The following is a 72,089-nucleotide window of genomic DNA, read 5'->3' as shown; positions in this document are numbered from 1 at the left end:
ATGCGTCCGAGCGAGGCGTGGGAGCAGTTTTAATGCAGGAAGGACCGGATCAAGAATTCCATCCTGTCGTGTTTCTCAGCAAGAAACTGTCTGAGAGGGAAAGCCACTGGTCAATCAGCGAAAAGGAATGCTACGCCATTGTGTACGCGCTGGAAAAACTACGCCCATATGTTTGGGGACGGCGTTTCCAACTACAAACAGACCATGCTGCGCTACAGTGGCTTCATACCGCCAAGGGAAATAACAAAAAACTTCTTCGGTGGAGTTTAGCTCTCCAAGATTTTAATTTTGAAATACAACACATTTCGGGAGCTTCTAACAAAGTGGCTGATGCACTCTCCCGGGAAAGTTTCCCAGAGTTAACTGGTTAACAATTGTTCTTGTAATGAAACATATCGTTAGTTTTTATATAATCAGTAGTATGTCTAAAGGTACATGTGTCTTGTTAACTCTGTTTTCTCCTAGAACTCCAGGAAGAAATCACAGCCAGTGTGGAACCGAACGTCCAACACTATCTGTGATTTGGGGGGCGTGTCATAACTATAAAGGGAAGGGTAACAGCTCTCCTGTGTACAGTACTAAAATCCCTCCTGGTCAGAGACTCCAAAATCCTTTTACCTGTAAAGGGTTAAGAAGCTCGGGTAACCTGGCTGACACCTGACCCAGAGGACCAATAAGGGAACAAGATACTTTCAAATCTTGGGGGGGGGGAAAAGGCTTTTGTGTGTGCTCTTTGTTTTAAGGGGGGTTCGCTCTTGGGACTGAGAGGGACCAGACATCAATCCAGGTTCTCCCCATCTTTCTAAACAAGTCTCTCTTATTTCAAAATTGTAAGTAAAAGCCAGGCAAGGCGTCTTAGATTTACTTTGTTTTCTCAACTTGTAAATGTACCTTTTACTAGAGTGCTTATCTTTGTTTGCTACACTTTGAACCTAAGACAGAGGGGGTTCCTCTGAGCTCTTTAAGTTTGATTACCCTGTAAAGTTTTTTTCCATACTGATTTTACAGAGATGATTTTTACCTTTTTCTTTAATTAAAAGCCTTCTTTTTAAGAACCTGATTGATTTCTCCTTGTTTTAAGATCCAAAGGGGGTTTGGATCTGTATTCACCAGGAGTTGGTGAAAGGAAGGAGGGGGGAAGGGTCAATTTCTCCTTGTTTAAGATCCAAGGAGTTTGGATCTGTATTCACCAGGGAATTGGTGAAAGGGTTCTAAAAGCTTCCCAGGGTAGGGAATGGTGGCAGCGGACCAGAACTAAGCTGGTAGTTAAGCTTAGAAGTCCTCATGCAGGCCCCTACATTTGTACCCTAAAGTTCAAAGTGGGGATACAGTCTTGACACCAGTGTTTCAATGTGTGTTCAGAATGCAACTGTCCGTTAGAATGTGTCTCGGATTTAATGGTTAACATTATCTTAGGAAAGGTGTTAAGGATACTTAATAAGTGGTCAGGAGTTTGGGCCCAATCCTGGAACCAATAATGTACACAAGTAACTACTCTGAGTTTAGATCAATGGGGCTACTCACATAGGAAAATTTCATGTTTATAGAGCCATATCTGCTTTTGATTGTATGTTTTATCTGAAACACTGCACCGCCAGCAGCACCACATTAGTGCACTGATAAGAATAGATTCAGTGGGTATGTCTACACTTCAATTAACCCATGGCTGGCCCATGCCAGCCGAGTTGAGCTGTCAGGGCTTAGGCTAAGGGACTATTTAATTGGCATGTAGAAATGTGGGTTTGGGCTACAGCCTGAGTTTTGGGACCCTTCCACCTCACAGGGTTCTAGAGCCCGGACTCCAGCCCAAGTCTGGACATCTACACTGAAATTAAACAGCCCCTTAGTCTGAGCCCAAGTCAGTTGGTATGGGCCAGACAGGGTTTTTAAATTGCAGTTTAAACATACCGAGTGAGAACAATGCCACCTATTGAATCACCTAGCAACTCTTCCTGCAGCATTACCTAAAATATGTAATCCATATACAGGCTTCACTGGATACTACTTCATTTATGAAATCTGACAGGATCACAGCGCAAACCAGAATGACTATGGTGTGATGTTGAGGACTGTGCCTTTAAGGGCTAAGCTTCCCAGAGAGTCTAAGTGAGGCACTATGAAGCCCTTTTTGATGCTCTGCAGAGTCAGTTGGAATCAGATATAGAATAAAGAAGATCTTTTGCAGTCACCTTCAGCACTGAATACTACAATGAGGTCTTATACATTCCTCTACACTCAATTACTGTTTCCAACCAATCGCACTCAGTGCATAGACTAAAATTTTGTTGGCTAATGTGTGTTAAATTGCTGTAAGTTTGTTACATTTATTTTAAAGTCAGTCACATACTGTAAATAAGGTAAAAGAAGTATAATGTTTCAGTTGGAAAACTAATCAGACACTTCTCTTTGAAGAAGTCCTATATTGGTATAAAAGAGAATGTACATTACAAACAGTTATACCACCACTTAATAAACAGAAATTATCATCAAATTGTATGAAACTTTTCTCAGTTTTATCATACCAAATGAGTACACTGTGAATATTAATTACTACAGTGGCAGATTTAGGGTTAGTGGGGCCCTGTGCACAGCTTCATTTTTGGGGGTCCCCCTTGGGACCCAGCCAAGGAAAAGAACATTCTCTCTTATATCCCCCTTGTTTTTTATTCTTTCTTTCCTTCCTCCTCCTCCTATATTATAAGTAATAGGAAGTAAATGAAAATAAAGCAAGGTACCTTGATTGGGGCAGGGGGTTGGGCTCTGAGAGGGAGTTTGGGTGTGGGGTGCAGGCTCTGGGCTGTGCAGGGGGTTGGGGTGTTAGAGGGAGTGAGGAGTGCAGGCTCTGGGAGGAGGTTTGTGTGCGGCCTCTGGGCTGGGGCAGGGGTTTGGTGTGCGGGAGGAGTCGGGGTAGCCTGGCTCCCAAAGCGACCAGCACGCCTCTCTGGCAGCGACTTCTAGGCAGGGTGGCAGGGGGTCTCTACGCGCTGCTGTCTGCAGGTGCCACCACCCTAGCTCCCATTGGCCGCAGTTCCTGGCCAATGGGAGCTGTGGAGTTGGTGCTTGGGGCGAGGGCAATGCGTGGAGCCACCCCGACCAGGGGCACGCAGAGAGGTGCCAGCAGCCAGCCACTTCTGGGAGTGGTGTGAGGCCGCCGGCCACGGAATGCAGGCAGTCTGCCTGCCTGAGCCCTGCTGTGCTGCTGGCTGGGACTCAGGGGTAGGTTGTCAGATGAGATTTGTCCTGCATTTTGTGGGCCCCCCGTCATTGGTGGCCCCGTGCCACCGCATTGTTTGTTTCATGGTAAATCCGTCTCTGAATTACTATGAAGAATTATACAGCCAGTGTGCATGCAAGCACCATTTACTACAATTAGTTCATCCTTTGCCTTTTATGCCAATGTGTTCCTGGGTGCTACTCTTGGGGAGGAAACAAATTGCACAATGTTAATTTATGCAAATATATATATATATAGTCTCACTTTATAGCTTCTATAGTGTATAAAATTCCCATTTCCCCCACAAAAGCCAAAACACAAACAATGACCAAAATTCATTGCAGCACCAAGTGAATGCAACTCCGTGGACATTGAGACCCCACTACATGCCAGAAAAGGATTTGGTCCAGTATTCCCTGTTTGTGCTTGAACAATTTACAAAAAAACAAACAAACAAACAAAAAAAAACCACTCTCTTCCATTGCTGTACTTTACAACACAAAGGGTTTTATTCACCACTGAGTTGCTCCATTGCAAGGAACAAGATTATACCAGTGTAAAACTGGAGTGGCAGTGGCTTAAATCTGAAGGGATAACTATATCATTAAAAAAAATGTTTATAATTACAAAAATATATTTGAAATATTATTGCTTCTGTAAAGAAAAGCATTGTATTTCCAACTGAATTTTTTTCTCCTATGAAAAGCATGATTTTAAACTAAGAACAGTTTAGAGCAGATAGTTGTATATAAGGAGGTAATAAGTTGTTGGGTTGTACCTTTATGGGAATTTTATATACCACTTTAAAAAAAAAGTGAGAGCACCTGATCCAGTAGAAAAATAGATACTGTCCCACAGAAGCAAAAGGCACCAAACAATATCTTAGAAACAAAAGAGTGGTGTTAGACCAAAACAACAAGACAAACAGATGCACATGCACACACACAAATTCTCAAGAAAATTTAAGGAAGTTGTAGGTTATGTTCACTCTATAAGCAAACTGGATAGTCCATTGAAAGTGTTGGGGATTCGCTATAAAAATATATCCCAATAGCAACTCAAGAAATCAAATTACTTTGAAGTCAAAATTAACTTCAACAAATCACCTCCTCTTGTTCGCAAGTGTAGGTAGCAAATCCACCAAAGGATTGGAATCCCATATCCTATTAAAGGTAGTTAGTTTAATTCTTTATCTTTTTTTTTTTTTTTTTTTGCATGAACTCTCTCATAGAGATGTATTCATGGTTAAAATATGAACACCCGCCTAGTCTTTTGAGAACTGAAGACATTCCCAAAGCATGGTCAATCCCATCACAGTTTGTTTCTATTACTTAAAGAACTGTAGACTTCTTCTTTTTTTTCTATTTTGATAAAAGGACTAGTGTTTTGTGAACTGTTGAGTGCTTAGCACTTCTGAAACTGAGGCTGCATATGTAGGTGCCTAAATATAGGTGTAGGATCCTAACTTTAGGTGAGGTAGGATTAGTTAGCTTGAAAGCTTAATCTCGGCATTTATCCCTGGGAGCGCCTGCTGTAAATGCTGTGTTTTGCATGTACTCACTTGGGTGTGAAGGGCTTAACATTCCAGGAATAGACACTTCGCTTGTACCAGACTGTATAAAGAGCAAAATGCAATGAAGAGGAACAAAATCCAATAGTAAGGAAAACAGGCTCCCAGAGTCTGCACATGGTAATAGAGGGGTTTAAAGCAAAGGGTCCATAGGGAAAAGGAATATAAAACCTCATTCAGTAACTGAAAAAGATGGTGTATACCACATCCCCATTTCTAGGATCTGCAGAGACAGAACACAATAGAGCTATCAGCAAACAAATAGCATTCAAAACTGAACATAGCACAGACATCTTGCAGAATGTTTTGTTGTTTTTTACACATGGCATGAATAGGCAATATGTGAGAACCTGACTCAATTCTACTTTTTGGTATGGGAAGGAAAGGTGGCATATAAAACACTATTCCCTAGAGGCTTTTTAACCCAATGGAGAAATTTGCCTAAGGGAGTAAGGGGAAGGTGTAAGCAATACAATTGGCAGTCAGTTCTAGCCAGATTGTTCCCTACACTGGCAGAGGTATGACTAAGATCTGGCAAGTCTACTCCCCTCAGAAGCTCTTCTTTTAGAGCAAGATTCAGTAGTGACCTAACTAGTTACTCTGTGCTATAGCCAACATTCTGCTCAGGTAGTGCCTCTCTCCTGGCCAAACTGGCATTGATTGGATGTGGAGAACATGGAACCTGGCCACTGCTATCTCTCCCTGACCTTTTAGATGCTAGGAACTCACACCCAAAGTTCAAGGTCAAAGATCAAAAGAATAGTCATAGAATTTGTGGTGGGGTGGGAGCAGATGTGCAGGAGCAACCTAGCCCTTGGAGAGGTCTGAAACCTGCAGGCACAAGGGACAGAGTTTGCTCATAAGGACTGATAAAAGTGAAGCATTGTCTGGGGTTGCGGGAGGGGTCACAGAACTGCCTCGGGGAGACTGATGGAGGGCATTGCCAGGTTTCATAGCAATGGAACAACTAACTATTTCTAGTGGACTGATAGACTGTGGACAGTGCAAATGTGTCCAGCTGCAGTCCTGGCACTAATTAGTAAAAGTTGGGGGGGCTGAGGAGTTAGAAACCCCTTCTAGCATAGCCAAGTGGAAGCCCCAGAATGGATGGATGGGGTGGCATAAGGAGTGTTCATGTCTCCTTGCACAAGACATGCTTAGACAAGCCTAGCCTACTATATCCACCTCAGGGAAAGAGAAAGGAAAAGAGGAGGGGGTGGGAGAATCCCTCTGTTCAGATGTGCATAATGTGGGGCAAATGGAAGAGGAGACAACTCTTCTGTGCTGGGATGGATTTCACCCAAAATGCTTTACAGACAGAATTAGTCATAAGCTAGAGGAAAAATAGAAAGCATGAGGAACTTTGAAGAGCAGAAGTGAGTTATTGGTTGGGAAGGGGGAAGAAAGAAGAGACCTAGTTATACTGGGGAACATAAATGGAAGAGCAGGTGGCTGTCGGGTAATTCAACACTTGTAAAATGCAGTATAGCATTTGATTACAGTAACTGAATTGTAGGGGATGTGGTGTGAATTTATTGTTGATGATGCAGGGCTGACTTCATATCGATGGAGAATACTGCCTGTAGCAAAGGCAGTGATAGCGTGGACCTTCACACATACTGTTTACCCAGTTTATAGCTTGGTTCTGATGAAAGTTGTTTAAAAACAATTGGCACATCAGAGTGAAAAATGACCAAATGAGGATACCTGTCAATAGTTTTTTTCTTTTTTAAAAGAGGGGGGAGGAGGAGGCTGCTAAGGTGCCAAAGAATCTGAAGTAAAAACTATTCTTAATTATGTTTAATCACAGAAATCAGATATTAATAGAGAGAGACTTAACTGCTAAATTTGTGAAATTCCTCAGCCATCAACCATCTAGACTCATAGACTCATAGACTTTAAGGTCAGAAGGGACCATTATGATCATCTAGTCTGACCTCCCGCATGATGCAGGCCACAAAAGCTGACCCACCCACTCTTGGAATAATTCTCTCCCTTGACTCAGCTGTTGAAGTCCCCAAATCATGATTTAAAGACTTCAAGTCGCAGAGAATCCTCCAGCAAGCGACCCCTGCCCCATGCTGCGGAGGAAGGCGAAAAACCTCCAGGGCCTCTGCCAATCTACCCTGGAGGAAAATTCCTTCCTGACCCCAAATATGGCGATCAGCTGAACCCCGAGCATGCGAGCAAGATTCTCCAGCCAGACCCTCCGGAAAAAAGTTCTCTGTAGTAACTTTTAATATCCCATCATTGACCATTGTTACTAATTACCAGCGATGGCACGTTATTGACCTATTGACTAAAATCACGTTATCCCATCAAACCATCCCCTCCATAAACTTATCAAGCTTAATCTTAAAGCCAGAGAGGTTTTTCGCCCCCACTGTTTCCCTCGGAAGGCTGTTCCAGAACTTCACCCCTCTGATGGTTAGAAACCTTCGTCTAATTTCAAGCCTAAACTTCCCGACGGCCAGTTTATATCCATTTGTTCTCGTGTCCACATTGGTACTGAGCTGAAATAATTCCTCTCCCTCCCTGGTATTTATCCCTCTGATATATTTAAAGAGAGCAATCATATCCCCCCTCAGCCTTCTTTTGGTTAAGGTAAACAAACCGAGCTCCTCGAGTCTCCTTTCATACGACAGGTTTTCCATTCCTCGGATCATCCTAGTGGCCCTTCTCTGTACCCGTTCCAGTTTGTATTCATCCCTTTACTATCTAAAAGATAGTAAAGTTGGATGTAACACTGGGGGAAAGATAAACAGATGGATATTTGAAGTTGAAAACAAATATGTCACATTCTGATACTTATCAAGTGATGAAGCTTCTTAGTAAGTTGTTAGCTTTTAATCACTTGTAGTTAATAAATGACTAGAAGAGGAAATGCCTTTGAAACAACTTACTGCTTATCAAGTCATAAATGAATAACTTATAACATCTCTAAATGATATGAAATGTGTTAAATGAATGGAGTGAGGTGATCTTCACTGATCATTAAGGGCTAAACTGACAAACAGGCTCCTACAGTAAGATGTGTGCGGCTGTGCTCTCTCAATCAGGTATGAGATAACTACACGTCCAATTCAATATTTGAACTTGTGATCATATAGGCCATGTGAGGAAGTGGAAGACATTCCACTGGCCCCACTGATTTTTTTAATTGGCTCAAACCTAGATTGTGTTGGGTCACTGTAATCACCTATCTGTGAAATTGTGACCCTAAATGTAGGGTGACCATATTTCCGAAAGGGAAAACGGGATACCGCATGGGGCTAGCCCAAGCCCCTCTTCTCCCCCTCCCCCGCATGGAGCTAGCCTGAGCCCTTCCCCCCCACCCTGCATGGGGCTGGCCCAAGCTGCTCACCTGAGCCCACTACTCCTGCAGGGCTGCCGTAAGGATCCCACCCTGTCTCCCACGTGAGGCTCGGGCTGGCACCACTACTCGCTCGAGCCCTGCGTGCCCCTGCACAGGCTGGCATCACCACTCGCCCCCCATGCACGTTCCTCCACATCCTACTTTTTTGACAAAAGTGGGCATTTGTCCCATTTGCTCTTGCCAACTGATCAAGTTGGAAAGAGCAAATGGGACAAACGCCCACTTCTGCCAGAAAATTCAGCACGTCCGGGACAGGGCTTAAAAAAGGGACTGTCCCAGCCAAAAAGGTACATATGGTCACCATAATTAAATGGGGAGGAGGGGGAAATCTACATGTAATAGGGAAAAAATGTGAGAAAGTAGCTTTCAAGGCCTTCTAATAATAAAGCAAGAAGAAAATTCACCATCAGGATAGGAAATCACAAATAAGGGCCTCTGGTTATTATCATGTAAAGAAAATAAGAATGACAATATCAGACGATGAGGTGGAAGCAATGGCAGTACGGTACTTCTAATGCCTTGGGCAACAGTACATAATTCCAAGTAACAGTACACCATAAAACAAAGTATAAGGGGGGTGGGAAGAAATAAATTGGCAAAAACCTATAATTATTTTTTACGAAGTGTTGCATAAATGATCAGAATACTATATTCAGGATTGATGAGTGACTTTTTTAGTACATGGTTCTGTTCTTATGCATGGCATCATATCAGTGAAAATCAGAATACAGATAATTCATCTGAGAGAATTTTGCAGTGTTATTTCACTTGTGGATTGAAACATGACCTACTATTTTATTAACTTTTTAAAGAAATCTAAATGGGCAGATTTTTTTTTAATTTGAACTAATTTAAAAACTCCAGTTTAGGCCCTGATCCTACAAACATACTACTACCAAGAACGAGACACAGTGAAGTCTATTGCACAGGTCATGCTAGTAAGCAATATGTTCAGCAGCATGTGTGTGCAATGTCATACTCTCGATTTTTACACTGATATTGCTCACTAATTATTGTGTGTCTTTGAACTAGGTTTAGATAAACCAGTTCTGACATAACAGTTGATAGAACTTCTATCCAAACCATCACTGGGTGTGTGTGTTTAAGAACAGGTTGGACAAATGCTTGTCAGGGGTGGTCGAGGCTTACTTGGTCCTGCCACACTGTAGGGGCTGGACTTGATAGCAAGGTCCTTTCTAACGATTTCTATGATTTTAAGAGAACATGAAGATTGTAAAGCTTGCTGCCTGCCCAATCCGTTGGAAAGCCTACTGAGACTTTATTAAATGTTGGAGACACAGAGATTATACAAATCATAGGAAGAAAGAACAACAGGTAGGCAGGAAATAGGCACACAAGTGCCAGATTACAAGCCTTGAAGTGGGTTGGGAAATTAGAAACTGGATTTGTGATATGCACAATATCAAAAAAAGCGCCTCTTCCCAAGGACTGTCTGCTTTAATGATTTCCTGCTCTCTACTAGCTCTCCTAATGCAGGCTTTCCCTTTCATCAGAACTTTGGCCTAGACCCTGAAATGTATTTGGACACCTAACTCCTATTGAGCTCAAGCCTTTCCCGCAGCATACTTTTCTGAGCTGGCCCTTTAAATTTGGCAAATTCAAGCAGTTGCAACCTTAGTGTCCATTTTGGAACAGGTAACTGCTAGACTGCATTTCCTCTTCCAGCCACTAAGTACTTGTTTTTTTGGGGGGGGGAGGGGGGGGCGTTGCGCTGTGTTTTCCCTTTTTTTCATTATTGATGTGGCACATTATCTGCATTATGTGTACCTGGGGATAGAGAGTAGTGGTGATCTTTGGGGAAGAGAAGGAGAAAACGGAGTGGCCTGCGAAAGAAAGCCAAAGAGGCCTGGGTAGGTAGGTGGAATTAGTGGAAAGATCTCAAAGTTCAGAAAAGTGTCTGAATATTCCAGGGTTTATTCAGGCTGGCTCCTGGAGCCTTTTGAGGTTCACCCTGTGAGAACAGTCTTATTGTATTAATGTAGAAAATGGCATTTGAACTTCTTCCAGCTTCCACCCTGAGCTTTACATAACTGCATTGCCTCAATAGAGGGTCAAATAAAATGAAAAGCTTCCTAGTGTAAAATTCCAGAGAGGTGCAAGCAAGCTCACTTTAGGCTCAAATAGGCCAATATTCCCTATGGTTCGTATTTTCTAAAAGCCAGGCAGTGCAGCCCTAATTGAGTCATTAACGCATCAGTGTCTTCAGTCACTGCATGAATTTCATTTGCATGTTTATGTGTATCTAGTTTAACATTAGAAAAAAATATTGTTAGATTAAATTCACATGCTATAAAGGTGCTTCCCCACTGATTATGCAAGCCACACTCTCTTATAGAGAAACAAACTTTCTGCAAAAATTAAGCAGTTTCTATTCCATGTTTTTATACTGCTAAATAATGCAGTGGTTTCTAAAGGGATAAAAAGCTCCATTTTTAAACAAAGGCCGTCAAAGTTAGTCAGGAAATTGTTTTATAGCTATTAAATAGCCTATAGCTGGTATCACTTTGTAATCCTTTAAACCACCATTTGTGGCTAGCCTGTTTTTTTTTTTTTTCCTGGAGGCATAGGTAAGTATGTTTCCATAGTTGTCTGATGCAGGCAAGACATATAATCCCCAGATATAGATATAGGAAAGCTAAGTTTTATTGATAGAAAACACCAGGAAGCAGTGTACATATCTGTTGATGCATTTCTCCTTCATTAGCCCAAACTCTCTTCCAATAAACACTTTAGAAATGATCAACCTGGGGATAATGATTATCTGCTATAAATATCTCTTCCTTGAAAATATATTCTAGCTACCAATGGTCCAATCCAGCTTCTATTGGAGTTTGGCCATTAAGTTCAATGGGAACAAGTTTGGGCCCTAAATGTGCTTGTTAAGCATATATGAAGAACTCTACATTATAAGTGGGATTCCTGTTGGAGACTGGGGGAGAGGGGAAGGAGGAATTAATTATCACACTAAAGGGCCTCATGCTGCAGGATTCAGCCATGAAGTACAATAAACTTGCATGTAAAACTCTTTCTACGGGTGAAGAAATTTTCTCATCGGCGCATCAGCATGAGGGTGATACATCACTTAAATCCAACTGAAGTTCTACTTCAAGAGCTTTAATGGTGTACAGACCCTGGGCTGGTTCTCTGCGCAGGAGTTAACTTCACCCCATGAGAATTAACTAATTATTCTCAAACTTCTTGAGCCTGGAGCCCCATTAATATTATTTTCCTCTGTGATGTGCTCTGGCTTAGTCATAGAATTTAAGGCCAAAGGGGACCACCATATCATCTAGTCTGACCTCCTGTACATCACAGGGCACCAACACCACCCAGCACCTACACACTAAAACCAATACAATGTATCCTCCCTACCACTCTTTCCCCCCCACCCCCGCCATATTCATCTTTCATCTTTCTGATTTCCAGGCATTAGAAGATGACATTGTTCTGAAAAATAGCTTATGACTAGAGCTGGTCAGAATTTTTTTCCCCACCAGGAAAATTTGAAAAGTCAAAATCTGAAATTTTGACTAATTGAAATGTTGATGCTGCTCTAGCAATTCATGGGAATGGTCATTGGTATACATCATGCGCCCATTCTCCTCACTAGGTGAGGCTCACTGGTCAGACTACATTTTCTTTCTTGGTGAGGGGATCCAATGTGTCATGGAAGATTAGTCTGACTGGGAATACTGGCCCATGGAGGAGAATATGAGCATGGGGTACCCAAATGATAGCTTCCATGGCTGCAATTCAATATTTCATGTTTCAGACAAAAATTGAAATTCTTTGATTTTCAGGCATTCAATGAAAAACTTTTCCACAGAAAGCAGACACTTTTCACATAATATTTAATTTAGTCAGACTCAATTATCTGTGTGAATTTTGTTTGTGGTTTGTTTTAAAACAGTTTTGCTGGAAATTTTTTGACCAGGCTCACTTATGATGGGCTTACAAAATGATAACGAGTTTGTTTGTGGGGGAGAGAAATCCTGAGGATGAGGTTTCAGGAGTATTCTCCCCCTGTGTTTGTTTTAAATCTGTACCCAAGGTGACAGATTTAAAACAATCTAGTGCAATCCAAAGTTTTAAAAATATTACTTCTGGGAATAATAGTACCCTCAAAAGGTTGGACTGACCAAGAGCAAGGACAACATACTCTCACCCCAAACACACAGTTTAAATGTGAGTGTGTGAGAACATATGTGTGTGTGTTTGTGTATACATGTATAACACTTTTCCAATCATCAAATACTTTTTAATGTTCAGCTTTGTATGGCTCAGTTGCTTTTGCTCATAATTATTCCCCTCTTTCTTACAACATTCCATTGCAGGGATCGGCAACCTTTGGCACGCGGCCCGCCAGGGTAAGCCCCCTAGCGGAGGGATGTGCTGGCCGCCGCTTCCTGCAGCTCCCATTGGCCTGGAGCGGCGAACTGCAGCCAGTGGGAGCTGCGATCAGCCAAACCTGTGGACGCGGCAGGTAAACAAACCGGCCTGGCCCACCGGGGGCTTACCCTGGTGGGCCGTGTGCCAAAGGTTGCCAATCCCTGCTCCATAGTTTCTTTCTATTTATTTTTATTTCTGTCACTTTGTCATTCTCTGTTTACATCTTTCTCCCCTCATCTTGTGCTTTCCCTTAATGGAAGAGGAGGTTGCTGAGTAGGGTCAAGGTGACCTTATTTGACCTTCCCCTTCCCTCACCCAGTTCTTCAAATGGTGAGAGCAGGAAGGTGCAGATACATGGGGCAAGTCTTTGCTCAGCATAAGCAGCCAGCGGCCATGCATATAGGTTCCCAGAGCTTTTCTGAGCACAGTCTTGAGACTACTAAAGTAGCTATGATTTTGTGGGAATCCTAGGTTGTCTTGGAACCCAGAGGTAGAGCTGAGAGAATATATTATATTTTTTGTGGCTTACCCAAAAAAGCTGAAGACAAAAATTGGTCAGTTTCAAACCAAACCTGATATTTTTTTCCTTGCTGAAATGAAGAAAAAAATGGCTCAAACAAAATGACTTGTGTGTTTCATTACATTTTCAGGGGTCTTTTTATACACTTTTCATATTTTTTTTAAACAAATCCTTTTGAAAATCAATGAAAAGTTTGTTTTAGTTTCTTTTCTCTTTGACCCAGGTTAACAAATAGTCTTGTTCTCCCTGAAATGGCCTTTTTGACAAATTTACTGTTTGACTGAAATTTTGCCCACCTCTGTTAAGGGAATCCTGAAGCACACTGGATCCAGTCCAGGGCCCACTTGATTGTCTTTCCATTGATTTCAGTGGGTGTTGAATAAGTACAGTTTGAGATGCTGTAGACAACTGGGATTCACCTACGTGCATCGTATCAGCTTCTTCTGAGTGAAACATTAAAAAGTTATGTTTCTGAGGTCATGTGGATGAGCAAGTGAAAGATCTTAAGCAGGCTTTTTTTGTGTACATTGTATGTCTAACTTGTTTTCACATTTTTCTTAGTTTCTACGCCACTAGGTAGATAATTTGACTTTTTTCCTTCTACACCTTTACTATTCCTTTTACGACTCTAATATATTGGCTTTTTGACAAAAAGTAACAATATTAAATTATCTCTGAAATCAGACTAACAACCATTGACAATTTTATTTTACATTTCAGAACCACTGATTAAGCACAGCATACACCATATTAACACAAAAATCTAAAGGTATTGTTTGAGACTGAGCTGCCAAGCTGTTTACATAACAGGTATTTTGTTTGTGTGGAAAAGGTTATAATAAAATTACTTAGGTGGCATTAATGCCTGAGGTCTTCAGTAGGCCCTGTATACTGTTGGGGTTTTGTTTACTTTGCTTTGTTTTTAATAGAAAGAGGTCCAAGACAGTAATCAAGCCTGAATAAGCACAAATGGAACAAGCAGGTTTGTTCATTTTTTTGTTCATGGGCATTTCACAGAACTCATTTTTTTTTTATAATAGAAATAGGTATACAGGTAACAGAGTTCATCTTGAAAAACCCCAAATACCTGAAAAATGGGTTCATGAAAATGTGAACTCTGAATTCCTCTACCCCTACTTATTATTCTAATTTTTAAGACAGGAAAACTGAGGCAAGCTAGTTAAGTCCACAGAGAAAGTATTAGAACTAGGTCTAGTAATCAGAGTTCCCTGTGTCCTATTCCTCTGTTCAGAGCAGTATGTATTATTCTCTGTTAACTAAAGAAACCAGTGTTCTCTAGAAATGCACTTCAGGATTCTTTTATTAGCCTTTTGGGAATTTTGGGCCAAAGCTGATATTAGTGGTGTTGTGCCAGCAGAGTTTAGCCTTTTTAAATATCATCTTTCTGTGTTGTTTTTTTCTTTTTCTAGAAAAATATGAAACAACTTCTGTACAACAGGATCATCTCTTTCCCTTTTCCCAGAGATTGGATTTTTCCAGAGATGGAAGTTATATTACCAGAAATTAGGGAAGTCTATTTTTTTCCACTGCTACATACAGTGGCATAGACTTTTCTGACTTCTGTGAAACTATCAAGTCTACCATATCATAGCGAATGGATTTGGAGTGGAACACATCTTTTTCATATATGGTAACTATACATTAAAGAAACAGTTTTTAATAGAATTTGAACTGAAATACTTAAACTCTTAGTCATATTTTTAGCATTTTAGATAAGAAATAAGCTTCCTCACATTAAGAAACTTGAGTGGGAAAACTGTTCTTCCAAATGTAGAAGTTGTCTTTTAAACTTTTATTAAAGTTGATTTTTTTCCAAATTCCATTTTCAGAGCTCAATTTCAGAAGTTCAAAGCTTTCTTCAGAAAACTCTTGTTGTCTCTAGTAAGCCTGGGGCTAAAGGTGTAATTAAAAGAATGATTTGCTTCAATTTCCCAGATTTTCATTTCTCACCTAGTCATGTATCACAAATCACTTTGGTTTGGGGGAGCTGTCATGATCTCTGGACAAAACAACTCGCCACCCCAAAAATACATTATTGCTTTAAATATATATATTTATTAATCTGATCTAGTAGTTAGCTTTCAATCATTAATAGTGATATATTTCATTTAATTAAAATATATATAATAAGAGGATCCAGAATTAAATAAGGACTACATAAAACCAAGGGCTTTTGAAGAGATATAATTTTCACAATGCAAGCTATAAACTAACCTCTCTGTAATCAGTAAGAAAGAAACTTTCCCTGTGAGCAGGTTATTCTATAATTGCCTGCTACAGGCTCTCTTGGACCTTCTTGTGAAGCAGTTGGTGTTGGAGAGGATCAGCAAAGGGAAATTAGATAGAATATTGGTCAGATCTTCTAGGGCCACTCTAACACTATGTTAATTGAAATACCAAAGCATCCCTCAAATATTGTTTTGCTGCAAATGTTGAGCTCCTTACTGTAAGGCTCATCTGCCTACCCCAACTCGCTCCGAAGCATGGACTGTTAAGTTTTGATTTGGGACACTGCCTTTGGATCTATCATTATGCAGATTCAAAAGCTACCAATTATCCTATAAAGGGTGCATAGAGGGACTATAGCTGCTATCTAGGGCTGGCCAGAAAACAAATTCCATTTTGCAAAATATTTTGAGATTTTTTTTGAAGCTTGTTTTCATGTCAAAGCAGAATGAAGCCTTTTTCATAATGACAATGACTGATCCTTTGACTTATACGGTGCACCTATCCCATGTTCCAAACACACACAAAGACAAGATCTATTAAAATCAGACAAAAATTTAAAACCAATTCATAATCCTGGTCATCACAACTAATAACTCTTCTAGCCACAAACACACACAGTCTTCAAAAGCCTGAAATAATAGGAGTTTGGGTTATGTTCTTCAGTGATACGCAAATACTTTATTTTTCTTAGTGGTGGATTGTTCAGTCAAAAACTCCTATGATCTCATCACTGGAAGATGGCGCTCCTCCACCGGTAGCATTGTGGGGGAGGATTTAGCTACTCAACTCACATTAATGTCATTGGGACTTGGCTAGCTATCACCTGCTGTGATGATTTGAAAGTTTAGAGGCAAATGTTTAATTTATGTGGGTAAAATGTTTTCCTAAAATAAATCATCTGGGAAATCTCAGTTCAGTATTTAAAAAACCCTAAATATATCACACAATTAGCAAAGAGTAATGTGTTTTGTAACTAGATTATTTGAATGTGCATGTTTCTAATTGCTTTTCTTCATAAAGAATTGCCATTTAGAGGTAATCCCATTATGGTGTGTAGCTTCTTATGCAGGACAGAAACTGAAGTAAATTCCCTGAATTCAAATGACTCAAACTAAATGTTTGTGAAGAGATTAAAACTCTTTTGATAAAAGACATTTCAAGGAGCAGGTACTAACATCCCATATAATCAAAACAATAACTTCTTCCAGCAGACGGTATTACCTGGGGAGTGCAGTGAAGGAAATGCTTAAATGTAGCCACTAAAATGCCTGTATTTAAATATGCTACAATATTATGAAAGGCATTCTAAAGAGATATTGTATCTGACAACACTTGGCCGGACACTAGAGCAGACTTTACCAATGAGCAAAGAATCCCATCCAGTAGTTGGACTGTGTATGTTTCATCCTACATATTTGAACAGTTGAAATTCAAAACACTTGGAGGCCAGCGGGTTACAGATGTTACTGTAAAGTCAAAAGGGAGCCACATTTTGGCCAAGTTAGTAGAAGTTTAGCTGAACTTGTCTCAGTTAGAACGTTTTCAGTTCAGTTTAGATTTTTTTTTCTACCTCTCCTGGCATGCCAGCTCTGCCCTCTTCATCAGTTTTCTGTGAACTGATAGCTGGCTACCATTAGATTGTGTTTATCAGTTTAGTGGAGCTCCCAAATATATTCTAATAGGCCAATTTTTTCCAACACTCTTATATACTCATAACAGTGTATTTATGTGTTCTATTCCTGTAGATTCCATTTTGAAATTCCTTTCTAATACACTCTATCTGAGTAACAAACTAGCACCTAGAAGTGTTATTCACTCCTAATATTATATATATATATATATATATAAAAGAATTGTAAAGAATATTAAAAAAAATTAAAGAATTGCTTTGTATTGCTGTTGTTGTTTACCAAAAGAATATATAAACAACAACAGCAATACAAAGCAATTCTTTAATTTTTTTAATATTCTTTAAAAATTCTTTAAAATTAAGAGAATGTCTTGACTTGAATTACATCAGTGTAAGAAGCTTTTGGTGCTTTACTAAGAAAGTTCTAAACTAATTAATGCCAACTCTCAAAAGAAAACTACACAAAATAAAAATGAAAGTTGAGAAATTACTGGTCTAAAATGATTAGTAATACAATCAGATGATGATGCAAAATAGTCATTAATTAATAGATCATAAGAAGAACCTTGAACAGTTGAACAAATGCTTGTAAATCAGAGCCAGAACTTGACCCATAATGTCAGCTGCAAATGAGCTGCACAGATTGATAAGAATGATTAAATTTAATTTATAATGAAGACTAAGTAGATGGCTATGAGTGAGTGCAGTGTTTGAGATGAAATATAATTAAATAGAATAAAGCTTTATCATGAAATTCGGGTTCTACTTAGGCAACAGTCTATACAGGGCCAGCCCACAACATTTTGGCACCTGAGGCAGAGAGCTCAAATGAAGCCCCCATACCCCCTCGCATGGGCCAAAACTTTGAAAGGTCTCAATTCTGCCTTCTTCCTGTTCTACTCCTCTCATGGTACTGCTCTGCTACCTACCCAAATGAAGAACTAACAACTTAAAATGCCTTGTTCAAAAATTTTAAGTAACATTTAACTTTCAAACGCCTGAACAGCAAATGTAACTTTTCTTTTCTGCATAGTAAACACTGGCATTTTTATCTGTTTGAATAATAAAAGTGGTGCTTTCCATGCCTTCTTGGTTGCAAAGATCTGAACTGCTTCCTGAAGGTTCACAGTCTGGGCCAGCTCATGCTCTATTGAGATGGTTGCAAGGCCAACCAGCCTCTCCTGTGTCATTGTGGAGCATAGATGTGTTTTTATTAACTTGAGCTTGGAGAAGCTGTGGTCTCCACTGGCAACTGTAACAGGAAGTGTTAGAACTATGAGCAGAGCAACAAAAGCATTTGGAAAGAGGGTGGTCATCTTATTTGAGCACATATATTCCAGAACATCCTTTGGAGTTGATCCTGCTGAAATGTATCTTGCAAGGGCTTTCAGTTCATCACCTAAATCATTTGCATCAATATCACGCATGCCATCATTTGTCAACACTGTCTCTTGTGCCCTGCATTGGTGGTGTAGGTCTTCTTCAGGTATAGTGAGGAGTTTTGGAATATCATACAACATCCCAAATATACGGCTGTGTTCCTTGAGCTGCATGAAATGTTCTTCAACTGACTGTATGGCACAATCTAGCATCTGGTTAAAGAATTCAACTTTGAATTGTTGTTTGGGGTCCTCTTATGGGATTATGCGATGCCTCGTAATCAAAATGTCTTCTTCTTCGGTGACTCCTGTATTCTTGCATGGGTGGGAAAATAGCTTCAGTGTGAAGTTCCTCTGGCAACTTCTGTGCACTCTTCAGGATGTTTTGAAATCCCTCATTTGACCGCTACCACTGTAGATATGACTTTGCTTTGTCCAGTTGTTCCATTGCTCCAGATATATCAAGGTCAACACCTTTGAGTCACTTGCTTACAACATTTATTTCAAACAGTATGTCATGCCACAACACTAAGCCACACAGAAATTTGAAGTTATATATGTTTCTGGTGATTCCATTTCCCTCTGTCACTGTTCTCCCACAAATAGTTCCTGTTATAGCATTATCCTCCATAATGGCAACTATGGCATCATCTATCTTCCCAATTTGGTGTTTGATAGGCTTTATCGTCTCCACTCAACTTTCCCATTGTGTGGCACTCAGTGGTTTCAGTGTCAGAGAGGATGTTCCCAGATGTTGCTTCAAAATTTGCCATCGATGAGCTGATGCAGAGAAAAATACATAGATGCTTTGAATTACATTAAAAAACTCAACAGCCTCACTAGAAGCTGACGCTGCATCACTGATCACCAAGTTCAATGAATGAGAACTGCATGGGACCAAAAAAGCTCGAGGATTTAACTCTCGGATCCGTGTCTGCACTCCTCTGTTCTTTCCTTCATGTTGGCACCATTATCATAGCCCTGACCTCTCATGTCAGCTATCAAAATTCCCGTATCTTCCAGCTTTTTAAGAAGCACATTTGTCATACCAGCTCCTATAATATCATCAATGTCAATAAATTCTAGAAAATGCTCTCTGAAAGTCACCATTGCAGGGACATTTTCACTAGGTTCTGTTGTTGTTACAAAACGCAGCATTAAAGTCATAATGCAGAGGTGGCACTCTTCAAAATGTTTCAATGAAAAAAGCTGAAGTTGTCACCACCAAAGCAAAGGACAATGTAGGGTACCTTGAGTTATAAGGGCAATGCATATATATTTCACTCCTTTAACATTGTGTAGTTCTGAAAGCTTTCTGGATCAAATTTTCAAAGTCTTTTATGTGTGTACAATGTGAAGTTAAACACACACTATTAGGAACAACTGAAAGGCACTGAATATATACATTCTAACACTTCCACACACAAAAATACAGTGTTAACACCATCAATGGACTTTTTCAGAATGGCTTAGTTTTAATTTGACATTTCTAACCTTGATGCTAGTCATCTTGATTAAAAATAATCTAGTAATAGTGAGGGGGAGAAATAAAGTTACTTTCCCACTAAAGTAACATTTCTAGCTAGAACATATGTCCTTTAAAATAGCTGAGTCATGTTGTCTACATATCAGTAGCTAACCTATTCCAAATCAAATATATTGTACTTTATAAAAAACATGCTGTTCCCTAATGCACAACCAGATGGTTCCTTAAATATAATCATCACTATTAACTATAAAGCCATAGTACAAAGTAAAGCTACCAATCACAGCAGTAAATCCAATTTTAACTTGGTCCCATGTTTCATGTTTGTTTTTTTGCTCCTGAGTATTTGCATTATAAAAGTTCCTCAAGTCATAATGAAATGCATCAAAATGCTTCATTCATATCCTTTTGTGGAGAAGAATCATTGGCTGATGTTCAGTTGTCCTTGGGGCTGTCAAATACTAAAATTATCTCCTTGCAGGGTTGATCAGGATGTTCTGTTTTCAGTGGATCAATCTCTAACTTCACTGAAAATTTTCCCAAGCAAAAGCTGAAACAGAAATAAAACTTTTAAAAGGACACCCTCAATTTAAAAATCACACTTCTGTTTGGAAAAAAAATTGTACCTACTATTGGTACAAGTAGCATCTCAGATATTGACAGCTAAAAGAAAGTTGAGAGAAAGATGTCTGATCTTTGTTTTCTTTGTGCATGTCATGGTATGGGGTGTATCACTGTTTTCCCTGTATTGTCAGCTAGGGCTTAATCATGAGTTACATGAGTAACTTTACATGAGCAAGTAGTCTCACTGAAGTCTTTGCATAGTCTGTTTTCTGCATTGTTTATGCAGATCTTTCATACAAGTGAGAAAAACATTTTTAAAAATAAAAAAAAATTGAGATGGTAAAACCACAAACATTAGCAGGTGGAGTCAGCAGCAGGTGTAGTAACTGAAACACTAACTACATTTTTAAAACTGACTAGATTTCAAATTGACAGTGTCCCTTTAATTAGAGAATTGTTGGGTTTGGAAGCAGTGGTCGAATCTGAATTTTTCTGATCCCATTTTCCAACCACAACCCGGAAACATCCTTTTCTGTTCAACTTGTTTGTTTATTTCAATTTATCCAATACTTATCCCAAGCTCTAGTCAGTTACATAATGTGAAGTCTTCATTGAAATAATTTAATTCTTAAATGTTTTAGATTTCTTAATTCATTACTGGTTATTGCCATACTTGCCGCACATTTGCTGGCTGTACAACTGGACACCAGTAGCCAGATTTTCACAAGTGCTCACTACTCAGCTGCTCCCATTAACACACATTTGTCACTTTCAGAAAAAAAAATAGGCTATAGAGACTATCCAAAGCCTGTTAAAGTAAATGGGAGTGCTCAGCATCTAGCAGCTCTTATTAATAATTGGAGTTGTTGACTTCTGAGCACTTGTTAAAATATGGCCACAAAAATGTTGTGGGATTGTCAGCCAAACAATATGGGCTTGATACACAATCCACTGAAGACCATAAATGTAGTCTCAATAACTTCAGTGGGTTTTTTTGGATCAGGCCCTGTAGAACAGGGGTCGGCAACCTACGGCACGCGTGCCAAACACTGCACGCGAGCCGATTTTGAGTGGCACACAGCTCCCTGCCGCGGTCCCGTCCCCCAGCCCCACTCAGCCCCCCGCCCACCGCTCTCCCCTGCGGGGGCAGGAGGCAGAAGCTTCGTTCTGCGGCAGCCAAGCTTCCCCCCTCCCCCGCTTCTTCCCCCAGCGTGGTGCTTTCCTGCCCCTCCTCCTCTCCTTCCCTGCACCAATCAGCTGATGGCCCTAGTGAGGGGGAGGGGGAAGAGCGGCAGCATGCACACAGCTCTGTAGAGGACGCAGAGAGAGGTAGGGACAGAGCCCGGGGGAAGGGGGTGGAAGAGGGCATATCCCTTCCAGCCCCCTGCCGTGAGCCGCTCAGGGCAGGGGGCTGGGAGCACGCCCACGAGCCGAGCACCCCAGCCTTCTGCCCTGCACCCCCACACCTCCCAGCCCTCTGCCCTGAACCCCCCCAGCCCAACACACACCCAGCCTTCTGCCCTGCACCCACACAGCCCCATCCCTCTGCCCTGAACCCCCCCCCACACTCAGCCTTCTGCCCTGCACCCCCCATACCCCCAGCCCTCTGCCCTGACCCTTGAACCCCCCCACACACCCAGCCTTCTGCCCTACACCCCCACACACCCCCAGCCCTCTGCCCTGACCCCACCCCCACCCCAACACACACCTAGCCTTCTGCCCTGCACCCCCCACAGCCCACAGCCCTCTGACCTGACCCTTGAACCCCCCCCCCACACAGCCTTCTGCCCTGCACCCCCCCCCACCCCCAGCCCTCTGACCTGACCCTTGAACCCCCCCACACCCAGCCTTCTGCCCTGCACCCCCCATCCCCCCAGACCTCTGCCCTGACCCTTGAACCCCCCCACACCCAGCCTTCTGCCCTACACCCCCCCCACACCCCAGCCCTCTGCCCTGATCCCTGAACCCCCCCCAGCCTTCTGCCCTGAACCCCCTCCCCCAGCCCTCTGCCCTGACCCCTGAAACACCCCCCCCCCAGGTCTGGGGTCCCGGCCGCAGGCCCTGCTCAGTCCGCTGCCGGCCTAGGTGAACAGAACCCCAGGCTGGCAGCGAGCTGAGCAGGCTGGTGGCGTAAGATCAGCATTTTAATTTAATTTTAAATGATGCTTCTTAAACATTTTGAAATCTTGGGAATGGCTTACAAACAATCCATGTATACACATCCTGTAGGGGATATACAAGAGAGTAAAATAATGCCTCTGAGTCTGAGCTTTATTAGAATTTTTTTCATTTGTTTGTTTGTTTGTTTGTACTCTTGGCAACTCTATGAACAAAGCATTTTAAAAATACACGGAAAACAGCTATTAACACATTCATTTAAAAAATGAGATTTCCTGGGTTTTTGTTTGTTGTTTTTAAAGAAATTTAACTTGCCCATTTAAGAGAATTACCAGACTAGGTGGTAGCAGCTCTTCACTGGGCAGTGACATCACAAGGACAAATAATCAATCTGTAAATTTGGGCGTCATACCTTATGGCTAGAGAATTTTTGCTAATATAGTTCCTATTTTTAAGAAAGGGGGGGAAAAGGTTATCTGGGAAACTACAGGCCTGTAAGTTTGACCTCAATTGCATGCAAAGTCTTGGAACAAATTTTGAAAGAGAAAGTAGTTAAGGACACAGAGGTAAATGGAAATTTAGATAAAATACAACAGTTTTTTGCAAACGGTAGATCATGTCAGACCAATCTGATCTCCTCATTTAAGAAAACTGATTTTTTTCGACAAAAGAAATAAAGTAGATCTAATCTATTTGGATTTCAGTAAGGTATTTAATAGAGACCTACATGGCAAATTATTAGTTAAATTGGAGAAGATGGAGATTAATATGAAAACAGGCAGATAAGGAACTGATTAAAGGGGAGCTGAAAGGTCATACTGAAAAGTGAACTGTCAGAGTGGAGGTTGCTAGTGGAGTCCCTCAGGGATCGGTCTTGGGACCAATCTTATTTTAACATTTTTATTAATGACCTTGGCACAAAAAGTGGGAATGTGGTAATAAAAGTTGCAGATGACACAAAGTTGGGAGGGATTACCAATACAGAGGAAGCCTGGAATATCATACAAGAAGATCGGAATGACCTAGAAAACTGGAGCAATAGAAATGGGATGAAATTTAATACTGCAGGGTCATGCACTTTGGGACTAACAACAAGATTTTTTGCTATCAGCTGGGGACTTATCAGTTGGAAGTGACAGAGGAGGAGAAAGACCTGGGTGTATTGGTTGATCACAGGAGGACTGTGAGCTGCCAACGTGATGTGGCCGTGAAAAAAGCTAATGCTGTCCTAGGATGCATCAGGTGAGGTATTTCCAGTAGGGAAGTGTTAGTACCATTATGGAAGGCACTGATGGGACTGCATCAGGAATACTGTGTGCAATTCTCATCTCCCATGTTTAAGAAAGATTAATTCAAATTGAAACAGGTGCAGAGAAGGTTACTAAGACGACAAAAGGAATGAGAGGAGACTCAAAGAGCTTGGCTTGTTTAGCCTCCCAAAAGAAAGTTTTGTGGAGAGAGATGACTGCTCTCTATAAATACATCAGAGGGATAAAGACTAGGAAGGAAGAGGAGTTATTTAAGTTAAGCACCAATGTTACTCCTGGAGGAATTATTTGCCAAAAATTAATTCAGTGGACACCATTTAAAAATTCTGCAAAGTTTGGCATATTTTAGTTGTCAAAATAACACAATATTCTTATGCCAGTTTCAATTATTTTGACAACTTAATTAAACTACAATACAGAAAAAAGTCACAATAAGTACTCAGCATTTCCTGAAAATATGAAAGTTAAGTTCCAAATACTTGGTAAACAATACCCTGCATTTCAGTTGTTATCCTGCATTTTCATTTAAATTACATTACAGATGACTAATCAGCAAAATAAAAATGGAAGTCAAAACTGCTCAGCATTTTCACCTATCTAGGCTATACATTTTTGCTAATCATTGTCCTGAATTTCAGTACAATCCAGTATTTTCATTTAAATTATTGTACAGAAAACAAAGAGCTTTCAAGTTTTTCACACTTAATGATTTCTTCTGCCTGAAAGAATCGAACTGTACAGTGAAAAACTTCTCTGTGAATCTGCAGAGTTTGAGACCCCGTTTCCTCAATTCAAGGCCAGTTTAGTGATATTTGGAATTATCTCTTTCACTGAAAGCCGAAACACTTGGAGGTCTACAAAAACAACTTGATCTTGAATAGGTTCAGGCACAATCTTTTCCCTGTACAGTTTTAGCTCCTGTTCAGATACCTCAGAAAAAACAGGTATAGCTTGAAAATACTCAGTGTTTTGTCAGGATATAAACATGATGAGGATCAAATAACCTACAAGCCTTCAGAAAAATCAGACCTGGTTGTCCAAATGACACACGTTTTGCCAGGCTTTTCAGAAACTTAATGGAATGCCTCTTTAAAGAGATCTAGACAGGCAAGTCTTTTAACAGGAGATACATTTTCTGTCCCCCTAAATTTGAAAAACTCTAGATGTGAATTGAAATATATCTGTAGTTCTTCCAGAAGGTCAAATGCTTTAACCGTGCAAGGTTGCCTTCTCTCAAACACCAGATGTAAACAGAATTTATTCACATTTCTTTGCTAAAAAGTGATCTGTTCTTTCAACAATGCAAACTGAGTTGAGTCATTCAGCATTTTCCGAATAGTTTGCACAGAAACTGGGGAGCTGCTGTTGCACTATTCATTAAAGAACTCTTTGTAGAAGTGAAAGTTCTTAATGATACTGAACAGCATGGAATCAGCTGTACCAGCATGTTTCACCTAGGCTACTAGGCATTGATGCTTTGGCATCTGGAGACTCCTCTTGTAGTTTCTGGTTCCTGAAAGAGAGGTAACTCACTTTCCTACTACCAGAGTCATAAAATATGTTTTTGAAGCACCTTACAAATGTATCAACCATCTGAAAAGGCTTTCTGAATGATTCACCAATTAAGTTAACAATATGTGTCAAACAGGTGATATGCACAGAATTTGGAAACAGTGTAGAACTGTGGTGGGCAACCTGTAGCCCGCGGGCCGCACGCAGCCCATCAGGGTAATCCACTGGTGGGCTGCGAGACAGTTTGTTTATACTGACCATCCATGGCTGCCCGCAGCTCCTAGTGGCTGCAGTTTGCCATTCTTGGCCAATGGGAGCTGCGGGAAGCAGCACGGGACGCAGGGACGTGCTAGCCACTGCTTCCCACAGCTCCCATTGACGGGGAACGGCAAACCGCGACCACTAGGAGGTGCGGGCAGCCATGCCAAACTAAACAAACTGTTTCGCGGCCCACCAGTGGATTACCCTGACAGGCTGCTGGTTGCCCACCACAGTTCTACACTGTTTGTAGAATGTAGAAAACAGAATCAAATGTCTTTTATTTTTCATGTAACTAGCATTGTCAGTATCAATTACTTTAGAATATTTTCATAATCACTCTGGTACTTATTTACTGCTTTGACTACAGCCTGTGAACCAGTTGAGTGATTAACAACATCTAAAAATTCTGTATCAACCAAAAAGGAGTTAACATGCCCAATGCAATCAGGTTCTAATGGTGCAAACAGTACATTCAGAACTGATCCTTGTGTTCTTATTTTGCCTCATCATCACAACATTCATCAAAGATAACAGCGATTTTTCTTGTCTTTAAGCTTCAGTTTTAAGTTTTCCTTTTCTTCAAGATACACTTCAGGTAAGTATGCCTCAGTCAGTTGTGTCTTACCAGGAATCGCACCACCGTTCCAACCCTGCTGTCAAGAAATTCTCTCACAGGTGAGTGTTCACCCTTTGACAAGGGCAAGTTGGCACCTGCTATTGTCTTCACCCAGGCTGTACAAATCTGAAAGTAGAAGATGTTTTAGAGAAGTCTTGAGTGAGCACAAATGTTTACTATCCATATAACATCTTTAATCTTATATTAATACCTTTATTCATGTTATTTTTAATTTTAATTTAGATTTATAGCAAATGTTAATGGGTGTGTGTATATGTATATTTAGCAGGATTTAGATATTTGGCTTATGCCTCTATCCAAGGAGACACTCACTGAATAACAAAACTGCATTATTAAATTATAATCAACTGTAAAACATCATGTGAAAGTGCAAAAGTTACATAATATAGAGAGTACTATTATATTAACAGAAAATGACCACAATCACCACTCTACAAAAAGCTTTAAAACTGAGCTGTCTATTCGAGACCTCAGAGCAAGTAAAGAGACCTCATCGCTATGCTTCTTCTAAGCCACTTATATGATTTCTATATTATAAAATTTTCTTATTTCCACTCACCTCCACATGTTCTTTCTCCACCTCTTTATTGTTTTTCAGTGTGCTTGTAATGGTCTTCTGACATTTGTTTCTCTCATCTTCTTGAGCCATATGTTCCTTCAGTTTGTGGGGGATTTTTATGCAAAAATGATCCACAATTACAGACCACCGGTCATGACTGAGAACAACATTGCAGGATGTGCAAATTAATTGTTCCCATCCACATGCAGTTTTGCAGGGAATTCTCTAGCACGAGAAGCCGGTGTAACCAATTTTGATGCATGATATGAAGGCCATTCACGTTGTGCAAAAGAATGAATATCCCTTTGCTCTTTGGTAACTTCATCCAGACTTGGCTGGCTACTTTGGGAAGTATTTTGTCCTGAAATTTTATCAACTGCTTTATAAACATGTCATGACAAACTTAATTTAATAGTACACATAAGGTTTTTATGCTGAGCCTCGCTTCTCACACAGCAGGAGTTCTGATGTGTACACACACATCAAAAGACTCAGAAATAAGACCACCCCCTAAAGATCTTCAACTTCCTCCTTCAAAAGGTGCATATGGTCAGGGATCAGGGAATTTGTTACTATCAAACAAATCTGCACTTAAAATTCTCAGTTCTTCCTACAAAAAATTAAGTACACAAAACATGTTAGTGCACTTTATATGAAGTAAAGTGGGAAAAGATCAAAGTTAGTTCATGTTAATAGTTCTAACATTTTATTTGCCCTCAAAATCTTTTTTTTTAATGGGTCCACAGATCCTGAGCTGTAATCTAGCCCATTTGTGCCACTGTGGCACAGGAAAAAAAAGTCAGAAAGCACATAGATCTTCCTAGCTGAGGATTCCCTTGATGTGTAAGGGTCTTGAGTACTCGACAGGCATTTCTTATGCCAATCCCTACACAGGAAACAAGAAGGGGAAAGGGGCACGGTCAGAGCATGCTACTGTGTTGATGATGGTGGGTCACCAGCTGAAGATCATCACTGGTGACCCACCAGCTGGCATATTTTGGAGTAGCATAGAGAGGCTGCTCTAGAGTATACTGGGGACCGGGCCAAGATAAAATAGGCCCCAGATTCAGGGAGCTGCATCCAGCTGCATGGTGGTGGTTCTTCTCAGCTGCATCCACTGGAAGCCAGTTACTATAGAGAATTGAATCTAACTGAGCACAGAGCCAACAAGCTCCTTTTTACACTGACACAGTGCAAGGGCTGGGTCTCCCCAGAAACACCCTGGAGACCTGCACCTCCCTGCTGGGTGCCCCATGATAGCGAGCAAGACGGATAGAGTCTTGCGTGCACACCCGGCCCTGCCCCCGCCCCCCCAAGAGACAGTGACTTACGTCTCTTCTGGCTACTCTTGAGGCCTAAACTGGGGACCACTGCCCAGGAGCGGCATGAGACCATTCTCGCAGCTTCCCTTTACCACCCCTTCAGAATCAATTATTCTGCAGGGGGGGGATCAATCTGGGGGAGAGGGGCATTAATTCCACAGAAGTCCTCCAGGAGTATAATGTTGACACAAGAACAAATGGCTATAAATTAACCATCAACAAGTTTAGGTTTGAAATTAGACAAAGGTTTCTAACCATCAGAGGGGTTAAACTCTGGAACAGCCTACCAAGGGAAGCAGTGGGGGCAAAAAACCTAACTGACTTCAACAGTGAGTTTGACAAGGGATGGCCAATCTGCAACTGCTAGCAGCAAATAGCAAATATCTCCATCAGCCAGTGATGGGACACTAGATGGGGATGACTCTGAGTTACTACAGAGAATTCTTTTCCGGGTGTCTGGCTGGTGGATCTTGCCCACATGCTCAGTGTCTAACTTATCACCATAGTTGGTGTCGGGAAGGAATTTTCTACTGGGTCAGATTAGCAGAGACTCTGAGTTTGTTTGTTTGGGGTTTTTTGCCTTCCTCTGCAGCATGGGACATGGGTCTCTTGCAGGTTTGAACTAGTGTAAATGATGGATTCTATGTAACTTGAAGTCTTTACATCAATATTGGAGGACTTCAGTAACTCGGCCGTAGGTTATGGGTCTATTACAGGAGTGGGTGGGTGAGGTTCTATGGCCTGTGATGTGCAAGAGGTCAGACTACATGATCATGATGGTCCCTACTGGCCTTAAATCTATGAGTCCTGCTCATGAGGCTGTGTATGTAGAGGGCTCACTACAGTACAGTCTCACTCTTTTCACACTGAATACAGTAGAATCCCCTCCATGACACCATTGCCATCTGGGAATGCCCTTCTAGAGCACTACCATACAAGTGAACTTTTGTAGACTTCTGTGGGCAGAGCTGTGGATGGGAGTTTGAGGCGCAGAGGTGATTGGTGCTAGATATTCCTCTGCTGTGCTAGGGACATTCAGTTGAATATTCCTTTCTTGTTGAGAAAAAACAAACTTGCTTTTTGTTGGGGGTGTTGGTACTCTGTCAGGAGCAAAGCTGGCTCCCTGTCTGGTTCCTATGCAAACCAGCAAAGCTCAACCTAACAAGCCTTCTCCACGTGGTTGTGCTTCCTGTTTTGGCCAGGAGAGTCTGTGGCCTTGCCTTGGCCTCAGCAGCACAGCAGCTGCTCAACATTTTCCCTGCTTCTAATCCTAGCTCCAGCCTGGTTGCAGCCTTGCCCTGGCTTGCCTCCAGCCATTCATCTAGCTTTGTTCTAGTCCTGTTCCAGTCTTGATTCCTATCCACTCCAGTCTAGTCTTTGTTTCCCTGCCCAGCTCTCAATCTTGGCACCAATTCTGACCTATGGCTTGGCTTCTTGACATTGACTTGGGCTTGGTGTCCCAGTTCTGACTTCTGGCTTGGCTCCTCAACCCTGACTCTGGCTTCACCCTCAGTCTGGTACCTGACTCCTGGAGCTTCACTTGCTGCAACTCAGAACTGCCAGCACAACCATCAGACAAGGTCCTGTTCCACCCACTATGTTGGCCACCCAACCCTCACCAGTTCATAGTTTGAGCAGCCCACAAAGACCAGATGCAGGGAGGGTGCAGGCTTAACAACATGGAAATCCCTTCTGGAATTACAACAGCAGGAATCCCGCTCACCCTTGTAGACTTGGTTGGGGCCTTACAGGAACTGAAGGTCTAGGTTGCTGCACTGAAAGACAGTACTGCTGCCCTGTAGGCCCAGGTGCAAACCTGGTGGTGACTGGGGACACCCCCCTAAACCTCACACCTACTGTCCCCACACCCAGCATCCCCCTACCTGACAAGTTCACTGGGGACCATGCCAAATTCCAGGAATTCTTGAAACAGCGCTGCTTGCTGTTTGTACTGTGACCACTATCATATGCCACGGACTGGTTCTGAGTAGGACTTGCAATTAGCGTACTTACTGGAGAGGCTAGTGAGCTTCCCCACTATTGGAGGGGCCTTACTCTCTTCTCAAACACTTTAAAGAGTTTATCCAGGCAATGACAGGCATTTTTGATGACCCTAGCAGACAGTGCACTGCAAAAGATGCACTCCAAGCCCTCAGGCAGGGGTCCCAGCCTGTTGCCTATATACAGTTGCGATTTGATGCCTGGCAGCTGATACCAATTGGAATAAGGCCACACAATGACATAATGTCTGGCAAGGATTCAATATTTCTAATTAAAAATGGATTAACTCAGGTGTAATCCCTTCAGGCTACTGAAGACACATTGTATTTTTAGTATGCAACCAGAGCTAGTGCAAGTGTCTCCTTGAGCTGGAAATTACTCCCCAACTTGAAGTGCAGACGTACCTTTAGTCTGCATTTTTATTAAGACATGTATTGTTCTTGCCCTTATCACTGGGAGGCATTCAGTTTCTATGATGACAGGTGCTAATAGGAGAACCTAGACAGATAGATAGATAAACAACTTCAGTGAAAATCATTGATATGCAAAAGTACACACTGGCAAATAACAGGATTCTGTGGGTATGTTCACTAAAAGTCAACCCTGTAATTCAGTCCCTATTGTCTAAGCACAATACTTATTTTACCACTCGTCTTTCCAACAAGCATTCATATAGCAATTAACTTTAATGATATTAAAGGGAACATTCCTCTTTTCCCTCCTGAGTATCCCTATAGTAACTTTCAAGTATTGTTCACCCCAACTCCCACAGAATGGCTGTGCAATGAATTAAGAATCAAGCTATTTGGAATGAGAATTTTAAACTTGTAAGGTGTGTGTTTGCTTTTTCCTTTAGGTAATGAACATTTTGTTCTCTCTGAAGACTAGCTGTGATTTTAAAATGTTTTCTGAAATTTCTGGATGGAAGATTTTTACTATAAGTTGTAAATATCTTCTAGCCTGCTAAGAAAAATAACTCTATTTCATGTCATTCCATTATATTCTGACATATTAAAGAAGAAAGATCATATTCCTCCAGGAACATCTTCATTACCCAGAAGCATCAAAATTCAGTAAGCAAAATGTTGCCTTATTCAGTTCATGTGAGTATATATACTTTCATCAATAAACCTCTATATACCTTTCAGGCAGCACAATTTAAATATTGGGAGAAATAAATTGGGAAATGTCAAAGTTAAGTTTTCCTATAGAACCTAAACTCTGCTCCATTATCTGTTTATGTTATGATAGCCTTTATTCACACATGCCATACTATTTCTCAAATGTAATACAATAGCAAACAACTTGTGAACAGTGTAATAATATATTGCAGTATTATTTTTATTTTCGAACTATAATATTTCATTGACCTATTATACTAGTATATGGAGTTAGAATACCAGCTGATTTATGGCAGCTGAAGCTCAGGGATTTATATAATTTTAAAAAAATAACTTATCTTTCTTCTGAAGGACTGATTGTGCCATTCTTATTCACGCTGAGTAGCACCTGACTCCATAAGTGCATTTCAAATAAATCAGTGGTGAGATTTGTGGAATAATGTTCTAAATCAGTAAAGTTGTAGGGATCAGACTCCTAATTGTGTATTTTTATAACTTTGGACTTGGTTGGGCAACTCTTACACTGATGAGAACTTACTCAAATGAGTAGTTACAAAATGTCCAATTTGTCTTAGTGTGAGTATTCATGAATGCAAGGGTTGCTCTCTAGCACCAGCCATGAATATGTTTGTTTGTTGTTTTTTTTCCTTGCCTTGTTTTTCACTTTCCCTGCACCGGTATGTTTCTTTTCATGTTTAAGATAGGGGATTTGATGTTCAAAAGAATACCTCAATTTGCCTATCCCTCAGTATCTGCAACAGGGAGAGACCCAACAATTATGTAAGGCCCTCTATGTGGATCACACAGTAGGGGCATAAGCTCCTGGTGTATTCTCCCTCCTTGCTTGCATAAGGATTTGTTGCAAACTGGCCATTGACATGCTCTGGCCAAGCTAGGCTCTAGAGCAAGTTGTGTTGACTGGCAGGGCATACAATCTAAATTATTTCTGAATTGATTAATTCTAGCTTAAATTAGGATTCAAATGGCAGACAAAGATTTTAAACTTGATTTAAAATTCAAACCTCAAATAAATGGGTCTGTTGTGAGATCTGCAGTAATTTATCTGGAAAAATGGTTGTTTTTTATGTGCCTCCCTTGCCTGCCATTGATTTAGTTTAAAAACATCCTGTAATTAATGTGTTTTTCTAAATTAAAGAACAATGTGGTGTAGATCAGAAAATGTCCTCAATCCAGAAACAGTAATAGTGATGAGGTTCAACAAGGACAATTGCAGAGCCCTACACTTAGGACGGAAGAATCCCATGCATTGCTACAGGCTGGGGACCGACTAGCTAAGTGGCAGTTCTGCAGAAAAGGACTTGGGGGGATTACAGTGGATGAGAAGCTGGATATGAGTCAACAGTGTGCCCTTGTAGCCAAGAAAGCTAATGGCAAATTGGGCTACATTAGTAGGAGAATTGCCAGCAGATCGAGGGAAGTGATTATTCCCCTCTATTCAGCACTGGTGAGGTCACATCTGGAGTGTTGCATCCCGTTTTGGGCCCCCCACTACAGAAAGGATGTAGACAAATTGGAGAGAGTCCAGCGGAGGGCAACAAAAATGATTAGGCGGTTGGGGCACATGACTTACGAGGAGAGTCTGAGGGAACTGGGCTTATTTAGTCGGCAGAAGAGAAGAGTGGGGGGAGATTTGATAGCAGCCATCAACTACCTGAAGGGGGGTTCCAAAGAGGATGGAGTTAGGTTGTTCCCAATAGTGGCAGATGACAGAACAAGAAGCAATGGTCTCAGATAGCAATGGGGGAGGTCTAGGTTGGATATTAGGAAAAACTATTTCACTAGGAGAGTGGTGAAGCACTGGAATGGTTACCATGGGAGGTGGTGGAATCTCCATCCTTAGAGGTTTTTAAGGCCTGGCTTGACAAAGCCCTGGATGGGATGATTTAGTAGGGATTGGACCTGCTTTGAGCAGGGGGTTGGCCTAGATGACTTCCTGAGGTCTCTTCCAACTCTAATATTCTATGATTCTATGATGTGGATTCTCTAAGAGTATTGGAGACATTACATGGCCCAGAGCTAGAAATATAACTGCTTACTTGCATATTTGGTATCATCAATTCCTTAAAGCAATTTCTGCTAGAGAATATCACCGTTTTAGATATTGGATTTGTCATTTTGTTAAGGGGGCAGATATTGTTTGGTTGTTAAACTTTAATAAATATTTCTAGAGATAATTAATATATAAATGTTCTGTACAGAAGACTAGAAAAAGTAGAAGATATTTCTATAGGACGAGATATCTAATAACTATACTGTGGTGGGAATGATCACTAGTAGAGAAACTAAGAGCTAGGATGGCAATGCAACAAAATTTGAAAAATGAAAACTAACTAAGCACATGATATTTTGTTGAATCTGGTTCTCATTTTTCTATAAATGAAAACTCTGGAATATTAGAGGTAAACAAATATTATCTGCTCTCTGACAGCTGGCAACAGGCCTAACAAAACTTTATGAATGCAAACATATTGTATTCAAAGAGCTGCCACATTCCTTGAAGAAGTTACTTGCAACAACAGTTACACTACCTCTAATAATATGTCTAATAATGTTTTTGTTCATGAGGTTATTTAGGGACAAACTTTGTTCTTAGAGTTGCACAAATTCCATAGTTTCAGTGGGAATTGTTTAGGGGCAAAACTTGGTACTTAGAATGTAAAGTCTTCAAGGTGAAATATCTCTTAGAAAAATAATTTTGCCCTTCAGTCAAGGATAAAGACTACATCTCTGTGTGATATTATGTAGGAAGACTTTTATGCAACCACAATCTGAGTTTGCTGTTTTTATTTTTTAATTGCAGTGTCATGGTCTTCTTTACATAGTAATACCATGGTACCCAGAAAATCTGCTTTGTCTAGCAAACAAATCTTTAATTGATTTGCATGCTTTGTAGCTGATGATTGTACAGCATCATTGCTCTTAGACTCATAGATTTTAAGGTCAGAAGGGACCATCATGATCATCTAGTCTGACCACCTGCACATTTCAGGCCATAGAAAACCTCACCCACCCACTCATGCAATAGACCCATAACCTCTGATTGAGTTCCTGAAGTCACCCATGATCCATGCTGCAGAGGAAGTTGAAATCCTCCAGGGTCTCTGCCAATCTGACCCTGCAGAAAATTCCTTCCTGACCCCAAATATGGTAATCAGGCCCTGAGCATGTCGGTGAGACCCACCGGCCAGGCTTCTGCTTTATTTTGACTGAAACAAGCAATAAGTTAGTGGAATTGAACCAGGACACTTTTATTTTGCAAATTCACAAAAAATATACCTAGTTGTTTTATATTCCTTCCCCCCCCCCCCCAGGTTCCTTCTGGTTTTCTTTATCATGTATTGCATTTACTTCCTTCTACTCTATGTAAGCACGAGTGTAGTTTTTTCATACAACAATTGCATTGCTTAATCATCAAATCCATTGGAATGTTGTTAGCAGCTCATAATTGACCTCAGCCCATAGATGGCAGCAAGAGGTTTCGCTTTCTTTTGATAAGACACCAAAATTTGTCTCTTTCCATATTTACTTTTCTGAAGCAGAAACATATAGAAAATGACAAATCCCTGATTTTTATTATTATTATTATTATTCAGAAGAAAAGTGCTCCCGCAACCCCCAGAAATCTACATTTCTCTTTTGAGTAGAAAACTTCTAAAATTAGTATGCCTGGAGATTAGAATAGCTCAATCAAACTAATGTTGTGGCTTTGAGAGATCAAGAAGGACTGGATTTCTGGATTCAGAGTGGTAGCCGTGTTAGTCTGTATCAGCAAAAAGAACGAGGACTACTCCTCGTTCTTTTTTTTTTTTTGGATTTCTGGAGTGAGTTAATTCCTTGCTGGAAGGGAAAAAATGGCAATAGCTTCTTACCGAATTAAGGTAATCAATATTGCACTCAAACTGATTCAAGAATTAAATTGGCACTACCCCTGGTGTGGATACTGGGTGAATTTAGAAACAGATTTAGTGAAATTTGGTGCAATTTCTGGGTGTATACTTAGTCCTAGACTCCTTTGTTTACTATTTGTACATAGTTCAAATATGAACGATGAATAGATAATATGGCAAAAGCCACTGTAACAGCTTATACACAAGTAAATCCACAGTCAGAACTCCAGCTATCCATAGCTCTGGATTCAAGTTCTCAAATGAAACTGCTTAGTTCTTTTCTCACTAGACATGTTTCCTTAGTTTTCGCATGCGTGGGTGCGGGCATCCCTACTCTATCTCAGGAAAGAATGTAGTGTGTGGTTTTTTGTTTTGTTTTTGGTCGGTCATAGCCTTGTTCTAAATCTATTAAGAAGCCGGACTTTTGTGTTTCTGTTTTTAAATCAGTCTTCTACTTTTGTTGGCACAACTTTACACCGGTATTTCATTGCATCAGCAATGTTGCACCCACAAAGAACAGGGGCACAATGAATGGCAGGCATAAAATTATTCCTGTGAAAATGAAATTCCGGTTTGGAAAACTAAGCCCCAAAATCTTTTTCTGGTTACTCTTTTACTTAGAGAATGTATGTAACTCAAAGCCACTGGCCCACATGCTGGTGTCCAATCATACTCAGTGTCCATTTTGAGTTGTCTCATCTTGGATTCTGCAGCCAGACAAGAGAGAGGTTTATTCCCACCCCTATACATAAAAAAGTACCACTTCCTTGAGAACTGACAGAACAAGAAGCAATGGTCTCAAGTTGCAGTGGGGGAGGTCTAGGTTGGATATTAGGAAACACTATTTCACTAGGAGGGTGAAGCACTGGGATGGGTTACCTAGGGACGTGGTGGAATCTCCATCCTTAGAGGTTTTTAAGGCCCAGTGTGCCAAATCATTGGCTGGGATGATTTAGTTGGTGTTGGTCCTGCTTTGAGCAGGGGATTGGACTAGATGACCTCCTGAGGTCTCTTGCAACCCAATATTCTATGATTTTAGAATAGGTTTAAATAATGCAATGAATTATAGGTGGAGGTACCAAACATCTATAGTTAGTGTTACCTAATATGTTTCATAAGCCAAGAATTATAATGCATATATTTTGGCATGTATATATACATCTTTTTCTATCATTTCACTATTATACTGCAGAGTTACTGTACAGCATATTTTAATTTTACTGCCTCCTCCCACCGGTATACTTGGACAAATAAAGTGTTAACTTATTTTACCTAATCCTATGTCTCCCATATTAATTATATACATTTACCTTGCTTTTGCAAAAAAACAATTGTTACTTACATTTTTATTACATAAAAATTGCTCTTAATTATCTCATCAGTCTCTAAAATGAATAGAAAGTTATTGGAAACACTGATTCATAAGAACACTTTTTTATAATTGTATAGGCAGGTGAACTCCATAATATACATAGCTATTTGAAAAATTTCACAAATATGCAGAGCTTGAATTCTGTCAATCACCAATAATATAACAAAGCTACTGCACATTCTGAATGTTGTTCAGAATATTTTTGCAACATTTCTTTAATAAGCCACAATTTTTCCTTCCATGGAAGTTGCCACACTATTGAAGGTCTGGGCATTTATACAGAGTAGAAAGGAAACATACTACAGCTCCAAAATGTGGGGGTGTTCTGACTGAACCGATCAAACCTTGGGGCTCTGGTCAACCTCTAGTTTAAAACAAAGGCAATTTCAGAGAGGATTTGAACTCTTTTCTTGTTTTTCCTTTGACTTTTTCTCTGTTTTCTGGGTTTGTTGTCCCTTTGAGCTCTACATTTTGGTTTGTTGGGTTGGGAGGGGAAGAGGAGAAATTGCCTTTAAAAATATTGGCAAAATGTTGCTGAAGAAATCTGGAAGAAAAATGTATGTTCATTTATTTGTATCTGAATGACAGTAGCCTATAGCACTTCTGAATGTTTTGTAGTGCCATTTCCTATATTGTCCATGCAAGAGCCTAGCAATAAAGCAAACATACAGAAAGTAAATTGAATCCAATGTTAGTGAGTGAATGTGTTGTTTGAGGGGATTCATTTACAGCACTGAATAGCAATGACTTGAGAGGCTTGTGACAACTGCCTGACAAATGATGCTATTAGGAATGTGTGGGTAGTTCTACACCTAAGTAGAAGGGTAAGGATGTCATGGTCCACTTTTGTGTCAACAATTTAATAGGCAGCAACAATTCTTACTATATTTTGGTCAGATCTTTCTATTACATTAATTCTTGCCCAAGAACATAACAATTCATTGTTTCACATACCAGATAACTTACAGAACTTCTCTGCTTAATTTCTACTTAGTTTACTTCTTGTATCCAATTTTCTATTATATCCTGATCCACTACACATTTTTCAAAAAAAGAGCTTTGTCTTGTAAGTAGCTGAGCACTCTGTACCCCTACTGAAATTAACAGGTGTTGGGGCCCAAAGTTATAATGATAAAATCCTACAGTATGGTGATGCTATAAGATGGCATAGAGGCCATTAAACATAAAGAAGTTGTTCTGATACTAATATTGGCCCTCTCCCTAGCAGTAGCAGATTGCCCTGGCCTTACAGGTCAACTTCCTAGTGAAGGAGAAATCATTGAAGCAAAGTCTGACTATATTCTAAACTGAATTTGCTTTACTTACGCTGCCAGTGCTTGAACAGACCTCTTCCAGGAAGCTCAGCCCACACACCACTGCCCAGTTCTCATGAAACTACTCTGCTCCAAGTACTGCCTGAAAATACAGAAAATAAGGAAGAGAACTTTTTGCTATCAGCAAAGAACCACTATTCTAGTTCAGGAATAGGGAAATGTCTCTTTAAGTCATTTGTGTGTACTCTAGTGGTGCTCACTACACTTTGGTTTGGAAGCCACCAGAAACCATTTAAAGGCGCAATACATATATATTTAGGCCTTGCATGTTTGTGTATAGTTGGTTAAACACTGTTATCTGGGACTAAGTTGAGCTGGTGTGGTTTCTTCAGATCTTTGATGTGTAAAGAGCAAAAGACAACAGTAGCCAGATTAACACTACAGCATTTCTTCAAAGACTAAAAACTAGTTTACATGAGGAGAAGGAGGTGTGTATGTTCCACTGGTTTTGGTCCTCTAGCCACAGTGAGAGAAGATGCTCCATGTTTTCCAGCAAACTACTTCTTGATCGACTTTTTGTAGTAGCACTAAGCGGTGTTACACACCGAGCACTAGCCCTGATCTTGTCGGCATTATTCCAAATTGTTCTCACAGTGGTCGGAGTAAGACCTAGAGCGATGCCAAGGTCTACTGCATGCTAGCCTACATCAAAGTGCTTTAAAATGTCTAATTTAGTATCCAAAGTAATGGTTTTCCTGGTTTTCTTGCTGCTAGTGGTACTGCTACTGCTAGGCACTCCACTATCACTTGCTGGACGTTTTTGACTCATGATACTGGATGATGCTCCTCCGGACATGCATGCATATGCTACTCTTCACTCCCTTCAGCCTGGAGTGGGCGGGGTCATGCAGCATCAATCAACTATTGCAAAGGAAAGAATTTGGAAAACCCATGTCATTCTCCATGCTCCCCTACTGGAAGCCCTGTGGGTTTAGGCTAGGACTAGTTATGGAGGTTCTTACTTTCTTGCAGGTTCTTACTTTCACAGGAGTCCTGCTGGAGGACCAAAGGCCTCTCTTCCAGGGTGCCCTGGAAAACTGGCCCCGCTGTATCTCCCCTAGTAACCATGCTCTCAGCACCCAGGCCGCATTGCAGTCAATGTAGTAAAAGGAGGAAAATAACATTTGCTTCAGGACAGTGCCCCTCTCTGCTGTGTGCATGCAGGGGCAGAGAGATGCAGCTTGCATTAAAGTGAATGTCAAAGCTCCCATGGATTTCACAGACTTCTGTGCATCTCTACGCCGCTTCTCCCCTTATATAGAGAAGGAGGCACTGGAACGCCATTCCTGTAACTTGCTTTGGGGGAGTTCCACCCTCTGTGTTCTTACCTTCCTCCAGCGAACGGGGGGGTGAGCAGATAAAACATTGTTTATTCTGTTGCAAGACAGCAAGGCAGGGCCTCTGCTGTGCACCACCCACAGCTGCTTTGCAGGCAGCTGGTGGCCTTGCAAGCGCTTGGTGTAGAGCCCTATTCCCGAACAGGGCTGTTGGGCCATAAAGCAACAGTGAATCGCTGGGGGTGGGAGGGGGTAGTGTGCACATGCTGTGTGTTTACAAACATACTGTACATACACTACAGTACTATAGTTGGGAGATGCCCCCGACTTAACCCACACAGGCACAGCCCACTGGCACTGCAGACAATGAGGCAGGCAAGGAGGCTGATGGTGCCGTAGGCTAGGAGAAGCACATTGCACAGCAGCAGCGGCAGCTTCCTCTACTGTGCAAGCACCAGGGGCGGGGGGCTCAACCCTCGTCCCACCCACTCCACCCCTTCCCCCAAGCCTCCACCCTTAACCCCCTCTTCTCCCCTCATGTCCTCCCCTTTACTCCGCACGCTGCATTCTCGCTCCTCCCCCCTCCCTCTCCTGCCTGTGGCAATCAGCTGGTTTGTGGCATTCAGGAGGCAGAGGAGGGACAGGGAGCCTGCGCGCCGAGTCCTCACTCCTCCCCCATCCCTCCTGCCTCCTGAATGCCGCAAACCAGCTGATTGCCGCGGGCAGGAGGCGGGGGAAGCAGGAGAAAGGCGCTGATCCGCAGGGTCCGCCGGTGGGTGGGAGGCACTGGGGGGGAGGGAGGGCGTAGGGAGCTGATAGAAGGGCTGCCAGCTCTGAACAAAGCAGGCAGCCAAATGATGTTATAGCGGAGCATTGCACAACTTTAAACGAGCGTGTTCTGTAACGGAGCAGGGACGTAAGATCGAAACAATGTTAAGCGAGAGGACGCTAAGTGGGGAGTTACTGTATATTTACTAACAGAGGCCCTGATCCTGCACTTTCCGTGTAGCAGCTGGAGGGGGGACATGCCGCTGCTTCCAGGAGCTGCTTGAGGTAAGCGCTGACTGGAGCCTGCAACTCTGAGTCTCCCCTCTGTGTCCCAACCCCCTGCCCCAGCCCTGATCCTCCTCCCGCCCTCTGAATCCCTCATTCCCAGCCCGGGACACCCTCCTGCACCCTTAGCCCCTCATCCTTAGCCCCACCCCAGAGCCGGCACCCCCAGCCAGAACCCCCCATGCCTCAGCCCGGAGCCCCCTCCCACACCTTGAACTCATGATTTCTGGCCCCATTCCAGAGCCTGCACCCCCAGCCGGAGACCTCACCCCTTCCCACACCCCAACCCCCAATTTCGTGAGCATTCATGGCCCACCATACAATTTTTATGCCCAGATGTGGCCCTCGGACCAAACTTTCCCCACCCCTGATCTAGACCCAACTTACTGCTGCATAAAATGAATTTCAAACCCTAAAATAACTTTTAGTTAAAAAATAATTGCCTTTTTTTGAACACCATAGAGTAATGGATGAGCTATATTCCTGAATTCTTTTTGTTCTGGAAATAAACAGGAATTGAAAATTGTAACAACTTTCTATCTTTGTGCATTTTTAGTGCACCAATTGCACTAAAGTACCACAGTATATTTTCCTACAGTACACAAAGCCATAAAATGGACAAAGTCATGAGGTGTCCTAAGTACTTATTGCCTAGATTCTGTTGTTAATGGCATTATATAAATGACTTACATATACAGTAGAACCTCTAAGTTATGAACACCAGAGTTACAAACTGACCAGTCAACCACACACCTCATTTGGAACCAGAAGTAGACAATCAGGCAGTGTATGTGCGTATGCGCACGCACACACACACACACACACACACACACTACTGTGTTAAATGTAAACTACTAAAAAAAAAGGGAAAGCAGCATTTTTCTTCTGTATAGTAAAGTTTTAAAGATGCATTAAGTCAATGTTCAGTTGTAAACTTTTGAAAGAACAACCATAACATTTTGTTAAGAGTTATGAACATACAGGAGTAGGTGGGTGAGATTCTGTAGCCTGCGTTGTGCAGGAGGTCAGACTAGAAGATCATAATGGTCCCTTCTGACCTTAAAGTCTATGATTCAGAGTTACAAAGAACCTCCATTCCCAAGGTGTTCATATTGCTGAGGTTCTAGTGTATGTTAATGCCATTAATACACAAAATAGAAAACACAAACAATGACATTCAAATTTGATATGTTTTTCCTATCTAACCCTTTAAAGAAGAATTGAAGAGTCAGTGGGTTTGCTAATGATATAAATGTTTTTTATATCTTTTATAAATGTTCTATATATTTAAAATAAATGACAAAAAGCTTCTAATTTCTTAACAAACTAGAAGGGCAAAAATCCTTGTTTCAAAAGCATTTACTAAAATGACAGAAAATAATTGCTTCTGAGAACGCTGACCTCAGATGAGGATATTTTCCTTTGCCACTCTTACTGCAGTGTGGAAACCATATTCCATATTATGACACACGGTCCACTTTGGCTTTCCTGCAAAAGTTCAAATCTTATTTATGATGCCTGTCAGAGGGTAACTGGCCCTTTAAGGGGAAGACAGATGGATCCAGCCTCATCTGTAACACACCTAGCTCACCTCCTCAGGTGGAGAAATGAGCGAAGTCATGTGAAGGGCAGCTCGTGGCTCAATGAGGCCTTCTTCGGGCAGAGTGTGGGAGAGAAAAATCAGAAGCCTCTGGAGAGTGAGAACAGGGAGACTGCATGTGGGAAGCCCTGGGAGTCAGTGTTTGGTGAAGGCTAGGAGAGATTGAAGAGTGTTTGAAGTTTGAAGAGAAGACAGACCCTCAGGAAAGAGGGGCTCTGCCCAGCTTGAGACTGGGTGGAAGATGCTTTTGTTTGATTTTGAACTTGGATACTCCAGAAGGGGTTGACTTTTTCTTTGTTGACTTCAGTAGAGAGCCAAGCAAGTCTCTGCAGCAACCAAACAAAGTTAGGTCAAGAGATTCAAGTTGTGTGAGAGGAAACTGATGCAGTGGCTAGCTCAGAGCCAGACCAGGTAGGTGGCACTGTTGTATTTTCATGTTACTATACGATTTTAAAACTGTAAAGTGTCAATCTCAGGAAGGAACATACCTCACTAGTTTCACCTAGGCTTTCTGCACAGTTGACTCCTAATGCAGGTTACCTACAGACAGCTTTAACTTAAATGAATTGGGAGAGAAAATTGAAATAACCAGCATTCAAGGGCATAAACATGGACATTTTAGTATACTTCATTCACCACCATCTATTTTGTTTTTGACTCCATTGGCATCATTATTAAACCCTGTAACTCCTTGGTCAAGATAGATGATGATTATTCACAGAATGGAAATCCTTATGCCTGACTCCCATTCATCTGAGGTTAAATATAACTGCATACAATTACATTAAAATAACATTATTATGGTTGCAAAGTCAAGCACTCAAAAGTTAAGACAGTCAGAATTAATGCTGTCAGTGCAACCTTAATTTGCCCCCCATGTACGTGTGTATTATGAGACCGTCATTAATTCGATGATCACATACTACTTTGCTTCATTCACAGGATGGATGCTGTTCAATTAATGAGCAGCTATTCAATATTTTGTTTTATACTCACTCTTCAATATATGGCTTTGTCCAGCCAGTCTTAGCCCCCGTGGGGCTTTCTGTCAGTGTCACTCTTCCCTCCCCCCAACTCTTCCATTCTTTCCCCCTTCCCACAGCTTGTTCTAGTCTCCTGGCCCATCCAGTCCTAGCTCCTCATCCAATTTCTCTCTCTCCTACCCTGCCCTCCCATCCCAAGCTTTCTCATCCAATCTGTCTTTTCCCCCATCCCTTTCCTGGCTCATTGTCCCAGTGTTTTTGCTCATTCAGTGCCAGTTCTCCCACAACACCTGAGCTCTTTGTCAGATCTGCCTCCCCTCGCTATTGCCCCTATTCACCCACCGCTCCCACAAACACACACACTGGTTCCTAATCCCAGTCTCCCCCACCAAATCCCATTCTATGCTGCACCTCTAGTCCCAGTCTCACCAGGCTCCTTATCCCAATATTCTCCTTTCCATCCCCCATCTGGCTTTTGTCCCTTTTGCATTCAAATCAGACAGCTGCCTGCATGATAGCAGGGAGTCATTGAAAGCACAGGAGACCGGGTTCCCTGCTCCCATGTCCGTTGCCTGGCCCGGACGTAGCCTGGAGCATTTGGGAGCAGAAATTGCAATGAAAGACCTTCTGAGCCCCAGCAGAGAGCATGTTCAGTTCCTTTTTAGGGATGCATGTGCACAGTATGCTCAGCACTAGGAACTATGAAAGGCTCAGGCATGCTCAGTGAGGGTAGAATCTTTGGCAAAACAGCTAAAATCTAAGAAGTCCCTACTGACCATGTGTGAATAGCAATTTTTTCCCAAAGTCTTATAATTTGGACAACTTTGGATGGAGTTTTACAGGAATGGGGAAAGGCATATACCTGACACAACACCCATCTCCTTGCCAATTTAAAGTTCCTACTCCAAAGCATGGGAGTGCTAGAGTATTTCAAAGAAAATGTCTCAATAATTCAATATGGAGGAAAAAATATTTCCCCCTTCCTTGTTCTCAGAATGAGTTGAACCATTTTGGCTGACATTCTCCTAAATTATATATTAGCTTGAGGCAGGCACCCAGCATGGATAGTTGCTGTCTTAATGGCTAAAGTTTTGCAAAGTTATAAGCAACTGAAAAAGAGGGTTTTATGGGAAGTGTTGAGACACTGTAAAAATAAATGGTGGTGCCTGCCTTTAAGAGTCCAATGTTTAGACACCCATTTTTAATAATATAGCTCACGATTTTCAAAGACATATTGTGTTTAAATATGTTCACTTATCCAGAGCTGTGCAGGTTCTAGCCACTTTATTCCTCTTTGTTTCAACGCAGCGTGTGATGGGGCAGAGAGACCCTACATCAGCAGCGAAGGGGTCATGGAGAGCCTATGAGCCCAGCTAGCCCCACCCTGCTAGCCTTGCAACCAATGCCAAGCCTGGAGGAGGGAATAAAAAGTGAGAGCCTAGCTCAGTTCAGAGTTGACTGGCCAGGAAGGCGGTCAGAGCTCTGCCTAAAGGGAGCTTTGCCTGCAGAGTTGCAGAGCGATAGGTCTATTACCTGAAGCAGCCACTGAGGAGGAACATTTAGATTTCCAGGAGCAAGCAACATACCACTAAGACTGTTTGGGAACCATATCCAAAGGGAAAAAAAGGAGGACTGTCCCATAGGAAGACTGGTGAACAACATAGTAGTGTGTTAGGTTTGCTTTTTGTTTTAGAACATTTTGAGGCTAAACCCCTCCACCCACCACCACTACCCTGAAAAGAATAACACTGAAGGGACAACTAGCCAAGTGACAGGAGACTGCTTTAGTGGCCACTGCAGGCCAAGACTTCTTCCCTCCGGGGAGACCCACTTGAAAAATCCACAAGGGGATGCGGCTACAGCCATTTGATTATGATAGTTTTAAGCTCTTTACATATGCCTAGAGGCTAACTGTGGGGGGGCTTATTATAAACTTGAACAACAAGTAAAATTAAGTTTCCAGTTTTCTCATTAGGACACAGTTATGGCTGACCTTGTTATGGCCATGTAAAAGGTGGTCTCCACCGACCATTGCCAAGTTTACAATGTACTTTTACAAGGCACAGCTATAATTAGACTTGTTGTCAGAGGCAGATACAAGCTAGGTGGGGAGGGGTATATTTAGCCAAGATATTGGCTAACTAAACAGATCTGGAGTTGAATGGTAAATGCCTTTTGCTTCTTGAGAAGGTCACTGACTATATTCACGCCTATAGGTACTTTCAGAACTTACACCAATCCACTAAAAGGTCCAGCTGTTCCATAGGTGAATTTTTATTGATCTCCAAAAAATAAAAGATGCCCTTTTCTGTAGAGGAGACAATATGAAGTGGACTGGACCCCATTTGCGATGGAATGGCTGGTGTAATGAGTGATGGCACCAGGGAGGAAAAGAAATCTGCAAAATCCACTTTTCTAAATAGAATGAAAGTTTGTGTTGATCAGTACTAAAACAAAAAGGCTTGAGCTTCCTCCAGTTTTCAGTTCCCAAATGAAGTTTATTAAGGAGTACATCACTCTGGCTTCCTAAAACTTCAATCAAGAACTACCCAGTTCTCCTCCTGCTGGGTTTATGTTCCTGATCTTGGGGAACACAACTACATGTTGGCAATTGCCCTTGCTACAGCAGCAGAGGGTTTGGGGGGAGTCTGACAAGAACTAATTGCCAGAAGTGGTGAGGCCTCCTGCTGCCTGAAACTATCACAATATCTCTAAGATTTTATTTTTCTTTCATTTGAAAGGATACGTCTTTCTTCTTCTAAACTTCTCATTAAAACTCTTATTTATAGCTGGACTCCAGAGGTGTCAATAGAATCATATCATAACTTTAAAAAAAATTACCTATGGGCTCAGTATGCAATGGACAATTTAGAGTCCAAATCTCTTATCCAAAACTCATAACTAACTCAGTTTAGTTATATAGTGTTGCTGGGGGGAAATCCCACTGAATTTTTGATCCTTAGTCACACTATTTGCAGATAGCCATATGCAAGAAAAATGTCTTGTCAGATAAGCCTAAAATTTATTTAACAGATTACAATCTTTTCCACTGTAGTATATGTTAAATGCCAAATGTGGAATGCTTATTATGAGCAAAAAGTAATACCAGATTAATGTGATAAGATAAAATAAAGAGAACCATTTTTCATGTTGCACTCAGAGAAACATTGGATAAGAAATTAGAGGTAAATATTTTGGGCTAGACCTTTCTCTTTGGGATTCATAACATAAATGAAAGGTACATTTCTCCTTCTTTCTTTTGGTCTCCTTAGATAAATGCTTGTTTTATATTGTATTATATAGAGTACTCATGGTAGGCCAGCTGGAGCAATGGCTGAAAGAATAAAGGAATCTGCACAGATTTTTTTTCTTCAGACTCCACAGAGGCTTTTTTAATTCAATAACTGATCATAAAAGATAAATTCCCTCAGCTACAGTATGTGTGTGTGATAGAGAAGAACACCTGTCTGTTCTGCTCAAACCTCCAGACTCCCTGAGCTGTGTTCCTGCTGCTATCTCCAAAGGGAACCAGGTGGGTTCCTGCTGCCAACTAACCTTAGCACCATTCCTCCTGGATTTTTTGATGATCAGTTAGGCATTGCTACTGGGTTCCATACAAACATCTGACAGCCTCCCCTGACAATCCAAACAGTCTGGGGAATTTGCCTGTGTAGGAAAGAGTTTTAACTGAGTGGAATAGAAATGCATGCTGTAGTACGTCTCTGATTTTTCTGCTATACGGATCTCCAGAAAAATCTGTTTCCATGCGGTGCTGCTGGTAGAGAAAGCATGTAGGTGTTGATGGCTTAGTAATGAAACATGGGGAAGTGCCAATCTCACAATAAAGTACTTAAGCATTATTGAAAAGAGGGAAAGAAACTGTCACCACCAGTGCCCTGTTTGGGAATCCAAATAGAGTGGAGTGGGACAGTGACACTCAAGTAATAAAAAATTCCCCCAAATCCCATGTAAAATGTGTATGTGAGTGAAACCACTAGAATGAGATCTCTTCATTTTCTCACAGAATTTGTTTGATGTGAAATTGATAGCAGTGTTTTTCCTCTAACCGAGGCTGATTAGTTAAAATAATGATGGTTTTGCATGTTAAATTGTTAATACACTGTATTTTAATCTTTGAAGCTATGGGGTCTTATTCACCTTTATATGCTGTTCCACGTATACCATTTTGGCATTGTAACAGATCCTTAAAGTGGCCAGCATAGCAGTGTAAAGGGGCCATGGTGTCCATTCTGCAGAATGTGGAGGACAAGTCAGTTTAAGCATGATATAGAGTGAGCTGACCTCTCCTTGTTACATCTGCACTACTTAAATGCATATGTGCTAAGGATGAATCTAGGAAGGAGCTATGCACTGAAATGCTGGTGCCACAATTCTTAATGTGTACTTGAAGCTTGTTCTTCTTTCCAATAATCTGAACACAGAATGAAGTAGTGACATGATCAAATTAGCCTTCTTGAATGAAGGCATAACATTTAAAACTTTCATGAGTCTCATTAGTGGAAATCAATTGTATCTTTAATTACAGAAGCAGTTCTTATGTGCTAATACCTCCCTCTCCTTGTACTGTTGATCTTTGTCACTTGATAATGTACAGAGACTGTAATGCCTGTGCTGAAATCATTTTATTTGTTCAATAGTTCATTCCCCCCTCGCCCCTCCCAGTGTTTTGGACTGAAAAATCGTGTTAGATAGTGATAAAACAGAATATGTGCAGTACTCTAATAGCATGCTATCTCTCTCCTCCACATCTCAGTTGGGTTACTATCAGTACTGAGGCCTATAATGAGTGACATGAACTACACATGTCATATACAAAGGAGGAGACTGCTACATAATACAATGAAATTATAAACAGCTGTTTAATAACCGTCTGTAGTTTTCCAGAAGAATGTGGACTCTGAAACAGGTCTGATATTCAGTATAAAAGCAATGCATCACATGAGAGAACTACAAGTCTATACACAGGACAAACCCCCATGACATATAATTAGAGTAGGAGGTAAGTAGCAGCCCATATCAAAATCACAATGTAGCCTGGCTCAGAAGAACCTGTTTAGACAGAAGATATTCCACTATTTTTCATCAGTCACACACAAAAATAGCTCTATTGCTCACTTTTCCAATAGTGGACCCTATACATGTGGTGTAATACATGTAGCAAATTAAGAACAGAATTGTCAAATCTATTTTTTTTCCAAATCTTTTCTAATTTTCACTTCTCTGAACATGATATGAATGGCAATAAAGAGCTGCTTGTCCTTAAAGCTATAAAAGGTGGTGATACTTTCCACATTCATTGTGAATAAATTAAAAACATCTATCAGGCACCGAACGGAGTGCTTATTTTATTATTTATGAATATGAGATCTCTACATTTTAAAATATGACATTAAAATCAATATAAAATACAACGTTTAGTAACTACTTCTAGGAAATGTTTGTCAATGTATATTCTAGAAGAGAATTAGTAAGAGAGAGTGATTATTTTTGCTACCCCCAGGAGCAGGGCAGGATCTGAATTGCACACACAATCATAGTTTGGTCCTTGCCTGAGAACTCTGTGACAAAAGCAATCCGTGCCATATAATGGGCTGGTGCAGATTGCTTCCCCCTTTGTATTGGCTCAACCACATTGGCTGAATCAAAGTACAGGCGGTCAGCAATGACATTTCACCCACCACCCCAGCATTGTAACCCTCAAATTTGACCTGTGCAGAGTAATAAGGAGGCACCTTACTTCCCCTTACATCCCTGTATGGGTGCATAGACAGGATAACAACTGAGAGACTTTAAAAATATTAAAAAAATACAAATAATCAACAGTGATTATAAAAAGGTCCACTTGAATGTAGCTTTGAATTATTAATCATGTTTGTTACAGTACAAATATTTATGGTATGGAGACTCTATGGCTTGTTCTGGTCTGCTTGCTGTAGTTTGTGAATGGTGGTGGTCCGATAAATTATTAATCAGTGCACTTGAACAGTTCTGGAAGCTGGGAATCACAAAGATGAAAGTGAAGGGTAGCTAGGTAACGTACTGTGTAGTTATTTTTCTCTGAAAGAATGAGGACTGTGGTTAGAGATAAGGATGGTCGGGGCCAGTTCACTTAATGCTGCCAACCTGCAGTTTCTAGAAGCTCCATCCCAGCAGGGGCTGGTTAAAATTCTAGCATGGTATTTTCTACTCAGCTTCAGTGTCACCTGGTTTGGAGTACAAGTTAATGGTTGAACACTCTGTGGAGATAATGAGGATTCTGGGTAAATTGCACACATGCCAGTACTATACATAATTCCTAATAAACCTCACTCTAAAGAACTAAAACCTGTCCCATAATGGCATGGCAGTGCTGTTTTAGGTAGACTGTGGAGCAGAGGGATTCTGTGGTGTCCAAACTACCTTTTGTATCATTCACTATTTTGTGTACCTGTTACATGTCCCCTCATATTTGTCTCCTTTTTAAAGTAATGAGTCCCAAGCTTTTCAATCTCTCATCATATGGAAGGTTTTCCTTGCTTGTAATCTTTCAGTTCACCTACTCAAAAAAGATATACACCTCTACCTCGATATAACGCTGTCCTCGGGAGTCAAAAAATCTTACCACCTTATAGGTGAAACCGCGTTATATCAAACTTGCTTTGATCCACCAGAGTGCGCAGCCCCGCCCCCGTGGAGCACTGCTTTACCGCATTATATCCGAATTCGTGTTATATCAGGTCACGTTATATCGGGGTAGAGGTGTAGTAAACTGACTAGAACTAGAGGAAGGATTGTTCAGTGGTTAGGACACGAACCTAGGCCATGGAAGACCTGGGTTTAAGTCCCTGCTTCCCCCACAAATTAATGTGTTACCTTGGGCAAATCACCTATTCTTTCGTTCACTCCATTCACCATCTGTAAAACAGAGCTAATAGCACTTTTTCTTTGAGCATTTGCCCACACAGATCCCACTCTAGGTGCACGTGCACATAACATCAGATTCTTTTGGCCAACAGTGACTGTGGAGCTCTGCATACACTCTGCGTCCTCAAGCTCCTCACCTGCTTGGTAAGGTGGGCTCATTTGAATAATGTGTGTGTTAACACAGTCAAATGCAAGGTCATGCATCCAGGAACAAAGAACATAAGTCACACTTACAAAATGAAGAACTGCAACCTGGAAAACAGTGAGTCTGAAAATAACTTAGGTGTCATGGTAAGTAGCCATTTGAAAATGAGCTCTTAGTCTGATGCTGCAGATAAGTGGGCAGACATGATCCTGGGTTGTATAAGCAGTGGAATATCAAGTAAGAGTAGGAAGGTGATATTACCTGTGTGTTCAGAATTAGTGAGACCATTACTGCAATACCATGTCCAGTTCTCATGTCCACACTTCAAAAAGGACACTGACAAACTGGAAAGGGTTCATTGTTCACAAAAGAGCTACAAGAATGACTTGAAGTCTGGAAAACCAGCCTTATAGTGAGAGACTGAAAGAGCTCTATCTATTTAGTTTATCCAAAAGAAGATTAAGGGGTGATTTTGATTACAGTTTACAAGTACCTACATAGGAAGGCAATTTCACTTCAGCCTAGCTGACAGGCAAAACAATATCCACTGATTGGAAGATGAAGCTAGACAAATTCAGACTAACAACAGTCTGAACATTTTAACAGTAAGGGAAATTAACCATTGGAACAACTTACTTAGGGATCTGATGGATTATCCGTGACTTTCTAAATGATATGCTATAGCTCAAACAAAAGTTGTGGGCTTGATACATAAATTATTGTTTGGGGTTCTTTGACCTGTTATGCAGGAGCTCAAACTAAATAATCATAGTGGTTCCCTCTTGCCTTAAGAATCTATGCATCATCTGTCATTTATAGCTATGCCAGTGGTTGTGTTTCTTGTACTTAACATCTTAGGGTATGTCTACACTACTAGAGTAGTTCGATTTTACTTAAATTGAATATGTGGAATCGATATTAGAAAGTCGAACGTGTGTATCCACACTAAGGACAGTAATTCGACTTTGTGAGTCCACACTAACAGGGCAAGCGTTGACATTGGAAGCGGTGCACTGTGGGCAGCTATCCCACAGTTCCCGCAGTCCCTGCTGCCCATTGGAATTCTGGGTCGAGCCCCCAATGCCTGCTGGGGAAAAAAATGTGTCGAGGGTGGTTTTGGGTAACTGTCGTCATCCAACCGTCACTCCCTCCCTCCCTCCCTGAAAGTGCTGGCGGGCAATCATTTCATTTTGCGCGCTTTTCTGGTGAGTGACAGCACGGACGCCACAGCACTGCGAGCATGGAGCCCGCTGCAACCATTGCTGCAGTTATGGCCGTTGTCAACACCTCACACCTTATCATCCACCTTTTCCAGAGGCAGATGCTGAGAAATCGGGCGAGGAGGCTACGGCAGCGCGGTGAGGACATGAAGTCTGAGAGTGGCACAGACCTGTCACAAAGCACGGGACCCCGCGCCGTGAACATCATGGTGGCAATGGGTCATGTTGATGCTGTGGAACGGCGATTCTGGGCCCGGGAAACAAGCACGGACCGCATAGTGCTGCAGGTCTGGGATGAATCACAGTGGCTGCGAAACTTTCGGATGTGGAAGGGAACTTTCCTGGAACTTTGTGAGTTGCTGTCCCCTGCCCTGAAGCGCAAGGACACCCGGATGTGAGCAGCCCTGACTGTCCAGAAGTGAGTGGCCATAGCCCTCTGGAAGCTTGCAACGCCAGACAGCTACCGGTCACTTGCGAACCACTTTGGCATGGGCAAATCTACTGTGGGGGTTGTTGTGATGCAAGTAGCCAACGCAATCGTTGAGCTACTGCTGTCAAAGGTAGTGACCCTTGGAAACGTTCAGGTCATCATAGATGGCTTCGCTGCGATGGGATTCCCAAACTGCGGTGGGGCTATAGATGGAACTCACATCCCTATCCTGGGACCGGACCACCAGGCCAGCCAGAACATTAACCGAAAGGGCTACTTTTCAATGGTGCTGCAAGCACTGGCGGACCACAGGGGACGTTTTGCAAACATCAACGTCGGATGGCCGGGCAAGGTTCATGACGCTCGTGTTTTCAGGAACTCTGGTCTGTTTAGACGGCTGCAGGAAGGTATTTACTTCCCGGACCACAAAATAACTGTTGGGGATGTGGAGATGCCAATAGTGATCCTCGGGGACCCAGCCTACCCGCTAATGCCCTGGCTCATGAAGCCCTATACAGGCGCCCTGGACACTGAAAAAGAACTCTTCAACTACTGGCTGAGCAAGTGCAGAATGGTGGTGGAGTGTGCTTTTGGACGTCTCAAGGGGAGATGGAGAAGCTTACTGACTCGCTCTGATCTCAGCGAAACCAATATCCCCATTGTTATTGCAGCTTGCTGTGTGCTCCACAATCTCTGTGAGAGCAAGGGGGAGACCTTTATGCGGGGTGGGAGGTTGAGGCAAATAGCCTGGCTGCTGATTACGCCCAGCCAGACAGCCGTGCGATTAGAAGAGCCCAGCGGGACGCGCTGTGCATCTGGGAGGCTTTGAAAGGTAGGTTCCTCAGTGAGCAGGGTAACCTGTGACTATTAAGTTTGTTACATACCCCGTTCACCCCGTTCCCCCCCTTCCAACACACGTTTAAAAATAAAATAACTGGAAATTTGTTAATGAACACCGTTTTCTTTATTACGGTTTTCGCGGTAAAGTGTTGAAACTGGGTAAAGTGTTGAAACTGGGATGCAGACTGTGGTGGGGAGCGGGTGTAGTGTAGTGATGCAAAGGACGCTTCTAAACTCGAGGAATGACAGGCTCCTGCTCCTAGAGCGGTCCGCACTGGTGGACTGGTTGTTTCAACGGAGCCTGCCACCCCTCCTGTTCGGGACTCTGTGTGTGGGGGCTATGTGACTTTCTGGCAGGGGGAGGATGGTTACAGATCCCCTGGTGCGTGGCTCTGTGATCCAGGATAAGGACCGCAGCATAAGATCTCTAACCGCCCTCCCCTGCCACAAAGTCACATAGCCCCCCCCCCCCCGAACATGAAAACCACCTCCCAGAATGACCAGGGTGCCTAGTGACTGCAATGTGTGTGTGACCTGCTGCTGAACCTGCCCCCGTGTCTGTACCCTGGTAAAGGTGACTGTCCTGTCCAATTACCAACCCCCTTCCCCCCCTTCAAACACACTCTCCTCTAAAAGAACATGATGGAAACAGTAATTCACAGAAACTTATTTTTTATCAGCAACAACACAGTTAGGGGATAAAACTGGGACGGGGGCTTGGGTGAGGCGGGAAGGAAAGGACCTATTCAATTTTTTCGGAATGACAGCCTTCTGCTACTTGAGCAGTCTGCAGGGGTGGAGTGACAGTTTTCATGGCCTCTGCCGCGCCTCCTTCTTGGGACTTTGGGTGAGGGAGGTATGGGACTTTGTGGCGGGGGAGGGCGGTTACAAATAGACTGCAGCGGGGCTCTGTCCTCCTGCCTCTGGTCCTGCAGAACATCCACAAGGTGCCGGAGCGTGTCCGTTTGCTCCCTCATTAGTCCAAGCAGTGTTTGAGTCGCCTGCTGGTCTTCCTGCCGCCACCTCTCCTCCCGTTCGCTGTGTGCTCGCTGGTATTGCGACATGTTCTCCCTCCACTGGGTCTGCTGGGCCGCCTCGGCTCGGGAGCAACCCATAAGTTCTGAGAACATGTCGTCCCGTGTCCTTTTCTTTCTGCACCTAATCTGCACCAGCCTCTGGGAGGGTGATGCCAGGGTAGGTCAGGAGACAGTCGCAGCTGTGGGATGGGAAAAAGGGAGTGAATTCCTCAGAAAGATAATTTTTTTTGTGAACAAAGAACATAGTCTTTCTCTGTGAACAAGACCATGCACAGCACCTATCACATGCACACTCAGGACAAGGTCGAATTTTCGGCCTTCACATTCAGTGACTGGGGTCTTGCAGTGCAGATCAGACAAGTGGGGCAGGACAGCGGAATTTGGGTAGCAGGCTGACATGGTAAGCCGTAGACTTGTGGCTGCTTAAAATTTAAATTATAGCACTGCCCTTCTTTCACGTTCAAAGCAATGCTCCTAGCGTTGGCCAGTTCCTGCTGCCAGCAATCCAGCAAGCATGAACTCTGCCCCTGTCCCACCCCCTCGCGGCTGTCCCCGGGAAAGATCCCTGTATGCTGCCCCTCTTCCGCCTCCACCGCGTGGCTGTAAACCGCCGGTTACAGTTCTGTAAAGGAACTGGCAAGCAATCCCAATACTAACATTCCCCTAATTCAAAGCAGGTCACCATGAGCGACATCACTCTGATGAGGATTTCTGAGACCGAGAAAGAACGCATGCTTCGTGAAAGCCTGCAAAAACCAGGGCCGTATGTCGCCATGCTCTGCAAGGCAATGATCCCGGAGTACTTGCTGATAGCCTGGCGCGGAAACGTTTCCTACTACGGAGGACACAATAAGGCCGCTCTCCCAAGGAACCTCATGCAAAGGCTTTCCAATTACCTCCAGGAGAGCTTTGTGGAGATGTCCCAGGAGGATTTCAGCTCTATCCCCGGACATATAGACCGTATTTTACTGTAGCTGCACTGGCAAGGACTAAACAGTAGAGCGCCTAGGGCAAACCAATCATGATAAACCGGACATTGTTAGATTTTTTGGCAGTAGTTGCACTGCCAAGGACTAAAACGTTAAGCGCCTAGGGCAAACAAATCATGAAAAACCCACTGTTAATATTCCTGTTCTGTTCAAAATAAATGTTTACATGTTTAAAACACTTACCGACTGATCCTTCCCCTGATTCTGGGTACGGGTTAACACCTGGGGACAGTTGGTAGGGGATCTCTGTGAGGGTGATGAAGAGATCCTGGCTGTCTGGGAAATCAGCGTTGTAAGCGCTGTTGACTGCCTCGTCCTCCTCATCTCCTTCCTCATCTTCCCCGTCCGCTAACATCTCCGAGGAAGTGGCCGTCGACAATATCCCATCCTCAGAATCCACGGTCAGTGGTGGGGTAGTGGTGGTGGCCGCACCTAGAATGGAATGCAGTGCCTCGTAGAAACGGCATGTCTGGGGCTGGGATCCGGAGCGTCCGTTTGCCTCTTTGGTCTTCTGGTACCCTTGTCTCAGCTCCTTGATTTTCACGCGGCACTGCGTTGCATCCCGGCTGTATCCTCTCTCTGTCATGGCTTTTGAGATCTTCTCGTAGATATTTGCATTCCGTCTTTTCGATCGCAGCTCCGAAAGCATGGACTCATCGCCCCACACAGCGATCAGATCCAAGATTTCCCGATCAGTCCATGCTGGGGCCCTCTTTCTATTCTGAGATTGCATGGCCACCTCTGCTGGAGAGCTCTGCATCGTTGCTGCTGAGCTCGCCACGATGTCCAAACAGGAAATGAAATTCAAACTGCCCAGACAGGAAAAGGAATTCAAATTTTCCCAGGGCTTTTCCTGTGTGGCTGGTCAGAGCATCCGAGCTCGGACTGCTGTCCAGAGCGTCAACAGAGTGGTGCACTGTGGGATAGCTCCCGGAGCTATTAGCGTCGATTTCCATCCACACCTACCCTAATTCGACATGGCCATGTCGAATTTAGCGCTACTCCCCTCGTTGGGGAGGAGTACAGAAGTCGAATTTAAGAGACCTCTATGTCGAACTAAATAGATTTGTTGTGTGGACGGGTGCAGAGTTAATTCGATTTAACGCTGCTAGTGTAGACCAGGCCTTAGGAATGTCTGTAAAATGCTTAGACGGCCCCTGATTTTGACTATTTGTCCATTTAAAAAAAAACCAACTGACCTCCATTCTACACACACCTGCTGTTCTCTAACGTTTATCATTGTAAATAACTTTTCTCAGAAACTGAGGCTCAGACAATAGTATTGCTAATGAATGCTATATTATTTCAAATGTTTGTGCCCTCATTTTTGGTCTTTTTCCCAGCTTTGAAAGTGGGACTTTGAAAGGTCTGGACCTTTTAAGAGAAAGAAGAAAATTTCTTCTGTATAATTAACCATATGTTATCTGTAATAATGTAGCATGCTAGAAATATATTGAAGGCACAATCATTTATAAGAAATTATTGTGTCTTTTAATATACTTATCTGCAGCTATGAAATTCTTGGCATAATTTTCCACCTACACATGGTCTTAACAGATATATATTCAGAAAGAGGCACAAACTCACTGCTTATGAATCATTGGCAGGAGAAAAAACAACAACTCATTTTCATGACCATTCATCCTATGTTGTTTCACTGGAATTTATTTATTTACATGTTTGTTTTTCATTGTATAAAATTAAAGGAACCTTTCACTATGTGCCAGGGTCTATTACGCATAATTTAAAACACCCACAACGTTCATTTAAATAACACAGTCTCCCAAAAAATAAAGCCAACCATTAACTAAGAATATATTTCTATTACTCCATAAGGCAAGATGTGCACAACTAAGGGAACTTTGTGCTGTCTTGATTTGTCAACAGATTCTCTGTCAGATCAAGGGGGCTAGAAAATTCCAGAGGCTCTGGTATTGAAAAATCCCCTGACAGAAGCCCTCAGACAATTAACGTACATATGGACTGTTAGCTCAAGGACCTAATATGCCTTCACTTCTGTGGATGGCATAGGTGCTGGAACTAGGTATCCTGGGGATGCTGCAGCACCCCCTGGCTTGAAGTGGTTTCCATCAGGTACAGGGTTTACAGTTTGGTTCAATGGCTTTCAGCACCCCCCACTATACAAAAAGTTCCAACACCACTGGTGGATGGGCATGGAAAGAGCGAGAGATGGCTACTGAGATAGCTAGGGATTAATATCAGCACTTCGAATAGTACCTGGTGTAAAATATTACTGGTGACAAGTGTTTATTCAGCCACCACTGCTAAGCCAGCACAGTCTGTTCTACCTGAAACTTCAGAGCAAACTTCAAGACTAGCCACATCTAGGGTCTGGTTCTCTCTTATTTAAATCAATGGCAAAACTCTCCTTGGATTAAATGGTGCAGGGTCAGGCACACAAAGTTCACTACAATAATGCATTTGGGTGTCAAACAAGGCATGGGGTGACTGGCAAGGTGGGATGGGGATGGGAGGAAACACTTCTGGGCACTGCTGCCATATGGGAATCCAGCAACAATCAGGAATCCAGAACATTCTGAATTTTTTTTCTTTTCTTTTTTATTTTTTTTTTGGTCAAACAATGGGCACATTTCAAAAGTGGGTGCCCTCACGTGGCTGCCCAAATCAACTAGCATCACAACCATATTAATAAGCAACAAAGAGTCCCGTGGCACCTTATAGACTAAGAGACGTATTGGAGCATAAACTTTCGTGAGTGAATACTCACTTCGTCAGATGCATGTAGTGGAAATTTCCAGAGGCAGGTATAAATATGCAGGCAAAAATCAGTCTAGAGATAACGAGGTTAGTTCAGTCAGGGAGGATGAGGCCCTCTTCTAGCAGTTGAGGTGTGAACACCAAGGGAGGAAAAACTGCTTTTTTAGTTGGCTAGCCATTCATAATCTTTGTTTAATCCTGATCTGATGGTGTCAAATTTGCAAATGAACTGAAGCTCAGCAGTTTCTCTTTGAAGTCTGGTCCTGAAGTTTTTTTGCTGCAGGATGGCTACCTTTAAATCTGCTAGTGTGTGTCCAGGGAGATTGAAGTGTTCTCCTACAGGTTTTTGTACATTGCCATTCCTAATATCTGACTTATGTCCATTCATCCTTTTACGTAGGGACTGTCCAGTTTGGCCAATGTACATAGCAGAGGGGCATTGCTGGCACATGATGGCGCATATTACATTGGTGGATGTGCAGGTGAATGAACCGGTGATATTGTGGCTGATCTGGTTAGGTCCTGTGATGGTGTCGCTGGTGTAGATATGTGGGCAGAGTTGGCAACCATATTAATGTACTGAGCGGCAACCAGTACATGCAGCCTTAATTCTGTCCCCATCAAATATTGTACTATATAGACTGAACTGCCAGCAGCTGGTAATGACTTTCCCCACTTTGTTCTTAGCTGGGTTTTAAGCAGTGGTCTAGAGCTCAGATTCCATCGTCCATTGCTCATTACCAGTCATCTGAACCATCCATTCATCCAAAAGCACAGTAATATATGCTCGATCTTGCTGAGTGCTATTAACAGTCAGCATCTCGGCTACTGTTTTGAATAAATAGTGATGGCTGAGATACAAGTCTCCTGTTGTGCCTGGCTGACTTAAGCAGGAGTTTTATATGAGTAAGGGCTGAAGAATTTGGCTTAAGGTGTCACACAGTGAAAGAGGATGTTGATAAGGAGGCACAGATCTGAATAAGAATTATCCTTCACAGAAGTGGTTCAATAAGCAATGCAGTCCCTCAGCCATCAATACCCAGGAAAACCTATATTTGGATAAACAGAGCTCTTTGTTATCCATCCACTCCCCAGGAAATTGTGTAGCATACTTTGACTTCATAAAAGCTACTGTTTATCATCTGAAGTATAAACTATGGGAAAACTATAGGTATCCTCCATCTCCATATTTTTTTTAAAAAAGAGACTTATTTATATTCTTTATTTTTATAAAGAAATGTAGTGTGAGATTTTTAGAGGCTGTATGCATTGAAGAGTGAACAGAAACTAAAGAAAAACTCTTATTTGATTAGCTTTTAAAATGTGATGAGTTCTGGAGGCTTTTCTCAAATTGTCCTTTTCGCTAGCTGAGTTAAAGAGGCTTAAGACCTTTGAGTACCCCATCATTCTTTAGAGTTTCAGTATGTCTGTTAGCAACTATTCAAACTGGCTTAAAGTCAACAGCAGATGCACAAACCTTATTAATGAGTTTATTTTCCAACCTTTTATGGGTGTGGAGAACTATCACTGCATTAGAAAAAGATACACATGACACAGACTTTATGATCTGAAATGGCTACGCTATATTTTAGGAAGTGTTGGGACTTACCTAAAACGATGCCTCCAACTCTTCTTCCTACTTTTTTAGTCATTTTTTTTAAAGTGCTTAAAATAAAGGAAATCTAAGAAGAGAGAAATGCAAAAGTTTAGGTGCCCTGTCCCCTCAGACATTGTAAGGCCTATCCTACTGGCCTAAACTTGGGCTGCAGCCCAAATCCTTAGGTGCTATTAATTGGTGTAGCTCCATTTAAAGTTACCAGAGCTATGCTGATTTATACCAGCCAAAGATCAAGCCAAAAGAATGTAATAACCATACTACCTGCAGCTAAAAGTTCAAATGTTAGTAGAGTCAACTCAGAGCTCTATCCTTCTGAAGCTGATAAATTTAGTATCCTTCAGGGATGAGGGTTACTAACCCTCAGCTGAGACAATAAAATGGATATTCTCTTTTCTTATTGAATGTAAAACATCCATGGCGAGCGTTCTCAGCCAACATTTCCCTTCTCAACTACTGGGCGGTGTGCTGATAGGCTGACTCTGTCCATCACAGAGGTGACTGCATTTCAATGATGCTGTTAGTGGACCACATTGGTGTCCTAGTTCAGGGCAACTGCACCTATATTCCCCCTCCATGAGTCTTCAGGGGAACCTACTCTAGGCTGCCAGCCCTTCAACTGTCACCTCTCTTGGGGTGGAGACCCATGCCTTTCTTGCTTCTGGCCAAGGTTTTTCCAGGCTTCACAGGCCCCTGCCTACACTGCATTCCCAACAAGCCAGACTTCCTAAACAGTCCAGCATCTGCACTTTGCTTTCTCTTCAAAGACTATTAACAAGTAAAATTGTCAGCAGTTATAAATTAGCACACAACTCTTTATAAGCAAGCAAGTTTATTCGCAAGGTGAAAGCATTGAAGTTAGAGTCATACAGTTTAAGGTGAGAAGGGATGGATAGATAATCTAATCTGGTTCCTTGTATATCACAGGCCACCAACCCCACCCAGCACTTTCACACCAAACCCAACAACTGAAATGAGATTACAACAAACAGAAGACTAGACTATTATGTTCCACAAGTAGAGACTAGAAGGGACTGAGGTGCACTATCTGAGTATCATTTACATAAATGACATCATAAATAAGGTTAAATACAAAGATAAGCTGTCCAAGAGGGAGGGGGGAAAAGTAGGTAAAATGTAAACCTTTATTTATAGATATGTAAAGTGGGATTAGAATGCTTAGTGTTGGTCTAACCCTAGAAAACTATTTGGGGGTTGTGGTTGATAATCAGCTGAACATGAGCTCCCAGTGCAACAAGGTGGCCAAAAAGAGCTAATGCAATCCTGAGCTTCATAAACAGGGGAAACTTGCATAGGAGTAGAGACATTATTTGACCTCTGCATTTGGCACTGGTGCAACAATTACTGCCTACTGTGTCCAGTTCTGGTGCCCACAATTCAAGAAGGACATTGATAAACTGGAGAGGGTTCAGAGTAGACCCACGCAAATGATTAGAGAAGATGCTGTATAGTGATAGACTCAAGGATCTGAATCTATTTATCCTAATAAAGAGAAAATTAAGAAGTAACTTAATTAGTCTACAAGTATCTGTGCAGGAAACAAATATTTAATAATGGGCTATTAAGTCTAGCAGAGAAAGGCACAACATAATCCAATGGCTGGACATTAAACTTGTATAATTGATTTCACTATAAATATATCAAAGTGCCATGTGTTAAGTGGAAGGGTGATCAGAGGTGTAACTGGTAAACTGGGCATGCTGTTTCTTTGGAAGCAACAAGTCTGTGAGTACTGCTCATGTCCTGTGGGATCGGGGATTGGACATTCTTGCAGTGCTCAAGGGTCAGAGTGTGCATATTGTGAACTTGTAGGGTGATAGTGGGACCTATGAGGCCTAGAGTGGAGTGTTTGTGTTGCCCGTAATAGTGGACTTGGGGAACTTACCTTTGGTAAGCATAGATAATACTTTGTAATGCTAAGGACAGGTGGTGTGAGGATGAGTCCACAGCAAGTATCATAACATGTTCAGAACAAGCCTGCTCCACACAAAAGCCAGCAGAGGAGGAAATGTCCCACTCCTTCCTTTATACCTAATAGTTCAGTTGTTACAAAATTCACTTGGGAGGTGGAAGATCCAGGTTTAAATCCCCATTCTGCCTTATTTGGCACAGGGAATTCTTGAACGCAGGTCTCCCACCTGAGTGCCGTAACCACTGGGCTGTTGGGATACCCTGGGTGGGTTTCTCCTGTTGAAGTTGTTCCACTTTGACTCAGTGAATATTATTTTATCCAGAGAAGAGAGTGAGAATGACTATAGCCTGGAGGTAGGGCACTCACTGGGGGCCAGGGTGTGTGTCCAGTCTCTACTCCGAATCAGGCAGAGGGGGGAATGAACCTTGGTCTCCTAGATCCCAGGTGAGTGCTCTAACCACTGGGCTATTCAGCATAAGGAGACTACCTAGCTACCTTTTGATGGGTGGGGCTTAGGCTACATCCCTCTCCTTCACAGTTCCTTCTCACTAGCTTATGTGGCTCCCCACTCAGCATACTGGCCACTGTGACTCCCTTTTTAGGTGCCTAACTCTCCCATGCATTGTATAGGGAGCTTGGGTGTCTAACTTGGGGTTGTGAGTTCCACAAGGTGGCAGGGCACCTAAAAGTTAGGCACTGCAACACTGAGGTTTGCAGCACCTATGTCCCCTTGTGAAGTTATCCCAAAGTCTTTAGCTTCTTTATCATAAATCTTTTCATTTATTTGACATAGAGTCCTTACACCGGTATTTTCTATAATCTATAGTGGAATAAATATTGTCTGCTGTTTTATGTTTGATTGTACTAAATCACTTACAGAAAAGTTGCTACTGTACAAAATAAAGTTGCATTGAATTTTCATGTATAACTGAAGGCAAGGAAAATTAAAGTTTTCTCCAGAAGGAGAAGCCAGCACAAATGGCTCATTATCATCTTAACCCAGGCTTTAATGGCAACTCAGAATTATCAGCACAGAATGCCTATAGAGCTGATCTAACAGCCAGAGATCGCTGCTGAAAGAATACATTTGATAATTTAGTCTTTGGATCATGTAATGACCTGCTGTTTTTTTTTATGTGCCACATTATTTTGTGATAGATGTGCAATGACTTTAAGTAAGGCTAAGATTTTGTCATGGTTATTTTTAATAAAAGTCACAGACAGGTCACAGGGAATAAACAAAAATTCACGGAAGCCGTGACCTGTTTGTGACTTTTGCTGCTGCGGCTCCATGGTTTCCCCCACCACCCTGTGGGGTTCCCCCTCTGTCTGCAGCAGCTGAAAGCTGCAGGGTGACCATATTTCCCAAAGAGAAAACAGGACACCCCAAGCCACTTGCCGGAGGCATCCACCTCCCCCGCACCTTGTGAGGTCACCCGTCACTGGAACCTCGCACGGGGCCCCTGTCATCTGTCACTGCTGTCGCCTGTCGCTGGAATCCTGCCAGGGCCCCGCTGGCTGCCAGCTCCAGAGTTCTGCAGCCCCAGGGGCTGAAGCAGAGAACGTCAGGGCGGTGTCTGGATTCCATGACTTCCATGACCTCTGTGACATACACATAGCCTTAACTTTAAGTCCTTGAGAGCCCGAGTTCAAAATCAACCCTCAGTGTCAAAGCATTGTCTACAGAGGTGTTTTAGAGTGTTAGTGTAAGCCCCGCTAGAACAAGTCTGTGGCCCTGTACTAGAAGGCTTATTCCCCAGTGCAGTGTAGACATGTTATTATGGACCTAGTTTTATGGCTGAATATTTGCTGGATCAGAAATTTAAAAAAATATTTTGATCAAAAATATATCTAGTTTGATTTATCTATGACCACATCCTTAATTGTAGTGTGTAATGTCTTACTGCACAAATGGACTCACTTATTTCAAAAGGATTACTCATGGAGTAAGGCGAGCAGAATTTGATAACGTCTGTCCTCTTGCTTTTGAAGTGCAGTGCAGAAAAAGACCTTTAGTTTAGAAGTTTCAAAAGATTGGTTGTTTTTCTATTCACAGTAGAGTTTCTTTGTGGTTGTAGCTCCTATCTTGCTGTATAAATTCTAGGATTTGTTTGCCTGAGTGTTTTTTCTAGCTTCCTCCATGTACTGAACCATAAAGAAATTCCAAATCTTTGATTTTGCTGTCAGCTATTCTATATATCATAATAACTTGTTTTACCACATCTTTATGCTCCTGTGTTACTGCTATCATTTACAATGCCTTCCTTTTAGCATTGACAGGGATAAGTTATACCACTGGCCTCAATTACATGCTCTTCTTTACAATTAATATAATTCTGAACACTATTAAAATGCTGTACCTTCATGAATTGTAACTTGCTGTTCAGAAGCAAATATGTATGTATTTAAATTTTTCTGTGTGTGTGTCTGTGTCTGTGTGTGTATGTGTACTATACCCTGTTTGCATTGTGCTTTCTATAGCTAGACCAGGACACCTACACTTTGCAGTCATCTAATAACTTCTAATGATACACTGATGAAGACTCAATTACCCGCATACAGTTGCTGCTGCTTAACAGTTTCAAGCTGTAATTACTTGGAACCTAAATTACATTGCAGTGTTTGTTTCTTACCAAAAGTGACATAATGGTTATTGATTGGGCTATTGTCTTTGCCTTGCTCAGTAGCTATTCAAAATATCCATCCCAAGAGTGAGAGAGGAAATGTAACTTACCATCCCTAGACTCTTAATATCAACAATATAAATATTGCTTGCAATCACATATTAGACACCAGCTATGAAAATATCTTGACTTTGTTTGTATTTTCTCAGAGAAAATGGATTCTTATTTTCCCACTGAATACACTCGAGGAATTGATTAATAACAGTTCCTAAGGTGTGTGCCTATTACTATAATGCCATTTATATGTGCTACAGCAATATTTGTGCCACTATTTACATTCTAAACTTAAGGTGAGATTTTTTTTTGAGCACTTATATGTTATGGGAGTTAGGCACCTAATGGCTTTCAGTGGGAAATATGTGCCTATCTCCCCTACATGCTTCTGAAAATCCCACGCTAGTTTTCTTTAGAGATTAGATAAATACCTGCCCAGGGATGGATGGATTGATGGAGCTAACTTTAACACGTTTTAGGAAGCTTCTTCCTATCTCCCCAGATGCAGGAACCAGAAGATAGACAATATCAGAGGAGGAGGCAAAAAACAACTCCAGAACCAATTAAAATGTTAAATCCAAGAAACACCATAGCCAGAGATTGACTAGGTTAGTCTCCCATTAGGCCCATAACTTGGAGCAGAAAATAAACAGAAAAGGAAACAAAGTACGGATGGGGGAAAGAATGAAACAATTGACAAAACGTGAAAATGAGCTGTCTCCCCCATCTCCCCTTCCAGGTTATTCTGGGTTTTATACTTCCTCAGTCCATGAAAAACTACCAGGCTGTTCAAAATGGTCTCTTAAAAAACTTTGCAGAAGATCTCCTCCCCTCCCCCCACCCTCCATGTTCAATTCAGACAAACTTAATGCAGAAAAAAGGAACCATGGGTAGCTCAGACAGATCAACAAGTATCCAGTTCTTAGAATGCAGGTTCTCTTTAATGTGACTATCTAAATGATGGTAGGCCTTTCTAAAAGTTCCAAAGTAATAATCCATAGTCTGTAAACCTGCTGCCATCTCTCTCCAGGTGGGAGGCCTGCCAGTTGGTCTCATTGTCCCAACAGCCCCTCTCTCGCTTTCCAAGAAGCATTTGGTTCAAGTGCCTTTACTGACTGCAATTGTGGCAGTATACCATGGGGAGAGGGAGATGGCCATGCTGGAAAGAAGGTCCCAGCCCATTTAAGGCTTTGTCACAGGAAAGGGATGATTCCTATCTTACCAACAGGACGCAGAGTGCTAGTGTCTAGTCCAGGACTGTAGTAACAGCTGGTTCCAGTATATATGTAGGAATCCATGGGCTCATCTGCAAAATGCTGTGAAGAAAGATGGCTATTTTAGTAGCGTTATTCAGTGCTTCAGCTTCAGTTCTTCCCCTTCCAGTCTCTTCATATCACTTCAGAGTTGCAAGACTGTACATGAATTATTTTGTAGTGATTAAGTACTCCATAACTTTAAAGAATGACTTTCAACCATCCCCTGCAGGAGATGATGTAGTTAGAAGGAGTTGTGTGGACATACTTCAATTAAAGCTACATACACTATATATTCTGCATATAATGGTGCCTCCGAGAAGTAAAAGTTACCATATCATTAATCTCCAGTCAAGTAATGACTTTTATGAGAATCTCCATTGTCCAGTCCAGGTAACCTTTAAAGACTTTCATTTCCAACTATGTATAGCACCAGGAATGGGAATTGGCTTCTCAGTGTTGAGCAAAGACCCTATTATCCCAGACGGGCAGGTGAACAGCAGATTTAGCTCTTTATGTAGTGCTTTTCATACATCCTTTATGAAAGAAGGTAAATATAATTCTCCTCACATTATATATGGGGAAACTGAAGAACAGAGAGGTGAAGTGACTTTATTGTAGCGGGTAGTTGCAAAGGTAGCTCCTCAATCAGCACAGTACAGAAACTGCAACTTTAGTTGGTCGACTGACAGCTAATCAATAGGTTTGACAGTCTGGAATTCGTCATCTTCCATTATAACTATTTTGATTCTCATTGTAGTTGTTAGGGAACTACAATATATGGACCTAGCAAATATTTGATTGAATATTGCTTGTTAAAGAGATGAGTTATGTGGGATTGCAAGGTTTGGACTTTTCTCTATTATCCTTTACACACTGGGAGAGCACCATGATTTATAAAATTGCTCCAGGAAATAACATCAGACATGCTCATTTACTGGAGCTTTTACATGATTTCTGTAGTGAAAGGTATAGAACAGCTTATTTATGAGGAGAGATTAATAAAATTGGGACTTTTCAGTTTGGAAAAGAGATGACTAAGGGCAGATATAATAGGGGTCTATAAAATCATGACTGGTGTGGAGAAAGTAAATAAGGAAGTATTATTTAATACTCCTCATAACACAAGAACTAGGGGTAATCAAATGAAATTAATAGGCAACAGGTTTAAAACAAACAAAAGGAAATATTTCTTCACACAATGCAGAGTCAAACCTGTGGAACTCTTTGCAAGAGGATGTTGTGGAAGCCAAGAATATGACAGGGTTCAAAAAAGAACTAGATAAATTCATAGAGGATAGGTCCATCAATGGCTATTAGCCAGGATGGGCAGGGATGGTGTCCCTAGCCTCTGTTTGCGAGAAGCTGGGAATGGGCAACAGGGGATGGATCACTTAATGATTACCTGTTCTGTTCATTCCCTCTAGGGCACAAAACATTGGCCACTGTCAGAAGACAGGATACTAGGCTAGATGGACCTTTGGTCTTACCCAGTATGGTTGTTCTTATGTTCTTATGAATGCCTTTCAGTGGGAGGACTCTGAAGAATGATTTCACAGGATTTCTGCTTGGAAGATTCTCTGGGTCGCTGGTGTTCTAATATTTACTCATTTCTAATTCTTTGTTAGTTGATTGTAACTAAAAATGTATGGCACCTTTAAATTGCATACAGCTAGAGAAATGATGGCTGCAAACTTTTTTTTTCTAATCACAGCTATAACTAGCCCCCCCAAAATGAGTATTTTCTATGATAGATATTCCTCATAAAGTTGCATAAACTATTTCCTTATGGGGAGGGGGGGGGGAAAGCTGTTGCTTATTTTCTTCCAAATTAAAACTGAAATCCCATTGTGGAAATGTTTTAATGTATCCATTTGTTCAAAGTTAGTGAAACAATTTTATTGCTATGGCAACAGGATTAAATAATTTAACTGTTTTGTTGTTGTTGTTTTTTTGTATAAGCCACAATGCAGAACAATTTTAAGTAATCAGATAAAGAATAATTATTCAAGAAGAAGTTTTAAGCAATTTACTCAGCAGGAATAGCATTGTGGTTCTTACCAGCTTGCCTTTCAAGCTCACAAACCCTTTAGCATTAGGTTTCTAACTTACTAGTCCTGGTGTTCTGCATTGTACCTGTCACTATGGATACCACTATGCTTCTTGAGGGATCACACTGTCAGGCCACGTCTCTGTACCGAGAGACATTGATTTTTCTCATTGAGTCCCAATAATGTAATCATCATTGAATAAAATGGATCTGTATATTTGATGTATATTATTAATTCCACCTAAGAAATGCCTTTGGCTAATCTTACTTTAATGAATCAGGAAAGTGCAAGAAACATAATTAATATTCTAAAAGTCATGTATATTTTCTCTTACAACTATACAGTTTAATTAAAGGAAATGGACTGAAAAAACAAAGATATTAAAATATGTTGAACAACTAAAGTCTTATTTTATCAAAAGCTAAAATCAGTGCTCTGGTTATTTTACTAAAATGTAGCTGCTTCTTTTAAGGGAATGAAGGATCAATCTTCGAAACACTGTTTTGTGAAAATAAAGAATTGTTTGAACAATGATTTTATCTCTACAATTCTGACTTGTTTAACTTAAAGGATTAGAAGATTATTTTTTAGTAGTGGTGTTTAGAAACATAACTTAGTTTAGAACCACTCCATGTTTAATGAGGGATTAGAGTGATTAAATCTAATGATCTCATTAAGTTTCATAAAATATTCCTAACAGCTTGTCCTGGGCCAAATTCTGATCTCTCACTATTGTAATTGCAAAATAATTCTCTTGATTTCAGTGCAATTACTCTGGGTTTATCCAGGAGTAAACAGGAGTGGAATCCGGCACTCTGAGTTTTAGGTACTCAACACCTAATTTTAGGTACTCAGTACATCCACTGATATAAACTGGTTATAATGGCATATAAACCAGTAGAGTTACAACAGTTTAAAAATGGCATGTGTAGTATCGAGTCCTACTTGTACTGTCAAATTTATAACTAAAGCATAGTTCCTGTTCTATCCAGTTATCTGCTGGTGCAGTAAAAATACCATAGGTATTCAGTGAAGTACCTGTCTGGTGCTCTCCATTTATGTCATTCATTTAATGGTGGGGGAAGGACTCAAGGGCTGGTGTATGCTTGTTACTAGTCACAACTAAAAGTGAAGTCTGTGGAGACCTGGAGAGAAAAGCTTGTGTTGCCAGAGACTGTTGATTTCAGGGAGCTCAGTTACAGCAGGCACAGACAAGACTGCTTCACGCTAAAGGCAACTAATGGTGAGTTGCCTCACAACCCTGTGTACCGCTGGGGAACATCACAAAGGGCTCTCTTATAGAAGCTAAAATTGTCCTTTCAGTGTTAACTCTGAAACATGGTAACTGGGAGTTATGCTATCTGTCTTTCCTTGGATGATTTCAACATAAGGGACACTGGACCAGTAAAATATAGTGTGCATCTCTCTGAACTAGCACAAGTGAATGTGGCCCTCTGACTGTAGTTCATATAGAAATGTGTCAAGTAATTTATGTAAACAAGATAATTGAAGCAAATTGTCAAAGCAGTGCATGAGAGTTAGCCATACAACTGGCATTAGCATCTGAGTTGCACAATAAAATACCGTGTGACACTTCTATAATGCACGGGCACATGTTTAACTTATGATCTGCATTAATGTAAAAAATTAACTACACAGGGAATTTCATTCGCATACTGTAAAACTGAGACAAGAGGCCTTTAATCTTTTTAATACACTGTATTAATTTGTCTGCCAAAGCTCATCAGTCCTTTTGGGTGCATGCAGCCTGGAACCAGTTAGTATTAGTAGAAATAGGAACCCGTATTTTTAGCAATAGTCAGCAGCATGGCTAGTTAACTCCATTACATACCCTAAAATGGCCACCAATAAAATTCAGGGAAACACTTTTCTGTAGAACCCAATTGTCATTTAAGGTTGTTTGCTGAATTTCCAGTAGAAGAGGGACTTGAAGTCAGAGTTGCAGGGAGATTGAATGTAACACAAATGGTATCTGTCAATTCAATGAGGCTTTTACAGCTTTCCATCCTGTCCTCTCATCCTTCTCCACCACGTCAAAACAATAAGACAAAAATTTATGCTACTGTTTTAACTCTTGTATGTGTAAAAGGACTCCAAATTGATGTTGTAGAGTACAGAAAGGAAAAGGCATCATGATGGCAATTTGTTGACCTGCCAGTCTCCTTAACACTAATTAACCTGTTACAAACCTAGAAAATAAAACTGATTACTTAAATGAAATGATGGTGTACCGAGAAAATGTAGTTGTAAAGAGCATTCCCTTAAACCTGTTGTAAAGCTTTTATCACCTCAGGAAATGGAATCCAATTTTGGTTTGTTTTTAAACTTATATTTCCACTACTAATCAGCAACTTTACCCTTTCAAGAGATGGATTTGCTTGTTAGATGCCATTGGTTGAGATTAAGTACTTTAGCAGCTGTTACTGCTTCCAAATGCACCTACAATCTAATTGCATTCAGCAGTCAATGTTAATGGACAGTGGCAGTGATGTACCAGTAAAAGAAATTAAATCTAAAAATGGTCCCAAAAATAAAGTAGGCAAAGTGAACAGTTTGTGAATGGTGCAATCTAAATGGAAAAGAGAGTTGGGAGGAATATCCAAGCACAGAAGCACTTGCTATGGAAACCTTTGAACAGAACTTTATTGCACATACAGAAACTTCTCCTTGTACTCCTAAGCTTTTCTGAGCAGGACTCTCTTCTCTTCTGAACTTTGCTTTGGGCTTCTTTGATTGTCCAGCACTTTACCCAGTAAAGGAGGAAACGTGCTACAGCCATGTTGAAGAACCCAGTCATCTTTTCAGACCCTATCCCCTGTGTCTCCCACTTTTCTCCTTAGTTTTCAGCTGGAAGGCAGTCTCAAGGAGTTGAGAAGAGTCCCCTAAAATGCTTCACTTACATCCATTATCTTTTGGGGAAGGTACCTCCATATTCAAGACGCTCTTCTCCCTTCTACACTATAAATTGTGAGCTGAGTTTCCTTGCCCATCATTGTTACCATATGTTCAGGGCCGGCGCTTCCATTTAGGCGACCTAGGCGGTCGCCTAGGGCACCAGGATTTGGGGGAGCGGCAATTCGGCGGTGGGGGGGTCCTTCCGCGCTCCTGGTCTTCGGCGGCAATTCTGCGGCGGGTCCTTCACTCGCTCCGGGACCTGCCACCGAAGTGCCCCGAAGACCGGCAGCGCGGAAGGACCCCCCCGCCGCCGAATTGCCGCCCCCCCAAATCCTGGTGCCCTAGGCGACCGCCTAGGTCGCCTAAATGGAAGCGCCGGCCCTGAACATATGGTAACAATGATGGGCAAGGAAACTCAGGGGTTACGGCGGGGCGGCGGGGCGCTGGGGGGTGTGTGTTACGGTAGGGCGGGGCTCTTTTTTTTTGCTTGGGGCGGCAAAAAAGTTAGATCCGGCCCTGGCTGCAACCTCCACACTGCTACTTTCAGCATGCTAGCTTGTGTCTCGCTAGCACAAATCTGACTACCCAGGCTGGGAGTATCACTCCTAGTTGCAGTGTAGAAGGTACCCTCAAGGGCTGTACTGGAGTGGAGGGGTCAAGGGCTCTACTGGAGGCAGTGATAGACAGAATTCAGATTAAAATGAAAATGACTGAATATAGTATCTACTACTACTGAATTATTTACTAGGTGAGATGTGATAGGAATGGCATTGTCTGTTGCAGCTCTTACTCTAATGCAGAGGTTCTCACAACATATTTTTTGGTGGCCTCAGAGTGCTGCCACCAACTCTTGCTGGTGGCCGCTCTGAGAATTTTTCCTAAAATACTTAATTAACTTTAGGAAAAACAAATAAATATGCACATATACATATCCAGATCATTGTAGTTTATTTATGTAGGTTTTTTTTGCAGACTCAATAACACAAATACTGTACAGTTGTCTCTAGTCTTTATTGGACCTAAACAGAATAGAAACAAAATTAAGGTGCTTTGCATGTTTTGATTTTTTAATGTAGATTGCTAGTTAGTAAGTCTGCTACTCTGAAAAGTGATATTTGTAAATTTGTTAATATCACTTTTCACAACAGACATACTCAGCCCTGGCATGCTGGGAGACAAATTGAGCCCCGGATGAGAAAGTGGGTAAAGAGTCAGGGGGACCAGGGGCAATGGGGGTCGAGGTGATGGTGGGGGGTGAGTCCAAAACCCTGCGGCTGGGGACAGAGCCTTCTGCCGCTTGGCCAGAGCCTGCCACCCACCACCCCAGGGCGGAAGCCTTGAAGCCCGAGCCCTACCGCCCCTGGGAAAGTGGGGAACTCACACTGGTTGCTTGCTCCTACAGTGTTTGTGGCTCCACAAGGGGGTAGGGACCAACCCTTGCAGGCAGCCCCAAGCTACTGCTTTACCAGCCCGCCCTCCTCCCAATCACCGTCCAGGAGGCTGTGGTCACACGAAAAGCCTCTGGTGGCCACATACGAGAAATGCTGGTAACATATATAATACAGCACATATGGCTATGCATGCCAGGTATCTGTCTTCCCTGCTGAGACCATCGATTGGCTTCTGTAGAATAGTTTTCCCATGCCATGCCTAACAGGGTCCTACTGATTGCTCTGATTCCAGTATCTCCGACATGATCTGCTGCCTCTCTACGGTCTATATGAGCTCATTATTTTAGGTGCTGGGCCAGATTCTGTGGTCACAGTGCATGAGCAAACAAAGTGTAAGGGTTGGCACTATGCTGCACCAAATCCCACCATGTCTGCCTACTGTTGCCCATTCTATTTGGTTGTGGTGCCATTGTTAACAATCATGCTTTGCTTAGTAAAAAGAGTCAACAATGCCAACTGTTGTGAAACATGCAGAGGTCTGCCATTTTTGATGCTGAAGTATTTGCTGATTTTAATATTTCATCTCAAATGTTCTACCAGGGCTTACAAGACGACTTCTCTGTGGCTTGGATCTGGTTCATAATGCAGCAATTTGTTTGTTCATTGGCTTGAGCTACTGTGACTATATTACATCTACTTTGCATTGCCTAACTATACAGAGGCGAGTGTGTTTTAGCTCTCTCTGTTAACTCTAAAACTTTTAATGATGTCGGTCCTTTTTATATCTGAGACTTCCTTCTTGAGCTTTGACCCGATGAGTATCTGTGTGTAGTCATCAATCATTGTTTAAGGAACCTCCATTATATCTTAAGCCTATATGTTATTGAGCCTCTGCTGTGATGGTCCTAGAGTGAGGATCCATCTTCTCCTTGACATTTAATTTCAATAGATTTCTCCCTTCTATTTAACCTAAGCCGCTATTACAGTTTGAACACAGTTGACCTCATGTGAATTACATCCTCCTCCCTTTCCTGCTGTCATTTCTTCAGTTATGGACCTCTTGATTGTTTCTTTTCTTTAACTTATTTTTGCTATGCTTTATATTTTGATACACGGTAGTCTCCTAGTGTAATGATTTAAAATAGTTTCTATTTTAACATGCCCAGAGACCTTCAGCAAGGGGACTCTAAATGCAAGGGTGGG

The 72,089-nt window shown here is 41.8% G+C and overlaps 1 pseudogene; it reads right to left on the bottom strand.

The window, feature by feature from the left end:
- Positions 1–26,168: 26,168 nt before the first annotated feature.
- LOC135873737 (CGG triplet repeat-binding protein 1-like) lies at positions 26,169–28,149 on the bottom strand (annotated as a pseudogene).
- Positions 28,150–72,089: the final 43,940 nt, after the last annotated feature.

The sequence above is a fragment of the Emys orbicularis genome, chromosome 2 (genome assembly GCF_028017835.1).
Source record: "Emys orbicularis isolate rEmyOrb1 chromosome 2, rEmyOrb1.hap1, whole genome shotgun sequence".
NCBI classification, from domain to species: domain Eukaryota; kingdom Metazoa; phylum Chordata; order Testudines; family Emydidae; genus Emys; species Emys orbicularis.
This window is presented reverse-complemented; position numbering and strand designations above follow the sequence as displayed.